Raw genomic sequence first — 71499 nt, forward strand, 5'->3', positions numbered from 1 at the left:
CTAGTTTAAAGCCATCCATTCTAACAATTAGTATCAGAGCTTGGTTCTTGAAAGTTATTCAAGTTGATCCGAAAACTGTTTTTTAAATGGCTGAAAAGTTTTCTTTTGGGGAAGGTGCATGTTTAAACAAACCACCTTTGTTTTGTGGTATGAAATATGATTTATGGTGCATAATAATGAAATTCTTTGTTGAAGCTTTAGATAGGAAAATCTGAAATGTCATTACAAAGAACTATCTCATGCCTATATCTTAAAATGATTCCTTTGAAACTGAACATCTTAATTGTATAGCTATGAACATCATTGTATCTGCACTTGATTCTAATTAACTGCTCAAGGTTTCAGAATGTAGTTCTGCCAAAGAAATGTGGAATACCCTTGAAGAGCATCACAAGAATCCAAGGAGTGCATTGATGGAAAAAGAAGAATCTTCTGCTGAATTTCTCTCTTCAGAATCCAAAAAGAAGGGTCATGATGAAGCTAATCGATTGGTTCTTTCAAACAACCGATTGAAAGAACTTAACAACTGGCTGGAAAAGAGAGTGAAATCACTTGAAGATGAGATTGAAAAATCAAAAAATGATTTCAAAAATCTGGAAAATCATTTCAAAAATTCTTCATGCAAGTGTGACACTCTCATTTGCGAAAATTGTGAAAATCTTGAGAAAAAGGTTCATTATCTTGTTGAAACTGTGGACAAGATTTCAAAGGGGAAATCTAACTTTGAGAATGTCTTGGCATCTCAAAGATGTTTTTTTGGAAAGGCTGGTTTAGGTTTCAATCCACAGAACCAACAAGATAAGTTTTCAAAAAGAATTTCAAGAAAGCCAGTAAAACAACCGATTGTTAAATCGAAACAACCGGTTGTTACATGCTTTTATTGCATGAAAAAGGGCCATTCGGTTAGATTCTTCAAAATAAGAAAATTTTCTGTTCCTAGAGGCTACATGAAATGGATTCCTAAAGGGTGTGAGTGATGGCAAATTCATGGAGCTATGGATTGAGATGTGCAAGATCCTCCTAGGAGCTATGGTGACCTTGAAGGTGCATGAAGAGTGTGGAAATGGGGAGGTTCAGCCAACCCCTTTGAAGGTGGTGAAAGGTTTGAAGATTAAAAGCCTATTCCTAAGAGAGTTTAGGCAAGGAGTGAGAATGGCACAATTTTGGCAGCATTTCACTATTCAATTAATCTTGAAAATACAAGAGCTAGGCATCTCCTTTTATAGGCTAAGGAGGCCGTAATTCTTAAGCTAAGTGCAAATGAAATGCTAGCTAAATGTAATGTAAATGTGAAGCACATGGGTGCACTTGGGTGCACATGGTCCTTTATTAGTAAAGGCTTCTAGAAACCTTTAGCTAATCAAGGTTAATGCTTCCTTAATTCTAATGTGCAGAAAATTAAACAATTGTCCACATGGTTATGCTATTTACACCTCATTTAAAGCTAAACTACACTTGATGGGCCTTCACGGAATATGTGCTATTAGGCCTTTTTCCCATTCATAGCTTGATCCAAGTCTTCTTGTTCTAGACGCTCTTGGCTTGGTCTTAGACGCTCCTAGCTTGATCTTAGATGCTCCTAGCTTGGTCTTAGACGCTCCTAGCTTGGTCTTAGACGCTCCTAGCTTGATCTTTAGACGCTCCTAGCTTGGTCTTAGATGCTTGGCTTGGGTCTAGATGCTCTTGGCTTGGGGTCTAGACGCTCTTGACTTGGCTCTTGCCTTTCATGGAAGGTTGTGCTTGGCCCTCTTCCATCATCCCCTCCCTCTTGAAAAGGATTTGTCCTCAAATCCAATGCCTTTGCTTCCTAGGGGGATGGTTGTGGCTGGATGGTGTCCATCAGTGAGGTTCCAAATGAGAAAAAGAAATCTATTCGACCCACATTTGTGAAGGGACCAAATCTTGTTGCTTGAACTCATGCTTGTGCAGGAATTCTAAAGAATTGTGAAGGACTAAGTCATGTGATCAAGTTCTTGGAAGAAAAAGACCATCATTGAAGCTGAATCAATGCTCTGCATCTGTCCAAAGGCCCTCAACAGTGAATAGAGGCTTCTTGATCATAAAGCACATGGCTCATTGAAGAAATAACATAAGGATAAGACTTTCCTTTCTTTGTTCTTAATTTCTGTTTTAAAGTTCTTTCTCATGGTTAAAATTATTCTTTAAAATGCTTAATGTCATTTGCTTTGAACTCTTTCTGCTCATGGTTAAGTTTCAAATTCAGTTTTAACTGCTGCAGAAAAACAACCGATTGTTTTGAGTCTAACAACACTGTGAAGAAATCAATTTAATTTCTATCCGTTGCAGATAAATTTAAAGAGAGAATCCTTGGTCAAATAACCTATGTTGAAAGATGATCACGTTCAGAGAGAAGTTACAACAGTCATAAAGGAATATATTCCAAAATCTTGGAAATTCAAGAGCCTTAATGATTAGTCAAAGATCACGTGTGAAGACCATGTGATTTTCAGCTTTTTTTTACGTTTTCTGTGCAGGGCAGGGTCAAGTCCTCTCTCTCTGGAAATCTGGTACCCACTCATATCATTGAATGCTATTTGATTCTTTTACTGCTATAAATTCTGTTGCAGCTGATCTCTTCCACAAGAACAACCAATTGCAACATCTCTTGCAAAATCTGTGAAGTGAGCTTTTCTCTGTTTTCTTCTCTGCCATCATGGAATCAACTCCTCCCACCTCAAAGAGAGTCAAAACCAGAGGTGTAAGGTCTGGAGGAAGACTAGAAGGCTGGTTTTCTGGAGACAATGATCTTATTGAGAGGTATAGGTATGAAACAAGTATCAAAAAGATAAACAACCCCAAGGTTGGTGCTTTGATTGGCTGAAAAGTCAAAAGCTTGATAATGTAAGGAGGCTGCTCAAAGATCAATCTCTCAGAAAGTTCCTAGAGATGAAAGGAAACATCTACCCAGATTTGATAAGGGTGTTCTACACAAATCTCAAGTTTGAGGGAAACAATCTAGTTTCTCATGTAAAAGGTGTAGAAATGGAGATAACCCATGAGGTATGGGCTGCTGTTGCTGGTCTCAGGTACTCTGGCCTTAGAATCAACAAGGGAAACTTTGGAGTAGTGGAGGATTTGAACAAAATCCAATACTACAAGAGTTGCTTGAAGAATCAACATGCTCAAGTTAGAAAATGCTCGGTTGGAGGTCTAAAGCTTGATGAAAGGTTGCTAGCTCTCATTGTGACTTGGATTCTAACTCCAAGGGGGAGCAATCATTCAGTGCTTACTGAGGAAGATCTGGTGTATATCTTCTGCATCATGAAGAAGATCAAAATTGTTCCGGCCGGTTGACCTGGGTCGTCTTTACGAGTGGCTTGTACTCACGAGCTAGAGCACCTTCTGATGGAGATCAAGCTCAAGAGAACATGGAGGCCACTCATCAAGCTCAAGAAGAGGTGGAGGTACAAATGGAGGACGCCCATGGAGGTCAAAGTCCACCTCAAAGGATTACAAGAAGCATGTTCAAAGCTTTGGGAGCTAGAGGACATTTATTTTCTCTTTTTGTAGTTTCTTTAGTTGAAGGTGCTTAGAGGGAAACTTTAGAAACCTCTTTTGTTATAGCATCTTTTAGGCTTTAGTTAGGAGCTTTAGGGGGGTGTATTAGTAGATAGGTGTAGGAGTAGAATAGGGGGTGCCAAAGTGAAGGAAAGGATCACACCTTCCTTGCTTTGCAAATAGGCGCCGGTTCTAGTTTGATTTGGAGGGAATTTTGAATTGTTTTAGCTTTCATTTTTCAGCACCTTAGGCTATAAATAGAGGTGCCTTCCTTGTAAAATTCAGATTTGAATTTATCTAAAGAAACTATACTCAAAATTGGAGTGAGCATTTGGAGAGCTTTTGAGCCTTCTACTCTAGTCTTATCTTGAAGGACCATGGTTTCCTCAAGTGGCGACTTGCATACTCATCTAGGAGCATCCATACTTCTAGTGGCGTGATCATCCAACCATTCTTCCATCTTCATGAGCATTCTCTTCTCCTTCCTTTCTTCTTCTTCAATTGTTCATGTTGCCTTGTGTTTTGAGTTGTTTTTAGTTTCGGTTCTTCCAATTTCCAGCACCTATATTCTGTTTTGTGTCTTAATTCTGTTCGGTACAATTGTTTGTGGTTTATTTCTGTTCGGTCTTCTCTTTTTAATTTCCTTTGTTGATTCAATTTGACAATATTTGGTTCATCCAAATGAGTTTGGGATTTGGTACTTGTTATTGGTGAGTTCTTGACTTAGAACCATGATCCAACTCTAAGAAAGTGCCTCTATATTTTCCAGCTCAAGGTGATTCCTAAAAATGTCAAGAATTTTGTTCTATGTGGCTATTGGAATCACATCACCTTCGTTCTCTCTTGTATATGAGTACCTGAAAAAGAAGAACAAAAGGGCGCCCTCGCGACCGTTTGCACTCCGACGCTCAAGTCAGCCAGCGAGAAACATCAAAGGTGACGCACCCCCGTATCGGAGCACTTGAACGAATGCTCTGAGGGTGGTCGAAAACTGTACTCAAGGACTGAAACTGTGTTGCCCTAATTGCCTTGTGCTCACAGCTGGGTGCGCCGTCAAGAACAACTAGGGTTTAGTGCTCTGTGTAATTATGAAAGCGTACCTCTGCAGACTCTGTTAAGGTTACCTTTGTAGCTAGGTTTCTTCTCTCTCCAGGCTGTTATGCTTTTGGACGCGTGGCTCGCATCCAGCCCTGCACGTGTCGCCATCTGGGCTGGGATAGCAGGTAGCGCCCAGCCCTACACGTGTCGTCATCTGAGCTAAGGCAGCTTGAGCGCCATTTCTCCATCGCTCCCAACCCTACACGTGTCATCATCGGGATTGGGGCAACTTAAACGTCATTCTTTGTGTAGTAACCAGCCGCACAGCTAAGTCTTCAACTCAAGGAGCAACCTAGCACGTAATGCACTGTGAAACACCACTCGACAAGGCGAGTATCGGATGCAACAAGGCGCATCATCTCCATGATATCGCTTGTCGCGAATGGCACCCTCCTTACTGCTACGCCATGCGTGTTCTAGCTGGGGAAACCTTGCCACCAACGAATGTCCACCTTGGGAATCCTGTCGCTGATGTGCAAGGTGTTTTCCCCAACCCACTCGACTTTCATGCCCCAAGCTGGTGCCACCATCGTCTTACTGAACTTACACGCTTGGAATTACCCTTCTGAGCCTTCGACAGCCTTAACTACGTTCGCTGGGAGACCCGGCGACGTGCTCCTTGTGGCGGTGTGTAACCCACCCGATCTCCTAGCATTCTCATACGGCGACTGCGACGCAACTCTGGTGATCGCCGGTTACGCACACTAGAGATCGGAGAACGCCAATCCACCGATCGGCGACTACACCCACTTCCGAGCCATTCATCTTTTCTAGCCTACGCGTTCCATTGAGACGCCCCACTCGAGCACGTGCAAGACACGTCATCACGCCTGATGACCTGGTCGGTGCACGGCCCATGGGCTTCCCTTATCTGGAGTGCAATGTATAACCTTATGGCCACTTGGGCTCTAACTAGAGCGCTGTATCTCTCGCGCCATCATACTCCGTGGGGGCGCCTTTGACTCGACCATTTATTCTCTGCGGAGGGTCCCACAGTGCCGCCACCCAACTTTAGGGCGATGTCTACACTCGAAGACGTCTTACTCGGCGATATCTTACTTCTGCGCGATGCTTCTCTTGGGCGATGGGCGATGATCCATCTTGGCGGTGCTGCATCTCGGCGATGACCGATTATTTATACTGCAGAACGCCGCTTCTACATACGGCGATTACGTTGACTTCTTGACCACCTACCTTTCTCTTGTCCACGTCATCACACCCGATGACCTGGTAGGTACAAAAATCAATTGGATCCACATCATCAAAGAGCACATGCAAAAGGCTATGAGGTTAAGTGACTATCACTATCCATATTGATGGAAGAGGGCCAAGCACAAACTTCCATGAAAGGCAAGAGCCAAGTCAAGAGCGTCTAGACCCCAAGCCAAGAGCGTCTAGACCCAAGCCAAGCATCTAAGACCAAGCTAGGAGCGTCTAAAGATCAAGCTAGGAGCGTCTATGACCAAGCTAGGAGCGTCTAAGACCAAGCTAGGAGCATCTAAGATCAAGCTAGGAGCGTCTAAGACCAAGCCAAGAGCGTCTAGAACAAGAAGACTTGGATCAAGCTATGAATGGGAAAAAGGCCTAATAGCACATATTCCGTGAAGGCCCATCAAGTGTAGTTTAGCTTTAAATGAGGTGTAAATAGCATAACCATGTGGACAATTGTTTATTTTTCTGCACATTAGAATTAAGGAAGCATTAACCTTGATTAGCTAAAGGTTTCTAGAAGCCTTTACTAATAAAGGACCATGTGCTTCACATTTACATTACATTTAGCTAGCATTTCATTTGCACTTAGCTTAAGAATTACGGCCTCCTTAGCCTATAAAAGGAGATGCCTAGCTCTTGTATTTTCAAGATTAATGAGAGTAAAGTTGTGCTGTCAACATTGTGCCATACTTTGCTTCTACCTAGTTTCTAGGATCTAATCTTCATCTTCCTCACCTACCATAGGGCTGGCCGAACCTCCCTACTTCCATACACATCATGCACCTTCAAGATCACCATAGCTCCTAGGAGGATCTTGCACATTTACATCCATGGCTTCCGCACCATTTTTCACATGATTCCTAGAAGAGCTCCATGAATTTGCCATCATTTGGTATCATGAGCATAGGTTCTTCAAAGATGAGTAGTTCTTGGTTATTTTCATTTTGAGTTCTTCTTTATTTCATGTTGTTCATCTTGTTTCCATAATTGTCTTGCTGTTTCTTTTTTAATTTTGCTTTGATTTGGTGTGCTTTTTGGAAGATCCAACCGGTGCACTTTGCTTAATTGATCTTGAGCAATCCTTGTGCAATTTGTGATAGGATTCCATACACCTTGAGTTGCTGTTTTTTATTTTAGGTATTTGAGTCTTTATTGCACTTTTATTTTGGTTCATTTTATGCTCTTTGAGTCTTTTAATTTCTGAATCCATATATGTTTTGTCAAGTCATGTTCATCCACAATGTCATCAAATCATAGTAGTCCTTTGTTTGGCTTGATTGTTTCTTGATTTTGGGTATTTTTGCTTGATTTGAAACTGCTGTGATATTGATCTTTTGGTGCCTTTTATTTTTAGTTTGAGTTCATATTTGTGTTTAGATCTACACAAATTCCTTTACATTAATTCCATTGTGTTTATCTTTTGGTCTCTTGCTGTTTTTTTTCCAGTTTTCCAGAATCCCCTGTTTTACATACTCTGTGCTGGCTGTTTTGTTTCAGAAAATTATTTTCCCTCATAGGAAATTTTTGATTCTCTGGATTATGCAAGATTGAGGTGTTACAGAAAAGACAAAAAAAGAATCAGCTCAAAAGAGTCAATAGAAAAAAAATGATAAATATTTTAAAAACAGTGTGCAATCTGGGCGGTTGGCGTAACTGAACACTGAATTTGAAAAATTTATTAAAAAAAAATTGTTCATGCGTTTGGAGTGATTCCAACGCCAGATTTTAGTTAAGATCTTGAATATTTTGCATATAAAATTTCAGAATCAAATCTTAAAGGGGCAGCTCAGCATAAATTGGGGAAAATCACGTTCTCTGGCCCACAACAATTTTCCAGTGGTGCTGATTTTTTATTTTGAAATCTATTCTAGTGCTATTCTTAGGATTCATTGTGTGCCTACCTTTATTTGAGTACCTTTATTTGCTTGTCTAATATTTCTTGGAACTCTTTCTAGTTGTCACAATCTAACTCCATTTGTGTGGTACTGTTTTTTCCAATTAACTTGTTTCTTGCTTTCATTCTTTGACCTCTAAATTTGGTGTTGGAATTGATTCTCAATTGGTGCTTATTTGAGTGGAAATTTGACTTGAGTAAGGTCTAGTCTTCTTGATATGTGCTGGAATTGGAGAATTAAGTCCTTAATTTTAAGGAGAACAAAAGCAAAGGCAGAAACAAATACTTCTTAAAACACCACAAACACTTGGAGGGCCCAACAAGAAAGACAACCAAGGAAGTGCCAATAGCAAAAAAAAAAAGATCAACAAAGGGAGTTTTCTTAATTTTCTTTGCAACTTAACTTGTGTTAATTACTTCTTTAATTACGTGATTAGACGGTGAGTGTGTCTTCAAGGACTCCAAGAAGCCTCACCTAGGGCCGACTAGTCTAGAGTTTACTAATTAGCAATTGTTAATTGTTTTTAATTACATTTCCTTGCTTAATTAGCTACGCTTTTCATGTGTGTTGCCTTGTCTAAGCTTTGTTAATTCGTCTTGCTTGGTTAATTAGTTAGCTTGCATTGTTTTCTTGCATTAAAATCTGATTTCTCAACTTAATTATGTTCTAAGTGGTTTACTAAGAGAAAACTTTGTATGAAGACATTGAGGGATAGTTTTTGGCTAAGGCAAAGGCTTGGTATTTAAGTAGTCCACTGTGACTCACCTCCCTTACCTAGAAGACTACCTTCTTTGACTTCCCTAAATTTTCTCAAAGTAAAATACTTCTACACACAAAGCTCTAGTCATGTCTTCTTCTTCTCATTTGGCAAAGTCTATTAAAAGTGAAGTAAAATCTTTGAAAACTCTTTTGAAAGAAGTTTCACAAGCTGTGCAATTGATTTCATCTAAACAATTGGAGAATGAGGCCAAAACTAATAAATTTACTAAAGCAAAGGATGAGAAGTCTCAATTTTCAAAAAAATTACATTCTCATGCATCTAGCTCTAAACATCATGATTATCTTGGGGAAGAAAGTCTTAGGACAAATGAATATCATCAACCATCCCCTAGGAGAGCTAGAAAAGAGAGACAAGAAAACCTAAAGGAGGTTAAGGTAGAGCTACCTCATTTCTATGGAAAAGAAGATGTAGAAACATATCTATATTGGGAGATGAGGATAGAGCAATTGTTTGCTTACAACCATGTGAGTGAAGAAAAGAAAGTACCCTTAGCTACCTTAAGTTTTCAATGTGATGCTATGTATTGGTGGAATGCCCTAAAAAGAGAGAGACATCTCCACAAGGACCCTCCCATTACATCTTGGAATGACCTTAGGGGAGCCTTGAGATGTCGCCATATTCCTTCACATTACAATAGGAAGTTAATGGACAAGCTCCAAAGACTTCATCAAAAAGATACGAGTGTAGAAGAATATTGGCAAAAGATGATATCATATATTAAGAGGGCAAGGATTAACGAGGACAACCATACCACCATAGCTAGGTTTCTAAGTGGTCTCAAACTTGAGATAAGAAACAAAGTTGAACTTTTACCTTATAGAGATTTAAATGACTTGATTCAACTTAGCATTAAAGTTGAAAAACAAATTTTGAGAAAACAATCAAGTCAAAGACAAAGTTCATACTATGTATCTTATGACAAGGATGAGTTCCATAGAGGGGAAGAACATATACAAGAACCATCTCTAGAACTTTCCCAAAACCTAACCAAGCATATCTCTCACACTCAAGCTAGAGAAATTCCATCTTTAGAATACCTTGGCAATGATCAATTAGCATCTCAATGTTCCAATGAAAGATCTATGATCTTAAGGGACAAAGATGAGAATAGTAGCCAAGAAAAAGAAGCTAGTGAGAGTGATGAAAATGTAAAAATAGAAAAGCAAGAGAACATTAAACAAAAGGCGTGGGAGAAGAGTGTTTCTTCCCACAAGGTCATTCAACAAGGCAAGCACATTGAAAATACCCTTGAAAACATGCTTCTTGTTGAACAACCTAGCCTTACCTCTTGTAAAGGAACACTTGCAAGCATAAGCAAAAAAGAAGAGTTTTTAAAAGAAGCTTGCATAGATAAAGATTATTTCTCATATGTGTTAGGATATCACCAAATGAATGTCAAGTTATCTATAAGCATCTACCAAAACAATTTTTTATGTGAAGTAGTGCCTAAAGAAACTTGTCATGTCTTATTGAGACAACCATTGCAAAATGTACAAATTTTCATAAACAATGGTTGTAACAACGAGACTATCTTTACACATAAGAGAAAAAGTCTTCATGAAGGAGAACTCATGGGCCAAATTAGAGTTGATAAAACTCTAGAGCTTTTAAAAGGAAAACTTTTGTCCCCAATGAGAAAAGAAGTTCAAAGACATTACTTTAGGTACAATTCTTGTTTTCAAACTACACCTAAGGCAACGTCTCAAGAACTCTATACTCCTTCACCTTTTGTAAATGATCCTTGGGAAGACACAAATTTCATTTTAGAGCTTCCTAGGACAACAAAAGGTTTTGATTCAATCTTCATGGATAAACTCTTCTCTAGAGAAGTGCTACATCTTCATAGTTTATCCTCAAGCATAGTGTTGGATAGAGCTCCAAATTTCGCAAACCATGATTTGAGGATTTTCTTTGGAAAACTTGCAACTAAGTTGTACACTTTAAATTCTTATCATCCTCAAAGGCATGGTCAAAATACATTTGAAAATCTAGCTCTTTCTACTATGCCTAGAGTAATCATAAAAGACAAACACAACTCTAGAGATGAGCATGCACACCATAAAGTAGTTCACAAAACTACTTATATTTCTATCTTTGTGGTTGTATGTGGGCTAAATCATCTTCCTTCTTTTGAGATGTTACCATCTCCTATAGGATTTGTGCCTAAGGAGAAAGTAACCACAATTGAAAATTTTAAAATACATAAGATGATTAGAGAACACATACAACAATCAAAACAGAAATATTGTAAAAAGTTGTCAAACACAAAAGAAAAACAAAAGTGGCAACTTAGTGAAATTAATTTTCAAACTGAAACCTCTGCTTTATTTGATGATTTCAGTAGGTACACGTTTGACCCGGGAGGGCAATCCTAGTTCTCAAGGCAAGAGGCTGTTATCCGAGATCAAGTCAGAAGATCTGAGGATAGATCTTCAAGAAGGAGGAGATGATGGACACCATCCAGCCACAACCATCCCCCTAGGAAGCAAAAGCATTGGATTTGAGGACAAATCCTTTTCAAGAGGGAGGGGATGATGGAAGAGGGCCAAACACAACCTTCCATGAAAGACAAGAGCCAAGTCAAGAGCGTCTAGACCCCAAGCCAAGAGCGTCTAGATCCAAGCCAAGCATCTAAGACCAAGCTAGGAGCGTCTAAAGATCAAGCTAGGAGCCTCTAAGACCAAGCTAGGAGCGTCTAAGACCAAGCTAGGAGCATCTAAGATCAAGCTAGGAGCGTCTAAGACCAAGCCAAGAGCGTCTAGAACAAGAAGACTTGGATCAAGCTATGAATGGGAAAAAGGCCTAATAGCACATATTCCGTGAAGGCCCATCAAGTGTAGTTTAGCTTTAAATGAGGTGTAAATAGCATAACCATGTGGACAATTGTTTATTTTTCTGCACATTAGAATTAAGGAAGCATTAACCTTGATTAGCTAAAGGTTTCTAGAAGCCTTTACTAATAAAGGACCATGTGCACCCATGTGCTTCACATTTACATTACATTTAGCTAGCATTTCATTTGCACTTAGCTTAAGAATTACGGCCACCTTAGCCTATAAAAGGAGATGCCTAGCTCTTGTATTTTCAAGATTAATGAGAGTAAAGTTGTGCTGCCAACATTGTGCCATACTTTGCTTCTACCTAGTTTCTAGGATCTAATCTTCATCTTCCTCACCTACCATAGGGCTGGCCGAACCTCCCTACTTCCATACACATCATGCACCTTCAAGATCACCATAACTCCTAGGAGGATCTTGCACATTTACATCCATGGCTTCCGCACCATTTTTCACATGATTCCTAGAAGAGCTCAATGAGTTTTCCATCACATATGTTGTTTTGTTATCTAAATTTCTACTCTATTTTGAAGTGAACCTTGAAGATGAAACATCTGAGTTGGTCAAGGGAACTCAAGAGTTGAACAATGGATCACTCAGCAAAATGGGTTTTACCAAAGTAGGTGGCAAATGGATTAGCAAAGATGGTGACCTTGGTGCCTCATCTAGTGTTGTTGCTGATCTTGAACAAGATGAACCTGCTGATATGGATGTTCAACATGAAGATCCACCTGAAGATTATCAAGATGCTGGACCTAGTGCTGGCGCTGGAAATCAAGAAGAAAGGATGCAAACCATGTCTCCTTTTGAGAGACTCATGGTAAATAGGCTTGATAGTTTTGCGGAGAATCAAAGAAACCTCCATGATCTTTGTGTCAGCAATTTCCAGAGGATTGACAACAGGTTTGACAGCATGGATGTACGCTTCATGACTGTAGATGAACAAATCGAAGTTGTCCAGAACCAAATCTTTGATCTTCAGTTTGCTGATGATGATGAATGAGGAAAAACAACCGGTTGATGTATCGAAACAACCGATTGTTTTTTGTGGTTATATCTATTTTTCAATTTTCTTTCTTTCTGTTGTTGCTGCTTTAATTCTGATGTAATCAAAACAATTATCTTGTTTTATCTCTTCTTTTTGTCTATTTGTGAAGACAAATAGGGGGAGATTTATATGCTGTGTTTGATTTCAGTTTTTATGTTTTTTTGCAAAACACTTTGCTATATTTTGAATGTTGTTTATCCTGATATTATGCTCTGAATTTATGTATTTGTTTCTGTGCTAACCAAATATCAGAAGTTCTATGCTTTGCTTAAAATTGTATCTTGCAGGAACTGCTTCAGATTCAATCAGGTACAACACAAGCATCAGGGATTTGTCTTCATCAAATAGGGGGAGATTGTTGAACCAAGTGGTGTTCAAGCTTTGAAGAATCCAAACCCTTTGAAGGATGTTGAAGCTTGGTTGTGCTTGTTGTTGCTGTGTTGTCCTAGATAAGTTCTGGGGTAGTTTGAGTATTGTAATCCACCTCTAGATTGAATCCAAAGCATAGACATTCTCAATCTTTTTGAAAGAAAAATGTTTTTCAAACTAAGTTAAAAACAACCAATTATTTTGTTAAAACAACCGATTGTTTATACTTAGATGTTTTTAGAAAATATTGAAAACTGTTTTTCAAATGGTTGAGCTGTTAAAACCAAAACAACCGATTGATTCGAGGAAACAACCGATTGTTTGTTTTGGTACCATAACAGAAAAACTGTTTTATCTTTGACTAAGCTTTAAATGATTTACCTGCTTATGCTCCAGTCTTTAAATGCTTTAACCAATCCTTAAATGCAATTAAGAGTTTGTTAAGATTTGATCACAAACTATTACTTTGAATAAATTCAGAAAAACAGCTTTGAGTAACAAGATTTTGAATACAGTTTTTTAGTTTTTCAAAGAGCTGAGATTGCTTAGAGTTTGTGATTGATCAAAGTGTGTGGAATAGGATTTTGGCCTGTATTGATTTCAGATAATCTTTTGTAACAAGTGAAATCCTTGTACATTGTTAAACAACTTTTGTTTGGTGTAATACTAGTACTGCTAGTAGTACTAGTACTGCTAGTAGTACTAGTACTGCTAGTAGTACTAGTACTGCTAGTAATCCTAGTACTGCTAGTAATACTAGTACTGCTAGTAATCCTAGTACTGCTAGTAATACTAGTACTTCTAGTATTGCTAGTAATACTAGAACTGCTAGTAATACTAGTACTTCTAGTAATACTAGTACTGCTAGTAATACTAGTACTCTTAGTACTACTAGTAATACTAGTACTCCTACTGATGGCATTTTCATGAAGTTCTTCTTGAATCAATGTAGAGTATGGGGCGGAAGCAATGAATGAGAGTGAGCAAGATCCTCCTAAGAGTGGTGTTGATCTTGTAGGTGCATGATAAGTATGGGTATTGAGTGGTTCGGCCAGCTCAAGGGAAAAGATGAAGGAATTGAAGTTTAGAGCCTAGGATTCTAGGGAGAAGCAAAGTTGAGCACAAATGGGCAGCATAACTTTACTCACAATAAACTTGAAAATACAAGGTGTAGGCTCCTCCTTTTATAGGCTAAGGAGGACCATAATGCAACCCTAATGCTAGCCAAATGAAATGTAAATGTGAAGCACATGGGTGCACATGGCACATGGGTGCACAAATGAACACATGGGGAGGGGTGTGTCTAGTTTTTATGTTCACCCCCTCCATGGGCTTTCTAGACCGGTCTTGGTAAATTTAGAGGTTTTTTTAGAAACTCTAAGTTTACCGAGGTTGGTGTTTTAGGTGCCAAAATTAATTCTAAGAAAATTACAAATAAAGTTCCTATGCTAATTTTAACAAGAAATTAAAGTCTACTCTACACTAGAGTTTATGGCATTTGAACATGCTGTATTGATTTCAGATAATCTTTTGTAACAAGTGAAATCCTTGTACATTGTTAAACAACTTTTGTTTGGTGTAATACTAGTACTGCTAGTAGTACTAGTACTGCTAGTAGTACTAGTACTGCTAGTAGTCCTAGTACTGCTAGTAATACTAGTACTTCTAGTATTGCTAGTAATACTAGAACTGCTAGTAATACTAGTACTTCTAGTAATACTAGTACTGCTAGTAATACTAGTACTCTTAGTACTACTAGTAATACTAGTACTCCTACTGATGGCATTTTCATGAAGTTCTTCTTGAATCAATGTAGAGTATGGGGCGGAAGCAATGAATGAGAGTGAGCAAGATCCTCCTAAGAGTGGTGTTGATCTTGTAGGTGCATGATAAGTATGGGTATTGAGTGGTTCGGCCAGCTCAAGGGAAAAGATGAAGGAATTGAAGTTTAGAGCCTAGGATTCTAGGGAGAAGCAAAGTTGAGCACAAATGGGCAGCATAACTTTACTCACAATAAACTTGAAAATACAAGGTGTAGGCTCCTTCTTTTATAGGCTAAGGAGGACCATAATGCAACCCTAATGCTAGCCAAATGAAATGTAAATGTGAAGCACATGGGTGCACATGGCACATGGGTGCACAAATGAGCACATGGGGAGGGGTGTGTCTAGTTTTTATGTTCACCCCCTCCATGGGCTTTCTAGACCGGCCTTGGTAAATTTAGAGGTTTTTTTAGAAACTCTAAGTTTACCGAGGTTGGTGTTTTAGGTGCCAAAATTAATTCTAAGAAAATTACAAATAAAGTTCCTATGCTAATTTTAACAAGAAATTAAAGTCTACTCTACACTAGAGTTTATGGCATTTGAACATGTAAAAGAACGTCTTCTTGGATCCTCTTGGCCATAACTCTATGGTTGGCCCAAATCTACCCTTTGGTGGGCTTGCATGTGGGCTTGTGCTTGGGCCTCTTCCATCACCTACTATTGCTAATAATACTTGTACTGCTAGTAATACTAGTACTGCTAGTAATACTAGTACTGCTAGTAGTACTAGTACTGTTAGTAGTACTAGTACTGCTTGTAATACTACTAATGCTAGTAATATTAGTACTGCTAGTAATAGTAGTATTACTAGTAATAGTAGTATTACTAGTAATACTAGTACTGCTAGTAATATGAGTACTGGTAGTAATACTAGTATTGCTAGTAATACTAGTACTGCAAGTAATACTAGTACTGCTAGTAATACTAGTACTGTTAGTACTGCTAGAAATACTAGTACTTCTAATACTGCTAGTAATACTAGTACAACTAGTAATACTAGTACTGCTAGTAATACTAGTACTGCTAGTAGTACTAGTACTGCTAGTAATACGAGTACTGCTAGTACTGCTAGTAATACTAGTACTGCTAGTACTGTTAGTAATACTAGTACTGCTAGTATACCAGTATTGCTAGTAATACTAGTACTGCTAGTAATACTAGTAATGTTAGTACTGCTTGTAATACTAGTACTGCTAATAATACTAGTACTGCTAGTAATACTATTACTGGTAGTAATACGAGTACTACTAGTAATACTGGTACTGCTAGTAATACTGGTACTGCTAGTAAGACTAGTACAGCTAGTAATACTAGAACTAGTAGTACTAGTATTACTAGCAGTACTAGTATTACTAGCAGTACTAGCAGTACTAGTATTACTAGCAGTACCAGTATTACTAGCAGTTCTAGTCTTACTAGCAATACTAGAAGTAGTACTAAGACTAGTACTGCTAGTAATACTAGTACTCCGAGTAATACTAGTACTGCTATTAATACTAGTACTGCTAGTAATACTAGTACTGTTAGTAATACTAGTACTGCTAGTAATACTAATACTTATAGTACTACTAGTAATACTAGTACTGCTAGTAATACTAGTACTGGTAGTTATACCAGTACTGCATGTAATATTAGTACTGCTAGTAATATTAGTAGTACTAGTACTACTAGTAATACTAGTACTGCTAGTATTGCTAGTAATACTAGTACTGCTTGTAGTGCTAGTACTGCTTGTAGTGCTAATAGTGCTAGTAGTGCTAGTAGTGCTAGTACTGCTAGTAGTTCTAGTACTGCTAGTACTGTTAGGACTGCTAGTACTGCTATTAATACTAGTACTGCTAGTGATCCTGCCGGTTGACCTAGCGTAAGAGTGTTGCCTCGTCTCGAACTTCCTTACCATCTTGACTCCACGTCGCCTTCAAGTCCACACCACAGAAAAACTCTCTGAGAACCTGAAAGCACAAGGTGGCGCCTCTGCGGCCGGTGGTGCTCCGACGCTCAAGTCAGTAACAAGAACACCTAAAACTGAGAGAAAATATGCTATGTAGAACCGTACTAAAGGCACAAACCCTAGCAATGAGCCGTAATGAAAACGTACCTCTGCCAATTCTGTTAAGTTTACCTTTATAGCTAGGTTTCTTCTCTCTCCAGGCCGTTATGCTTTTGGACGCGTGGCTCGCATCCAGCCCTGCACGTGTCGCTATCTGGGCTGGGATAGCAGGTAGCACCTAGCTCTACACGTGTCATCATCTGAGCTAGGATAGCTTGAGCCTCATTTCTCTATTGCATCCAACACTACGCGTGTCATCATCTGGGCTGGAATAACAGGTAGCATCCAACCCTACACGTGTCGTCATCTAGGTTGAGGAAACTTGAGCGTCATTTCTGTGTAGTAACCAGTCGCGCGGCTAAGTCCTCTACTCAAGGAGAAAGCTAGCACGCAATATGCTCTAGAACAGCACCTGACAAGGCGAGTATCGGGTGCAACAAAGTGCACCATCTCTGTGATATCGCTTGTCGCTAATGGCACCCTCCTTATCGCTGTGCCATGCATGTTCTGGCTGAGGAAACCATGCCACCAACGAATGTCCACTCTAGGAATCCTGTCGCTGATGGGCAAGCTGTTCCCTTCAACCCACACGCCCCTCACGCCCTATGTTGGCGCAACAATCATCTTACTGAAATTATACGCTTGAACTTACTCTTCTGAGCCTCCAGCAGCTTCAACTGAGTTTACTGGGAGATCGGGCAATGTGCTCCTCGCGGCGGTGTCAGACCACCTGATCTCCAATTGTCTAACACGTCGATGACACATAAACCCGGCGACAACCGACCATGTTCACTACAGAATGCCAGTTCCATGAATCGGCGACTATGCTCACTTCTGAACCATTTATCTTTCTCTTGTCCACGTGTTCCGCTGAGCACGCCCCACATAGTCACGTGCTAGACACGTCATCACACCCGATGACCTGGTCGGTACACAAGCCCCCCAGTCTCGAGTTGCGACTTGTTCAGCGAGAAGACTAAAGAGGTTTAAATCCGGCGGCGTACGTGGCTTTGCGCGTTGGCGCTCGTACTGTTCACTGACTTGACACTTCAACAACTCCTTCGATCATTCGACACGTGGATTCATCAACGACCATCATTCATTGCCGTTTGCTCTTCTCGTAATGTTCGAAACTCTTCGAAACACTTAAACACTTCGCGCCATTTCACTGTTTCATTATCTTCTACCTCTCTTCAGACTCTCGAAACGCTCCAGCGAACGCTTCGATTCCCCCAACCACCATCTTTCTGAATACTCTTCTGATCATCCAAAGGTAACTTTTTTATCACTTTTACTGATATTTGCTGCATTTTAATCGGTTTGCATCATCCATTAACTGTCTGGAGCATACGTTGTGGGATGTTTTCTCTACTTTGTTTTCTCTTTTCTGCGTTTAGGGTTTCTGAACCTTTTCTCTGCGAGCCCCCCTTGTTCTTCCATCTCCCTCTCTTCTGTCGAGTCTCTCTGTTTACGAACTCTCATATCTTCCCTTTTCGTCTTCTTGCAGCTTCCTCGATGGCTCGTTCAAAAATCACCCCAAACCCTCCTCCATCTCCTCGCAACCCTCCGACGAAAACCCGTAGGGCAAACCCTTCCTCTTCCCGCGACCCCCCAAGGGATCCTAACGTCCCTTGCGACCGAGTCGCGAGACCCGCGTCCTCTCGACCTAGCCAACCACAACCAAACCCACCACAAACCAGCGCGATGGTGAGACCCCTTCCAGACTACAAACGACTATACACGTGGGCTTCCGCAACCCTGCTGGGTGAGACTTCATCCATCAAAACTGATCGCGATATACTTCGTCTCAAGAAAGGTAATCCGGATCACCTCTCTTTCAGCAAAGAGCATGATGACAAAGTATTTGTGCGCCCTTGTCCTCCCGGTGAGCTCATCTGCACCGATAATTAGGGGAGCGACGACGCCCCTTTCTGCTTTGTCTACACCACCATGTTCAAGAAGGCCAAGCTTCGGTTTCCCTTCACACGCTTTGAGAGGGAGCTCCTGACCGAGCTCGACATAGCCCCCGCCCAGCTTCATCCCAACAGCTGGGCGTTCGTCGGGGCTTACCAAATTATCTGCGCGCACTTGGGACATCCGGCCTCGGTGGATATGTTCCTCTACTTGTTCGAGGCGAAGAACCCAGGCGATCGTCTATGGGTTAGCCTCAATGGGATCGCTGGGAGGTCCATTCTCTCCATCTTCCAGCAATCCTATAAGGACTGGAAAGGGAAGTTCGTGCGTGTTTGCTGTAGCGACCAAGACCCTTCCCTTCTCGACGGGTTCCCCTTGTATTGGGTGAACAAAGGGAAGAAGGAGTCGAGCTTCAGAAAGGCCAGGGTGCCAGAAAAAATGGGAGAGCTCGACAAGGACCTGTGCGGTTTCTGGAAAAGAGCCACCTCCTCCAACGTGATTCTGCCCACTGCCTCCATCATCGCCTACGAGTTTCTCGAAGGCCAGCTAGACGTTCACATAGGTTTGTCCTTAAGCCCTTGAGTTCCCTTAGCTTCCACTTGCATCGCCCTGTCTTTACCTCGACGTTGTCGTTCTGACTTGTGTGTGGTTTTAACTTTATCCATGCATTGTCTTATCTTTCTGTGCATTGTTAACTACTGAATTCTTGTGCTGGTTGGTAACTGTGGGTCACTAATGCAGATATGATGCTGGGGAAGGATAGGATGGCTGAGCTACGTGCCATAGCCAAGTCCCACAAACTTGCGGCGGGCTCCCAAACGGTCCCAAACTCTGTCGCGGAGATCGCCGCTGCCCAAGGCCAATCTCCGCCGGTGGGTCCATCCCAGCTGCTGCTCTTCCAGCCCCCCAGCGCAAGAAACTACCCCTCAAGAAGGCCAAGAGGAAAGCCCTAGGGTAGTGTCAGACGAAGAGGCGGACGAAAGCACCGAGGACGGGCTAGTCTGCAAGAGGAAGAGGGGGGCTGCGATCGAGCCCCCAGCAATTGAGAGCGCCGCCCCAAACTATATCAAGAACCACCCCAGTGCCTCCACACCATTCGAGTCCGCTGGGGATGTTCTCGCCTCGAACGCCTCTGTTGCTGAAGCCGTTCCTGAGCAACTTGCTGATACGCAAGCCTCTTCCCAAGTCGCCGAAGAACTTCCTGCCTCACCACCACGCCTCGAAGCTCCCCCCGCCATCCAACCTTGTGAGGGTGGTGGTGAGCACCAACCTCCGCCTCCTCCAGCAACCTCAAACCTCCCAACCCCTCTTCAGGAAGCCTTGAAGTCCTTCACCAAGCGCCTAAGTGCCATGGTTGACGATTGTCTTCCCCAAATCGTCGGCGAAGGGCTAAAGGACTCCTTGGAGAAGTTCGAACTTGATAACTGGGTCCATCAGAAGGTGGCGAGCACCGCGAAGGCCGAAGCCGAGAAGACCAAGTGCGACATGCTGATGCAAGGCCTCGAGTTTTCGCGGGTCGAAAACGCTCTCAAGGACGAGCTTCAAAGCATGCGCAAGGACAACAAAGAACTGCGCAAGAAGCTTCACGACAAACTCCAAGACGCCGTCGAGCTGGAGAATAGGATCGTCCCTCTGAGGGAGAAAATTGCCGCACTGGAGGAGGCAAAGACAACCGACGCCGAAAAGATGGCCAAGCTGAAGAAAAGGTCGACTGAGAGGGAGACCCTTCTGGGGAAGGTCGAACAGGATCAGGACAAGGCCTCCAAAGACCCGAGCGAAACTGCTACCGAGCTTGCCCGAGTTCGCGAAGAAAGCAGCGGGTTCAAGAAGAAGATCGACGGGCTCGAGCTTGAAATTACCCAGGTTCGTGAAGAGAATAGTGGGTTCAACGCGAATATCGAGGAGCTTCAGCTTGAAGCTGCCCAAGTTCTTACTTCCGGCTTTGGAGCAGTTTGCTTGCAAATTTCCCGACCTTGACCTCTCAGAGTTTTCGGTGTACAATGAAGTAGTGGACGGCAAGATCATACCCCCAATTGACTTATCGCCTTGAAACTTCTTGTATCTAATTTTGGCTTGTATGTAACAACTTTTATTCTGCTAAAACTGCTCGATATTCTCGTGCATGTGTGTATATATATATAGTCTTCTACTTTATCTGTCGTGCAATCGACTGGTTTAACTGGAAGGGTTTTTCCCAACTCAATGTACTTTGTACCAACCGGTACTTAACTCTCTGCAAACCACCTTAGCTTAAACAAACGGTTAATTCGAAACAATAACGTTTAACGAAATCACTTACTCGGCAAAAACGGCTTAGGTCGATCTTAGTATCTGAAACCTCTCTCGCCCGATCTACCAAGGGCCAGAGGCGTTTCTACATCGTCGCCCAGAACTTCGCCGATGCAGCCCTCGCCATGTGATTCTCTTTCTATTTCGATCTCAAACCATGGGCTTCTGGCGACGTCATCTTCCTTTTAACTGGGAGCGTCCCCTGCGGGACCACCTCCGGATTTCATCTTTGCTCATCTGGGGGGAGAGCTGTCTTTCGGACCTCTCTCTACCTTCCCCGAGTCTTTACCCTGACATAACTTACATCATTGTTCCCCCATCTGGGGGTAGAGCCGCCTTTCGGATCCCTCTCTACCTCCCTGGGTTTTAGAACAACGATTTAGGTGGTGAGGTGCCCTCTGTAAACCTTCCCCAACAACCCTTCACCTCCGATTTAACTGGTCTTACTAGGTCAATATTGGTGTCTCTCTCAAGGGGAAAAAAGTCCTTCTCCAACCCTCCTTTCCCACACTTGAGATCGTTAACACCCCTGACTTTTCAGTTTCATCTTGCCTGGACTCACTCGAGGGTGAGAAGGACTTTTCCTGATGCCTCAACTTGCCCAGGGGTTACATCTCCTCCTCCCCCGGATGCACTGTGGGCTTTCAACTTGCCTCAATTCGCTCACGCAAAGAGGTCTTGTGATCTGTACTTGCCTGTGCTCGCTCAGGGCGAGGAGGACTTTAAATCTCTTTCTCGCCTACGCTCGCTCAAGGCGAGCAGGTCTTTTAAATCTCTTTCTCGCCTACGCTCGCTCAAGGCGAGCAGGTCTTTTAAATCTCTTTCTCGCCTACGCTCGCTCAAGGCAAGGAGGTCTTTTAAATCTCTTTCTCGCCTACGCTCGCTCAAGGCGAGGAGGTCTTTTAAATCTCTTTCTCGTCGAGAGGAAATTTGATACTTGTGCCTCCGATCGCCGGGAGGCGGTGAGTACTTAAAAACTTTATTCTTGTGCCTCCGATCGCCATATGGCGATGAGGACTTAAACCTAAACTTGTGCCTCCGATCGCCGGGTGGCGATGAGGGTTTTAAACTTCATGTTTCGAAAATTTTGTACTGGATGCATGCGGTTTGGATTTACCATTTTTTCTTTAAAACTACACAAAGGCGATGGAGTCTCTCCCCACAAACTTGGCAAACAGACAGCATGCAAACTTAATAGCTGGGAAACTTTGATAAACTTCGAAACCTTCTTTACTGGGTGGCCTCATTAAAACCCTCCTTAGGGAAAAAGAGTGCCCCCTTGAAAAATTGTTTAAACTGATACATCTTAAACTGTTGGAGTTAATTGCTACTTACAATGCCTTAACTGTAGTAAAACTTGAGATGGGTGGCGTTCCAAGTGCGAGGGATCGCCCCTCCCTCCAGCGTCTCCAAGCGGTAGGCGCCGTTCCCGAGTGCTTCGGTTATTCTGAACGGTCCTGTCCACTTGGGTGACAATTTGTTTTCCATCTCGTACTGGCGAGCTTTCCTGGATTTCAACTGGAATCATCGCGTTGCATCGATACACTAAGCTAAACGGGGTTCCGTGGAACACCCGCAAACGAATGGGCAAGTGGAGTTCGCTAACCGGGTTCTGCTGAGAGGATTGAAGAGGAGGCTGGAAAAGGCCAAGGGGTCTTGGGCTGAGGAAGTTCCCCGCATAGTGTGGGCATATCATACCACTGAGCAATTGGGAACCCACGAAACCCCGTTTAGCTTAGTGTATGGATGCGATGCGATGATTCCAGTTGAAATCCAGGAAAGCTCGCCGAGATTCCAGAACTTCGTGGCGGAAGACTCGAACGAAGAAAGGAGAATGAACTTGGATTTGCAGGACGAGGTCAGGGAGGAAGCGCGGGTGAAGGCTGAGGCAGTAAAGAGAAGAGTTGAGCGTAAGTACAACTCCAAGATAAAACCGAGGCAATTCAGAGATGGCGACCTGGTGATGAGGAAGGCCCACCAGTACGAGATGGAAAACAAATTGTCACCCAAGTGGACAGGACCGTTCAGAATAACCGAAGCACTCGGGAATAGCGCCTACCGCTTGGAGACGTTGGAGGGAGGGGCGATTCCTTGCACTTGGAACGCCACCCATCTCAAGTTTTACTACAGTTAAGGCATTGTAAGTAGCAATTAACTCCAACAGTTTAAGATGTATCAGTTTAAACAATTTTTCAAGGGGGCACTCTTTTTCCCTAAGGAGGGTTTTAATGAGGCCACCCAGTAAAGAAGGTTTCGAAGTTTATCAAAGTTTCCCAGCTATTAAGTTTGCATGCTGTCTGTTTGCCAAGTTTGTGGGGAGAGACTCTATCGCCCTTGTGTAGCTTTAAAGAAAAATGGTAAATCCAAACCGCATGCATCCAGTACAAAATTTTCGAAACATGAAGTTTAAAACCTTCATCGCCACCCGGCGATCAGAGGCGCAAGTTTAAGTTTTAAGTCCTCATCGCCATATGGCGATCGGAGGCACATGAATAAAGTTTTTTAAGTCCTCATCGCCATATGGCGATCGGAGGCACATGAATAAAGTTTTTTAAGTCCTCACCGCCTCTCGGCGATCGGAGGCACAAGTATTAAATTTCCTCTCGGCGAGGAAGAGATTTAAAAGACCTCCTCGCCTTGAGCGAGCGTAGGCGAGAAAGAGATTTAAAAGTCCTCCTCGCCTTGAGCGAGCGTAGGCGAGAAAGAGATTTTAAAAGTCCTCCTCGCCTTGAGCTAGCGTAGGAGAGAAAGAGATTTAAAAGACCTCCTCGCCTTGAGCGAGCGTAGGCGAGAAAGAGATTTTAAAGTCCTCCTCGCCCTGAGCGAGCACAAGCAAGTACAGATCACAAGACCTCTTTGCGTGAGCAAATTGAGGCAAGTTGAAAGCCCTCAGTGCATCCGGGGGAGGAGGAGATGTAACCCGTGGGCAAGTTGAGGCATCAGGAAAGGTCCTTCTCACCCTCGAGTGAGTTTAGGCAAGATGAAACTGAAAAGTTAGGGGTGTTAACGATCTCAAGTAAGGGAAAGGAGGGTTGGAGAAAGACTCTTTTCCCCCTTGAGAGAGACACCAATATTGACCTAGTAAGACCAGTTAAATCGGAGGTAAAGGGTGGTTGGGGAAGGTTTACAGAGGGCACCTCACGACCTAAATCGTTGTTCTAAAACCCAAGAAGGTAGAAGACTATATATATATATATATATATATATATATATATACATGTGCACATGAATATCGAACAGTTTGACCAGAATAAAAGTTATTACGTACAAGTCAAAGTTAAATACAAGAAGTTTCAAGGCGATAAGTCAACTGGGGTACGATCTTGCCGTCCACCACTTCGTTGTACACCGAAAGCTCCGAAAGGTCAAGGTCAGGAAATTTACAGGCAAATTGCTCCAAAGCTGCTCCAAAGCCCGGAGTGAGAACTTGGGCAGCCTCAAGCTGAAGGTCGTCGATCTTTGCCTTGAACCCGTTGTTCTCTTCGCGAACCCGGGTGACTTCAAGTTCAAGTTCGTCGGCTTTCTTCTTGAATCCGCTATTCTCCTCGCGGACTCGAGCAAGCTCGGTGACCATTTCGCTCAGCTCTTTGGTTGCCTTATCCCGATCTTGTTCGACCTTACCCATAAGAGTCTCCCTCTCGATTGACCTCTTCTCCAAGTTGGCCATCCTTTGGGCGTCGGTTTTCTTTGCCTCCTCCAGCGTGGCAATTTTCTCCCTCAGAGGGACGATCCTATTCTCCAGCTCGACGGCGTCTTGGAGTTTGTCGTGAAGTTTCTTGCGCAGTTCTTTGTTGTCCTTGCGCACGCTTTGAAGCTCGTCCTTGAGAGCGTTTTCGACCCGCGAAAACTCGAGGCCTTGCATCAGCATGTCGCACTTGGTCTTCTCGGCTTCGGCTTTCGCGGTGCTCGCCACCTCCTGATGGACCCGGTTATCAAATTCGAACTTCTCCAAGGAGTCCCATAGCCCTTCGCCGATGATTTGGGGAAGACAATCGTCAACCATGGCACTTAGGCGCACGGTGAAGGACTTTAAGGCTTCCTGAAGAGGGGCTAGGAGGCTTGAGGTTGCTGGAGGAGGCGGAGGTTGGTGCTCACCACCACCCTCACAAGGTTGGATGGCGGGGGGAGCTTCGAGGCGTGGTCGTGAGGCAGGAAGTTCTTCGGCGACTTGGGAAGAGGCTTGCGTATCAGCAATTTGCTCAGGAACGACTTCAGCAACTGAAGCGTTCGAAGCAAGAACATCCCCAGCGGACTCGAATGGCATGGAGGCGCTGGGGGGGTTCTCGATATAGTTTGGGGCGACACTCTCAATTGCTGGGGGCTCGATCACAGCCCCCCTCTTCCTCTTGCAGACTAGCCCGTCCTCGGTGCTTTCGTCCGCCTCTTCGTCTGACACTACCTTGGGGGCTTTCCTCTTAGCCTTCTTGAGGGGTAGTTTCTTGCGTCGGGGGGCTGGAAGAGCAGCAGCTGTGGGTGGACCCACCGGCGGAGATTGGCCTTGGGCAGCGGAGATCTCCGTGACAGAGTTTGGGACCGTTTGGGAGCCCGTCGCAAGTTTGTGGGACTTGGCTATGGCGCGTAGTTCAGCCATCCTATCCTTCCCCAGCATCATATCTGCATTAGTGACCCACAGTTACCTACCAGCACAAGAATTTAGTAGTTAACAATGCACAGAAAGAGAAGAAATATAAGACAATGCATGGGGAAAGTTAAAACCACACAAGTCAGAACAGCAACATCAAAGTAAAGACAGGGCGATGCAAGTGTAAGCTAAAGGAACTCAAGGGATTAAGGACAAACCTATGTGAACGTCTAGCTTGCCTTCGAGAAACTCGTAGGTGATGATGGAGGAAGTGGGCAGAATCACGTTGGAGGAGGCGGCTCTTTTCCAGAAACTGCACAAGTCCATGTCGAGCTCTCCCATTTTTTCTGGCCCCCTGGCCTTCCTGAAGCTCGACTCCTTCTTCCCCTTGTTCACCCAATACAAGGGGAACCCGTCGAGAAGGGAAGGGTCTTGGTCGCTACAGCAAACACGCACGAACTTCCTTTTCCAGTCCTTATAGGATTGCTGGAAGATGGAGAGAATGGACCTCCCAGCGACCCCATTGAGGTTAACCCATAGACGATCGCCCGGGTTCTTCGCCTCGAACAAGTAGAGGAACACATCCACCGAGGTCGGATGTCCCAAGTGCGCGCAAATAATTTGGTAAGCTCGGACGAACGCCCAGCTGTTGGGATGAAGCTGGGCGGGGGCTATGTCGAGCTCGGTCAAGAGCTCCCTCTCAAAGTGTGTGAAGGGAAACCGAAGCTTGACCTTCTTGAACATAGCGGTATAGACAAAGCAGAAAGAGGCGTCGTCGCTCCCCTGATTATCGGTGCAGATGGGCTCACCGGGAGGACAAGGGTGCATAGACACTTTGTCATCGTGCTCTTTGCTGAAAGAGAGGTGATCCGGATCACCTTTCTTGAGACGAAGGATGTCGCGATCCGAGTTGATGGATGAAGTCTCACCCAACAGGGTTGCGGAAGCCCACGGGTATATTCGTTTGTAGTCTGGAAGAGGCCTCACCATCGCGCTGGGTTGTGGTGGGTTTGGTTGTGGTTAGCTAGGTCAAGAGGACGTGGGTCTCGCGACTCGGTCGGAAGGGACGTTAGGATCCCTTGGGGGGTCGCGGGAAGAGGAAGGGTTTGCCCTACGGGTTTTCGTCGGAGTGTCGCGAGGAGATGGAGGAGGGTTTGGTGTGATTTTTGAATGAGCCATCGAGGAAGCTGCAAGAAGACGAAAAGGGAAGATATGAGAGTTCGTAAACAGAGAGACTCGACAGAAGAGAGGGAGATGGAAGAACAAGGGGGCCTCGCAGAGAAAAGGTTCAGAAACCCTAAACGCAGAAAAGAGAAAACAAAGCAGAGAAAACATCCCACAACGTATGCTCCAGACAGTTAATGGATGATGCAAACCGATTAAAATGCAGCAAATATCAGTAGAAGTGATCAAAAAGTTACCTTTGGATGATCAGAAGAGTATTCAGAAAGATGGTGGTTGGGGGAATCGAAGCGTTCGCTGGAGCGTTTCGAGAGTCTGAAGAGAGGTAGAAGATAATGAAACAGTGAAATGGCGCGAAGTGTTTAAGAGTTTCAAACGTTGCGAGAAGCGCAAAAGACAATGAATAATGGTTGTTGATGAATCCACGTGTCGAATGATCGAAGGAGTTCGTGAAGTGTCAAGTCAGTGAACAGTACGAGCGCCAAAGCGTAAAGCCACGTAGGCCGCCGTATTTAAACCTCTTTATCATCTCGCTGAACAGGTCGCAGCTCGAGACAGGGGGCTTGTGTACCGACCAGGTCATCGGGTGTGATGACGTGTCTAGCACGTGACTATGTGGGGCGTGCTCAGCAGAACACGTGGACAAGAGAAAGGTAAATGGTTCAGAAGCGAGCATAGTCGCCGATTCGTGGAAGTGGCGTTCTACAGTGTACATAGTCGGTTGTCGCCGGGTTAGTGTGTCATCGACGTATTAGGTAATGGAAGATCGGGTGGTCTGACATCGCCGGATCTCCCAGTAAACTTAGTTAAAGCTGCTGGAGGCTCAGGAGAGTAAGTCCAAGCGTGTAAGTCCAACGAGATGATTGTTGCGCTAGCATGGGGCATGGAGGTCGAGTAGGCTGAAGGGAGCAGCTTGCCCATCAGTGACAGGATTCCCAGAGTGGACATTCACTGGTGGCAAGGTTCCCCAGCTAGAACATGCATGGTGTAGCAATAAGGAAGGTACCACTAACGACAAGCGATGTCATAGAGATGGTGCATTTTGCTGCACCCGACACTCGCCTTTTCAGGTGGTGTTCTATGGCATATTGCGTGCTACCTTGCTCCTTGAGTAGAGGACTTAGCCGCGCGGCTGGTTATTACACATAAATAACGTTCAAGTTGCCCCAACCCAGATGACGACACGTGTAGGGTTGGATGCTACCTGTTACTCCAATCTGGATGATGACACGTGTAGGGTTGGATCCAATAGAGAAATGACGCTCAAGCTATCCTAGCTCAGATGATGACAAGTGTAGGGCTGGGCACTACCTGCTATCCCAGCCCAGATTGCGACACGTGCAAAGCTGGATGCGAGCCACGCGTCCAAAAGCATAACGGCCTGGAGAGAGAAGAAGCCTAGCTATAAAGGTAAACTTAAAAGATTTGCAGAGGTACGTTTTCATTACGGCTCATTGCTAGGGTTGTGTGCCTTTAGTACGGTTCTACAGAGCATATTTTCTCTCAGTTTTTGGGTGTTCTTGTTACTGACTTGAGCGTCGGAGCGCCACCGGCCTCAGAGGCGCCACCTTGTGTTTTCAGGTTCTCAGAGAGGTTTTCTGTGGTGTGGACTTGAAGGCCACGTGGAGTCAAGCTGGTGAGGAGGTTCGTGACGACGCAACACTCCTACGCTAGGTCAACCGGCAGGATCAGCTAGTAATACTAATACTACTAGTACTACTAGTAATACTAGTATTGCTAGTAATACTAGTACTCGTAGTTATACCAGTATTGCATGTAATACTAGTACTGCTAGTAATACTACTACTGCTAGTAATATTAGTACTGCTAGTAATAGTAGTATTGTTAGTAATACTAGTACTGCTAGTAATACGAGTATTGCTAGTAATACTAGTACTGCTAGTAATACTAGTATTGTTAGTAATACTAGTACTGCTAGTACTGCTAGTAATATTAGTATTGCTAGTAATACTAGTACTGGTAGTAATACGAGTACTGGTAGTAATACGAGTACTGCTAGTAATACTAGTACTGCAAGTAATACTAGTACTGCTAGTAATACTAGTACTGCTAGTAATACTAGTACTGCTAGTAATACTAGTACTGTTAGTACTGCTAGAAATACAAGTACTTCTAATACTGCTAGTAATACTAGTACTGCTAGTAATACTAGTACTGCTAGTTATACTAGTACTGTTAGTAATACGACTACTTCTAGTACTACTAGTATTACTAGTACTGCTAGTACTGTTAGTAATACCAGTATTGCTAGTATACCAGTATTGTTAGTAATACTAGTACTGCTAGTAATACTCGTAATGCTAGTAATGCTAGTACTGCTAGTAATACTAGTACTGCTAGTAATACTACTACTGCTAGTAATACTATTACTGGTAGTAATACTAGTACTGCTAGTAATACTGGCACTGCTAGTAATACTGGCACTGCTAGTAATACTGGTACTGCTAGTAATACTGGTACTGCTAGTAATATTGGTACTGCTAGTAAGACTAGTACAGCTCGTAATACTAGTACTAGTAGTACTGTTAGTACTGCTGGTAATACTAGTACTGCTAGTAATACTAGTACTGCTGGTAATACTAGTCCTGCTAGTCATACTATAACTGCTTGTAATACTAGTACTGCTAGTAATACTAGTACTGCTAGTAATACTAGTACTGCTAATAATAATAATACTACTACTAGTATTAGTACTACTAGTATTACTAGTACTGCTAGTAATACTAGTACTGCTACTACTGCTACTACTGCTAGTACTGTTAGTAATACTAGTATTGCTTGTAATGCTAGTAATGCTAGTACTACTAGTACTGCTAGTAATACTAGTATTTCTAGTACTGCTAGTAATACTAGTACTGCTAGTAATACTAGTACTCCGAGTAATACTAGTACTGCTAGTAATACTAGTACTGCTAGTAATACTAGAACTGCTAGTAATACAAGTACTTCTTGTAATACTAGTACTGCTAGTAATACTAATACTACTAGTACTATTAGTAATACTAGTATTGCTACTAATACTAGTACTGATAGTTATACACCAGTACTGCATGTAATACTAGTACTGCTAGTAATACTAGTACTGCTAGTAATACTAGTACTGCTAGTATTGCTATTAATAGTAGTACTGCTCGTAATACTAGTTCTGCTAGTAATACTAGTATTGCTAGTACTTCTAGTAATACTAGTACTTCTAGAATTGCTATTAATACTAGTACTGCTAGTAATGCCAGTACTACTAGTAATACTAGTTCTGTTAGTAATACTAGTACTGCCTGTAATACTAGTACTGCTAGTAATACTAGTACTGCTAGTAATACTAGTATTGCTAGTAATACTAGTAAAGTTAGTAATACTAGCAAGACTAGTACTGATAGTAATACTAGTAAGACTAGTACTGCTAGTAGCACTAGTACTGCTAGTAGTACTAGTACTGCTAGTAATACTAGTACTGTTTGTAATACTAGTACTGCTAGTAATATTAGTACGGCTAGGAATACTACTTCTAGTAATACTAGTACTGTTAGTAATACTAGTACTGCTAGTAATACTAGAACTGCTAGTAATACTAGAACTGCTAGTAATACTAGAACTGCTAGGAATACTAGTACTGCAAATTATAGTAGTAGTGCTAGTACTGCTAGTAATACTAGTAATACTTGTACTGTTACTAATACTAGTACTGCTAGTAATACTAGTACTACTAGTAATACTAGTAGTGCTATTAATACTAGTACTGCTAGTAATACTAGTACTGCTATTAATACTAGTACTTCTAGTAATACTAGTAATACTAGTACAACTAGTACTGTTAGTAATACTACTACTGCTAGTAATACTAGTACTGCTAGTGTACCGACCAGGACATCGGAGGTGATGACGTGTTTGGCACGTGATCGTGTGGGGCGTGCTCAGCAGAACACGTGGGCAAGTGAGAGACAAATGGTCCAGGAGAGGGCATGGTCGCCGATTTATGGAACTGGCGTTCTATAGTGAACATAGTCGGTTGTCGCCGGGTTTGTGTGTCATCGACGTGTTAAATAACGGGAGATCGGGTGGTCTGACGTCGCCGAGAAGAGCACATCACCGGATCTCCCAGTGAACTCAGTTGAAGCCGCTGGAGGCTCAGAAGAGTAAGTTCAAGCGTATAGTTTCGGTAAGGTGGTTGTTGCGCCAGCATAGGGCGTGAAGGTCGTGTGGGTTAAAGGGGACAGCTTGCCCATCAGCAACAGGATTCCCAGAGTGGACATTCGCTGGTGGCAAGGTTCCCTCAGCTAGAACATGCTTGGCGTAGCAATAAGGAAGGTGCCACTAGCGACAAGCGATGTCACAGAGATGGTGCACTTTGTTGCATCCGATACTCGCCTTGTTAGGTGGTGTTCCAGAGCGTATTACGTGCTAGATTACTCCTTGAATAAGAGACTTAGCCGCGCGACTGGTTACTACACAGAAATAACGTTCAAGTTACCCCAACCCAGATGACAACACGTGTAGGGTTGGATGCTACCTGCTATCCCAGTCCAGATGATGACACGTGTAGGGTTGGATGCAGTACGGAGATGGCGCTCGAATTACCCTAGCTCAGATGATGACACGTGTAGGGCTGGATGCTACCTGCTATCCCAACCCAGATGGCGACATGTGCAAGGTTGGATGCGAGCCACGCGTCCAAAAGCATAACGACCTGGAGAGAGAAAAAACCTAACTATAAAGGTAAACTTAACAGAATTTGCAGAGGTACGTTTTTCATTACGGCTCATTGCTAGGGTTGTGTGCACTTTAGTACGGTTCTACAGAGTATATTTTTCTCTGAGTTTTGGGTGTTCGTGTCACTGACTTGAGCGTCGGAGCGCCACCGGCCGCAGAGGCGCCACCGTGTGTTTTCCAGGTTCTGAGAGAGGCTTTTGTGGTGTGGAGGAGAAGGGCACGTGGCGTGAAGCTGGTGAGGAAGATCGTGACGAGGCAACGCTCTTGCGGTAGGTCAACCGGCAGGAACAGCTAGTAATACTAGTACTTCTAGTAATATTAGTACTGTTAGTAATTGATCCTGCCGGCAACTTGAACGTGGGTGAATCGCTTCGTAACACTCTCTGCCCTGTCTTCGCGACTGCGCCTCCTGAAGAATCACCTTCTGAACTTTCTCTCAGATGTCTTCAAAATGTGACCTGCAAAATACACAGACGGCGCCTCTAGCGGGCGTTTGCACTCCGACGATCAAGTTAGTTCAACAGAACCACCAGAAACTGGAAACTAGTAATGTGTGTGAGAGAAAAACTTGCACTCTGTTTTTCGTCTATCTTTTTCCTCCTCCCCACTCTCACTCTGATTCTGCCTTTTATCTCTCTTTCCCTGCTTCTGGGCATAACAGAATTCTGTTATGCTTTTCTGGCATGTGTCAGAACCCTGTCATGCTTTTCAGAGAAAGCGTACCTTCAGAATCAGCAATGGGGAGCGTGAGAGTCTGCGCATGTCTGCGCTTGGCTGCGCCTGTCTGTACCTTTAGCGGTACGGAGTGCTCTTTTGTCTGGACCGCACCCCTCTCAGATGATGACACGTGGAGGCCTGCAACTCACATCTAACCACACACGTGTCACTTACTGGAAGGGCTCTAGCGCCTCTCTTTGTCTGCCTAAGTTACGCCCTTGCGGAGTAACTTAGGATGCTTCTCTTATCTGGGTAAATTGCATACTCTTAGGAGAACGTCGGGTGTGGCTGGTCTAGGCGCACTCACCAAACGTTACTCTCTGCGTAGGCGACTTACCCTTCAGGATGACACGCACGTAATGGGTTGAGGGAATCACCAATCACCGACTGGCTTACTAGTTCCCTCAGGCCACTCTCGTGCATGATTCCTTGAGGTGGGCTCATGCGAGGTCCATGCGTAACGCTCTCGCTGGGAACCTTAGTCCCAGTTTAACTGCGTGTAACACGAGACCCCGATGACAATACACCCGATGACTGATCAGTGTTTATTCACTACTCGCGCTCTGCCTCCAGGCGCGAGTCTGGGAACTGGTCTGCTGGTGGTCACTTGGCTACTGACCACCGATCACCATTCTGGGTGATCTATCCCCCGACCTCTCTGCCGCCTGATATGTCGGTGGTAACTTGGCTACTGACCACCGATCACCTCTTTTGGCGATCGTCCCCCTACCTCTCTGCCACCTGGTCCACGTGTCACCCTGCGAGTGGTCCACGTGGTTCTCTGATGCTGACATTATCGACTACCGATGACCGATCGGATCAGTAATACTAGTATTGCTAGTTGATATGATTCCAATAGCAAGATATAGATGATTCTTTGACATTTTATGGAATCAACTTGAGCTGGAATATGATTAGGCACTTTTATAGAATTGGATCAATGTTCTAACATTCAAGAACTCACCAAAACTTAAGTAACCAAGCCAAAACTCATATGGAAGTCCATTTCTTGCCAATTGAACCGATTGGAATGCTTAGAAATCAAATGAACCGATTAAAAAGGTTTAAGAAATGAATTGAATCGATTAAATTGCCTTAGAAGTAAAATGAACCGAACAAAGTCTTAGAAAAAAAAAGATGAACCGATTATATTCAGCAAAGAAGAAGATGAATCGAACAAAACAACAAAAGAAGCTAAAACACCGAATATAATTGCAAGAAATGTCCTAAAACATGTTTAAGGAATTCAAATGGACAAGGAAATGGAAGAAATAGATGGAGAAGAAAGAAGACTTATGTGGTTGTAGTTCTTGGTTGATGAACACGCCACTTGAAGTGTGAATGCTCCAAGATAAGTGTGAATTGTCGCCACTTGAGGAACCAAGGCACTCAAGATGAGACTAGGAAGAGGAGAAGGCAAGTTCTCACTACACTCAATCACCAATTTGGGAGAGTTTTTTTACTTCAAAAATCAATTCTATTATATGAAGGACCTAAGCCCTCCTTTTATAGGAGCAAGGGCCGGTTATAAGACTACAAAGCTTGCACTACAAGCTAACCAAAGATCCCCTTTCACTCACTCCTAACGCCTATAGTGAGTCATGAAGAGTCACCTTCTAGAAAACTCTAAACTAAAGCTTAAAGATGCTTTACAAAAGAGGTATCTAATGTTTCCCTCCAAGCACCTTCCTAAAAACTATATATTTAAACATTCTACAAAAGACACTATAAAAAGAGAGAACATTCTACCACTACTTCCTAATTCTTTAAACTTGCTCCTTGTAAGCCTTTGAGGTAGGCTAATGTCTTCTTGAGCCTCTTCAACTTCGGCCACTACCTCTTCTTGATCTTGATCTTCGGCCTCTACTTCTACTTGATCTTGATCTCCATCATACTCTCCGAGTTGGAGAGAATTCGACCACGAATTCTGGAGACCTACAGAAAAAGGAGTTAGATCACTGATATTAAATGTATGACTACCAAGGTATGTATCAGGCATATCTAACTCATAAGCATTATCATTAATCCTCTTTAGGACATGGAAAGGTCCATCACCACGAGGCATTAGTTTGGACTTCCTTTGAGTAGGAAAACAATCTTTCCTCAAATGAAGCCAAACCCAATCACCTTCATCAAATAACAATGCTTTTCTCCTTTTGTTGGCAATTTCAGCATACTTGCCAACCTTCTTCTCAATTCTCAACTTGATGTCTTTATGCAAATTTTTCACAAAAGAAGCCTTTTCATCCCCATCTTTGCACAAGACATCATCAAGTATGGGAGTAGGAAGAAGATCAAGAGGTGTTAAGGGATTAAATCCATAGACAACCTCAAAAGGAGAATGTGAGGTGGTAGAATTTACTACACGATTATAAGCAAATTCAACATGTGGTAGTAAATTCTCCCAAACTCTAGGATTCCCGAAAATAAAGCATCTCAACATTTGTCCCAAAGTTCTATTTACCACTTCGGTTTGACCATCGGTTTGTGGGTGACAAGTGGTAGAAAATAAAAGTTTAGTACCAAGCTTACCGCACAAGGTCTTCCAAAAGTGACTCAAGAACTTGGAATCTCTATCGGACACAATAGTTCTAGGAATACCATGCAAACGAACCACTTCTTGAAAGAAGAGGTTTGCAATATGACATGCATCATCCACTTTGTGGTAAGGAATAAAGTGAGCCATCTTTGATAAACGATCCACTACCACAAAAATGGAATCCTTTCCCTTAGATGTCTTGGGTAATCCTAAGATGAAATCCATAGAAATGTCAACCCAAGGCATTGAAGGGATAGGAAGAGGAGTATATAAACCATGGGGATGCAATCTAGATTTAGCTTTAGGCCAAGCTATGCATTTTTCACACAAACTATGAACATGTTTATGCATATGAGGCCAATAGAAATGTTCATGTAACACATCCAAAGTTTTTGCAACCCCAAAATGACCCATTAATCCTCCTTCATGTGCTTCTCTAACAAGAGATAATCTAATGGAGCTTTGGGGAACACAAAGACGTTTTCCTTTAAAAAGAAAGCCATTTTGTATAAAAAAAATCTTTGTGTCCACCTTTTGATGTGAATGTAACTACAAGAACACATGATTCTTGACATTCTTAGGAACAACTTGAGCTGGATTTGAAAGGCACTCTACTTTAGAATTGGATCAATGTTCTAAATTCAAGAACTCACCAAAACTAAGCACCAACCAAGACTCATATTGAAGTCCATGTATTGTCAAATTGAATCAAAACAAAAGGAAAGAAGAACAAGAATTAAAACTGGACAGAATTTAAATGATAGCTACTGAACCAAAACAGAATTAAGAACACAATGCTGGAAACACAAAAATAAACGGTAAAAAAAGAAGTAAACTCTAGGAATCAAAACTACCGAATGGAAAATTGAAGGGAAGAAGAACACTTATAGAATAAGATGCTTGCTGGATTTTGAGGATTGGAAGAAGCCATTCACGCCACTTGGAACCTTGAACCAAGATAACTGATGGAGTGCCACCACTTGAAGCTCACCATAGCTCACAAGATAAGGTAAAGAAGAGGAAGACTCAAAACTCACAAATTCTCTCCAAAATTGAGTATAGTCTCTCTACTATAAAATTCCAATCTGAATTGTGAAGGACCTAAGCCCTCCTTTTATAGGAGTAAGGGCTGGTTATTTACATAGCTTATTCCCTAAGCTACCCAAAAAGCTCCTAAGATCACACCCCCCTTACTAAGCTCACTCCCCAAGCTTCTAGAATTTGCTAAACTAAAGCCTAAAGATGCTTTTACAAAAGAGGTGTCTCATGTTTCCCTCTAAGCACCTTTCTAAACATTATTCTATATTATTTACAATTTAAAAGAAACTATAAAGAGAGATATTTAATATGAAGCCTATTATTTGAGAGTTTGTAGACTTCTTTATCTTTAGGCTTGATCTTCTCTTTGACTTCTTTTAATTTGTGAGAAGACTAGAAGGAAGAACTTCAAATGTGTAGGTGAAAATCCTCTTCCTTCATTAATAAAATCCTCTCCTAGTGGATATCCATCATACTCCCCGAGTTGGAGAGAATTCGTCCACGAATTCAGTACTCCTGCATAAAACAAAGTCAGTTTGCTATTATATAAGAGAAGACAAGAAGAAATGGGCAAACATGACTTATCACTTTGAAATGTTGGGAGTATGATGTATTTTCATTCTATACAAGTTCCTTTACACAATTTCCATTATGTCTTTGCTAGTTCATCATACTGTTTTTCATTCCTAAATAGGCTCCTCTGTTTTCTTACAAACGTGCTACTGTTTTCAATTTACTGCAATTAATTGGCTCATAGGAAATTTGTGAAAATTTGGATTTACATTCTTCAAAGTGTTAAAAAATCATAGAAAAAAGAATTACTCAAAAATTCCAAGTACACAAAAAATGATAAATAAAATACGGAAAGTGTACAATTCTGCCGAAAAAAATACAGTAATCTGGCAGCGATTTTGAAAAATTTATTTCTCTCAATTGGCTTACTGTTTTTACCTCATTCCAGTGCCATTATTGATTTGAGACATTGAAGTTTCTGTGGTTAATTTTTCACATTCCAGTTCGCTTTCAATCGGTACAGTTAAATCTGTAAACATAGCACAGTTTGCTTTAAAAAAAAATAAAAAATTCCAGTAGCTGTTTTCTGTTTTCTTTAATCTACTCTAGCACTTTTCTTTAGGACTCTTTTTGTGTGCCTTCTTTATTCATTGAGTTCCTTATTTTTCTTGATTGTCTTTCATTCATATTCTTTCTAGTTTGTCATACATTACTCTCTGTTTTTTGGTTTAGCTTTTATTGTTTACACCTTTTTCTTGCTTGTCTTTTTGTTCTTCTTAAAAGTTGTGTGGAGACTTGTTCTTAAGTAAGTTGGTTTGCTGTAACATATTTCACTTGAAGCTACTCCATTCCACAAGAAAGGCTTGGTTGAGGACAGAATATTTTCTTGGAGTGGTTTGAGTGCTTTCTTGGGCATTTTCCAGCAACCTATATCTCACTGTTTTTTAATTGTCTAACAAGTTTCTTTTACTGTTTTGTTTTCTGTTTTTGTGTATTTTCTGCTCATGGCTCATTTCTCTAGTGGAGAGTCCTCCAAACCATGTTCACCACAAAAGGCAGCCCTTTATGAGGACTTAAAGAATGCCAAGCAATCCAATGCTCACTATCTTGAGGTGATAAGGAAGATGGAAGCACGGCTCCAAAGTTTGGAGTTAAACCGCGAAGAAATGCATCAAAACCGTGAGAGAAGAACTCCTCCTCCTAGTTGGCATTCTTCAAGGCACTCCCATGGTTATTATGAAGATAATCCAAGGCCAAGACATCATCACCATGAATAGAGGCGCCAACATGTGGCTGGCCCTTGTTCTCCAAATGTAAAACTTCCTAGTTTTAGTGGTGAAAGTGATCCCAATGTATACTTAGGATGGGAGGCTAAGGTGGACCAAATTTTTTATGTAAATGGGGTTAGGGATGAGCATAGGGTTAAGTTAGCTTCTTTAGAATTTTTGGACTATGCCATGCAATGGTGGCATCAATACCTCATGGACATTGACCTACACAAGAGGCCGCCCGTGGTCTCTTGGAACGATTTGAAAGCATGTTTACGCGCTAGATTCGTACCCCCACACTTTAGGAAAGACCTAATGTTGAAACTCCAACGGTTTCATCAAGGCACGCTAAGTGTGGATGATTACTTTAAACAACTAGACACGCTTTTAATTCGACTTAATATGGATGAGAGTGAGGAAGCTAAGATAGCTAGGTTTGTGAGTGGCCTTCGAAGGGACATTCAAGACGTGGTAGAGTTACAAGAATATTCTTCTTTGGAAAATGTGGTGCACCTTGCTAGCAAAATTGAAAATCAACTTGCAAGAAAAAATGCTTTTGTTCCGTCCGGTTGACCGAGACGTCTTCGTGCGCGACCTCAACCGTCAGCTAGGGACTCCTTCCCACTGGTTGCCTGTGGATTCCTGCAAAAAAAGAGGACAAAGAGGCGCCCTAGCGGCCGTGTGCACTCCGACGCTCAAGTCAGCCAGCAAGAAACACCAAAACTGTCCACCTACGTCTCCGAGCACCGCGTATGGCACTCTGAAGGTGGTAAAAGAACTGTGTATATGTGTGTGTGTTGTCTCTTTCGGGCAAAAATGTTTCCTAGTCACTTGTACGTAACCTTGAAGCACGAGCAAGCAACTAGAGAGATCTCTGGTAAATTTGCCAAAAGTTCCAACCCTCTTTCCAACATTCTCTGCGCTATTTAAACTACCCAAGCATTTAAAGCGCCTTAAAGCGCTTTTAATCACAAACGTAACGCACTCATTAAAGCGTTTAATTAGAAAACGTAGCGCATTTAAGACGTTGAAACGCTTGGGAGCCATTATAGTACCTGAATGCTCGAAAGGGAAACTATATTGAATGACTTTTAATTACCTGGCACTTGACTAAAGGGTGTTTCTATTCTGGTATGACTGTCGTACACGTGGAGGGCCTCACGATGCCATGACCCCATCTGGAGGTGTTTCTGCCCATTTGGGGGACGTCTCTACGTGTGAGTCCTCCCGCTTGGGAGTGCTACTGCGCTAGGGGTGACTTTTTGGGTGCCAACTCATGCACCCAAGTATCTAGTCATTTACTTTGAGAGCGTCTCTGCCTTCCTCTTGTACCCTGCACCCGGCTGCCCTGGGCGTGACCTTCCTTTTGAGTCGTATCTGCCCCACAGGCATCTCTGGGGCGGCAGAAGCACTTCACGAGTCAGGCTGCCCTTCACTGGTACTGTTACTATGGCCTTGAAGCCACCTTTTCCTTCTCTTTATCGCTGCCCCGTGCTATTGGGACCTGAGGCCTTCCCACGGCGTCGCTCCCTCCATGGTCTTTCCTACCCATGGGTATCGGGGAACGACACCGTGATTGCCTTGCTTTAGCACTGTTTGATCTGGCGACGCCCTGGTTGGGCGACGCCTTCACCTGGGCGACGCTTCCTCTTGGCGATGCTGGCACTTGGCGTCTCTCCACCTGGGCGACGCCATGCGTTGACTCTGACTCTTCAGCCGTTGACTTTGACCTTGATTTATTTAGTCAACGCCCGGATACGGGACGGTACACAAGCCCCCCAGTCTTAAGCTGAAGACTTGTCTTCAGCGTAAAGACTAAAGCCTCGCCCACGCCGTCCACGTGCCATCCTGATGACGTGTCATTCCCTGCTGACTCAACAATTCTCGAATTGTTGACGTGACGCTTTTTGTACCCTAGGAGCGCTCTTACTAATTGATTTGACCTTCTCTGAAACGAGGATGATAACACCTTTTGGGCTACCCTTGATCGCGCGCCACGTGGCCATCCTTCAGGGACCTTTGCGTTTCCCTTGGGCAATTGATCCTCTGACGCGTGGCACGATCCCACGACCCTCAGTTAGCGCCTCTTGAGTTGCGAAATGTAACGTTTAAGTTACTCCAAACCCCGCGCTCACCCTACTGTTGCATTCATTTGCTCTGCACTCTGCACTGTTCATCGCCTTCAAAACCCTTTTTCTCTGCAATCGCGATTCTCTCCTTCCTGCGCTCTTCTAATGCCTTCATTCCAATAGCAAAGGTACGATTTCGAGTGCTCATGACTCTTCCCTTTCGTCACATTAGATGATTCATTGAACTGCCTGGGACTGTTGTTATTCGTGCATTACTGCGTTTCTCCACTTCTTCTTCCTCCTCTGGGTTCTCTCGCGTGGGTGATGTTTCCTGGGGCTCTTTCCCCTTCTTGCCATGGCTACACTTGCTAAACCCCTTTTCCTCTCTTCTTTCTCCAGTTATCTATTTTCACCATGACGCGCGCGAACGCGGAGCCTGAATCTTCCCCCACGACCCCCAAGTCCAACTACAAAGCCTTCTACCCCTGGGCCCCCGACGAGCTCCTGAGTGAATGCACCAGCCTGACTTCCTTCCAGGACCTGGAAGCTCACCGGGGGGATCCCCATCTGTACAACTTTAACGCCTTCTGCCGCACACACGACGCCCACATATCCGTCCGTCCCGGCAGGCCTGGGGAACCTGTTTGTTTGGACGACAGACCTAGAAAGGGGAAACCCTTCTTCTTCATGTACCAGACCGTGTTCAAGCGCGTAGAAGTGCGTCTCCCGTTCACTCCCTTCGAACGGGAGCTTCTCACTGAAATCAACACTGCCCCCGCCCAGCTTCATCCCAACAGCTGGGCATTCGTGAGGGGTTTTCAAATTCTTTGTGGACACCTGGGTATCCCCCTTCTGTGGATGTCTTCCTGCATTTCTTTGAGGTGAAGAAGCAGGGGAAGAGCTTCTGGGTAAGCTTTTCCGGGATCGCGGGAAGGATCCTCCTCTCCCTCTTCCAGAATTCTTACAAGAACTGGAAAGGGAAGTTCTTCAGGGTGTGCAGCGCCAAGCACGATCCCACAGCTCTGGATGGCTTTCCTCTTTACTGGACGGAACGCCCTAAATTGCTCAGGGCCAAAACCCTGGAAGAACTATCTCCCGCCGATAGGGAGGTAAGCAAAGCCTTGGCCGGGTTGGGGATCGTTTTTGATACCTTGAAGTTGGTTGCTAGCGAGTACAATGCTCACGCCCCGACCACCTATTTTGGTAAGGGGTTCTTCCCTCATCTTCCTTGTTGTGAACAACGTGCTATCGAACGTTTGTTTCGCCGGACTCTTAGACTCATTTTATATTGTGCTACGTTACTTGCATTTCACGCCTCCATGTGTGTTGTAGTTTTGCATAGCTGCTTTGGTCTTAATTCTTGCTGTTTGGTCTGTCTTGACGTAGGATCGGTGATGGGCGCTTCCAAGAGAATGATGCTGGCGAAGGCAATGAAGGAGGCACGCGCCGCCAAGGCGGGCGCCTCCTCCACCCTTGCTGCTGATCCGGTTCCCCCACCGACTTTGTCGCCGCCTCCTCCAATCACTGTCGAGGCTACCTTGAGTTCACCTCCGTCGTCTCCTCACAGCCTTGCAGTACTTCAGACTCCTCACTCTCCTCTAACCATCACCGCTGTTCCCCTAGCCGCGGCCTCGTCACCGGCTCCAACCCCCCTTGACAAAGGGAAACGGGTTTTGGAGGTTCTTTCAGATGATGAGGACTCAGAAGGCGTGGCTCCCTTCAGAAGAAGAAAATCTGCGCGGGTCCCTCTTTCGGTAGAGGCGTCGCCCCAGGGAGGGAACCCCTTCATGGATAACCCCCCGAGCGCGACCTCACTCCCTCCCATGACACTCCAAGAGGAAAGGGGCGAAGGCGCCGAATCTGCCCCGCCTCCGCCGCCGGCAGAGACCATTGCTTCCCCTGCTTCCGTCGCTGCCACCCCTGACTTCATCGCCATCCCTCCTCCGATTATGCATCTAATGAGGGGCTTCAGCGGCGGGACTCTGCCAGAGGGCACCGACAGGAAGGAAGGCATGCCCTTCTACTTGGGGGCCTTCTTGGTGGTGGCCCTTGAATGGTCCGCCCAGGCCAGAAACGCGGTTATGCAAGCTCAAACTCTCCAAGCCTTGGAAACAAAGGCGACTACTCTGGAGGAGGAAATGAGGAAAGCCACCGACAACTCATCAGTCATCGTTCTTCGGTCTTCATCTTGCTTCTCTGTCGCTCTAGCGCTAAGTGCATAGAGGACTTTGACATTGATCGTCAGAGGTGATGCCTTATTTGGGGGAAGAAGAGTGTTTCCTGATAGCCCCTCTTATCTTCCCCAAGGTCATCAACCTTGAGCGGATCAGGTCGTTCTTTCCCTTCCTCACTCCTGGGGTGAGAAGGGTTTAAACTAAGGGCTTTACTGGGCCAATATTGGTATATGCCAAGTGGGTAAGGACGTTTGTCAAAATCCTTCCTTTCTGTCTCTTGGTCTTACTAGCACCCCTGGCTTTTCAAACCCTAATCGCCTGCACTCACACCTGGGGTGAGGAGGACTTAGATTAGCGCCCATACTCGCACCTAGGGCGAATAAGGCCTAACCGATCACCTGCGCTCGCACCTGGGGCGAGCAGGATTTTAACTTGAAAACTCTCGCACACTTGATATCCTGATAATCTTTTCATTGGGTGGCCTCGTTAAAAACCCTCCTTAGGGAAAAAAGTGCCCCCTTATCTGTTCAACCGTTTTCAGTATATACACTGAGTGTGTTTTTAGCGCGAGAACGCAACTACTTTACAACTTAACTGAAATAAAATTTAAAGTGAGCGGCGTTCCACGTTCTGGGGATTGCTCCTCCCTCTAGAGTTTCCAGCCGATAAGCTCCATTCTCCAATGCCTCAACCACTCTGTGTGGACCTGTCCACTTTGGAGACAACTTGTTTTCCATCTCGTTCTGATGCGCCTTTCTCATCACCAGATCACCTTCCTGGAAGTGCCTGAGCCTCACCTTGGAGTTGTGCCTCCGTTCTACTCTTCTCTTGACGGCTTCAGCACTAACTCTGGCTTCTTCTCGCACTTCGTCCAGTAGGTCGAGATTCACCTTTCGCTCTTCGTTGGATTCTTCGGCAATGAAATTCAAAAACCTGGGGGAGCTCTCTTGTATCTCCACGGGAATCATGGCATCTGTCCCGTAGACAAGGCTAAAGGGTGTCTCATGGGTGCTGGACTGTGGAGTGGTATGGTAGGACCATACGATTCAGGGGACCTCCTCTGCCCATTTTCCTTTAGCTTTCTCTAGTCTCCGCTTCAGCGCCCTGAGCAGTACTCGGTTGGCTGACTCCACCTGCCCATTGGTTTGTGGGTGTTCCACCGAGGCGAAAACCTGTTGTATCTTTAACTCTTCGCACATCTTCCTTAGCTGATGACTTGTGAACTGGGTGCCATTGTCGGAGACCAGCCTCTTGGGTACTCCGAAACGACAGACAATGTTCTTCCAGACAAAGTGCTCGACTTTCTGTGCGGTGATGTGCGCGACTGGTTCAGCCTCCACCCACTTGGTGAAATACTCGATGGCCACGATGAGGAACTTCATCTGCCTTATCGCCAGGGGAAAAGGTCCCAGGATGTCAATTCCCCATGTGTGAAATGGCCACGGGCTATGGATGGACTTCAATTCCTCGGGAGGTGCCTTATGCCAATCTGCGTGAAGTTGACACTGTTTGCAACGTTGAGCATACCTCACGCAGTCTTCCTTCAGCGTTGGCCAGTAGTACCCTGCGCGGAGGATCCTACTTGCTAAAGCGCGACCACCTACATGGCTTCCGCACACCCCCTCGTGTAGCTCTGACATAAGCCTAGTGCATTGCTCACCATACACGCAGATCTGCACAGGGTGAGAAAACCCAAATCTAAACAGGTTTCCATCAATCAAAGTGAACTTACTCGAGCTCCTCTTTATTCTTTTTGCCTCTGTCGGGTCAAGTGGGAGTACACCATCTTCTAAGTACAACTGGTACGATGTTATCCACGTGTCGGGCTCCCTAACAGTGCACACTTCCATCGCCTCATCGATCTTTGCCGGTCGCGCTCTAACCCTCGGCGCTTTCAACGTCTCTTGAGTCAGCGAACGATGACCGATCGCCAGACGCTCCACCGATTTGTACACTTGAAGTACCTGGTTGTCTGACACGAACGCTCGCGGTACCTTCAAGGTCTCCTGAATGTTGGTCCTCTGTTTTCCCCCCTTGCCTGAGCTGGCCAGCTTGGCAAGCAGGTCTGCTCTGGCATTTTGCTCTCTCGGCACATGAACCAGTTCAAACTCGGTGAAGGACGTCTTCAGGAGCTGTACGTATTCCAGGTAAGCTGCCATCTGGGGATCTTTCGCCTGGAACTCCCCTGTAACTTGCCCGGTGACTAGCAAAGAGTCACTCTTGGCAACCAAACTTCTTGCTCCCATTTCTCTTGCTAGCAACATTCCTGCGATCAGGGCTTCATACTCTGCCTGATTGTTGTTAGCCTTGAAGGCAAAACGGAGGGACTGCTCGATCAGCACTCCGTTCGGGCCTTCCAAAATGATCCCAGCGCCACTTCCCTGCTGATTGGAAGAGCCATCCACTGATAATACCCATCGGAAGTTTAACCCTACCGAAGGTGTCGCGACCGATGACAGCTCGACCACAAAGTCAGCGAACACCTGCCCCTTTATCGGTCCTCGGGGCTCGTACTGAATGTCGAACTCAGACAATTCCACCGCCCACTTGACCATCCTTCCCTCTACATCTGGTTTCTTTAGCACCTTTTGGATGGGCAGATCTGTCCTTACCACTACTGTGAAGCTGTGGAAATAATGTCTGAGTCTTCTTGCTGAAAATACTACCGTCAGGGCAGCCTTCTCGAGGGCTTGGTACCTTGTTTCAGGGCCTTGCAGTACCTTACTCACAAAGTACACAGGCCTCTGGACCTGATCTTGCTCTTGCACCAGGACTGAATTGACTGCTCTCTCCGTCACAGCAAAGTATAGACGAAGAGGGGTGCCCACTTGTGGTTTACGCAAGACCGGTGGGCTTGCCAGGTACTCCTTCAACTTGATGAAGGCCTCCTCGCACTCCTGTGTCCAAAGGAATCTGCTATTGCGCTTAAGACACTGGAAATACGGATGACCTTTCTCCCCTCCAGCGGACATAAACCGGGATAGTGCTGCCAGCCGACCGGTGAGTTGTTGCACCTCCTTCACCGTCGTTGGACTTGTCATTGCCACGATTGTTGCCCACTTCTCTGGATTAGCTTCGATTCCACACTCTGTCAGGAGGAATCCCAAGAACTTCCCTGCCTCCACGCCGAAAATACATTTCTCAGGGTTGAGCTTCAACTTGTACCTGGCGATGGTGGTGAATAGTTTCTCCAGGTCGGCCACATGATGCTCCTTCTCTCGGGATGTGACCACCATGTCATCTACATATGCATGCACGTTTCTTCCAAGCATGGGCGAGAGCACCCTATCCATAAGTCGCTGATAGGTAGCCCTCGCATTCTTCAACCCGAACGGCATTACCTTGTAGCAGTAGTAAGACCGTTCAGTCATGAATGCTGTCTTGCATTCATCCCTGGGGTGTATCCTGATCTGATTGTATCCTGAGAATGCATCCAAGAAACTGAGTAGCTTCCCCCCTGATGCGCTATCCACCAGAGCGTCTATACTGGGTAGAGGGTAGGAGTCTTTGGGGCATGCCTTGTTGAGGTCAGTGAAGTCCACGCACATCCTCCACTTGCCATTTGGTTTCTAAACCAGTACCACGTTCGCTAGCCACTCTGGGTACTGGATCTCCCTGATGTGCCCTGCGGCAAGGAGCTTTTGCGCTTCGTCGTGGATCACTTTCCTCTTCTCTTCGCTGAATTTCCTTCGCCTCTGACGCACAGGTCGAACTTTAGCGTCCATCGACAGGCGATGGCAAAGGAAGTCAGGGTCGATTCCTGGCATGTCAGATGCTGACCACGCGAACGCGCCCATGTGCTTCTCGATCACCCTGGCGATCAGCCCTCGTTCTTCTTCGCCGAGCGATCCTCCCAACTTGAACTTTTTCCCCCTTATATCTACTTCTACCCACCCCTCAGCTGGGTGGGGTCTTCTCTCGCTGGTGATGACCACCCTCGCGATCCCTGACTCGTGAGGAGTGATCATGCCCTCCTCCTCTGCTTCCACCTGAACTACCTGAGAGCCCCCCAGCGTAGCAGCCTCCATCTCCACCGATCGCTCTTCGAGTACACCTGGTGGTGGTGTTGAGGTGACATGGCATATGCTCCTTTTCTGCCTGAGGCTGTTCACATAACAGCGCCTAGCCTCAGCCTGATCTGACTTGATGGTTATTACGGTCCCCTCCATCGACGGCAGCTTCAGCTTCATGTGCCTCGTCGATGGCACTGCACCCAACCTATTGAGTGTTGGCCTTCCCAGCAAGATGTTGTACGCAGAAGGGGCGTTCACCACCAAGTACCTTATCTTTTCGGTGCGGGCTGTTGTTCCATCGGTGAACGTCGTCCTCAGCTCAATGTACCCCCGCACCCCTACCTGATCACCTGCAAAGTCGTAAAGACATCCGGTATACAACCTTAGTTGATCGGGGGACAGCTGCAACTTGTTGAACGTCGTCCAGAACATGACGTCTGCCGAGCTCCCTTGGTCTACGAGCACTCTGTGCACTCGCCTTCCTGCTGTGATGAGGGAGATGACCACAGGATCGTTGTCGTGCGGTACAACGTCCCGTAGATCATCTTTCTTGAAAGTGATATCTACCTCGGGGAAATGGCCATCGTCCACCGAGTCTACGGCCATTACCGATCGAGCATACCTTCTTCTTTGTGATGCGCGATGTTCTCCTGCCTGGGACCCCGATGCGCGATCACCCTGCGCCTCCCGCAGGTAATCTGCTAGGAATCCAGACTTTACCAACTCCGCCAGCTGGTGCCCCAACGCCAAACAGGAGTGGAGTGTGTGACCAAAGGCTTGGTGAAACTCACACCACTCGTTCTTTTTCCTCCCAAGTACCTTGTCTGTCTTCTCTGGTACTCAGAGTCTCGCGGCTATGGCAGGAAGGGCGATCAGATCCGCCAACCCTACCATGAAATCGTATCTTGGGGGTGCATTGTTCTCCCTTGCGCGCCCCCTGCCCTGGTCCTTCCTGGGTGCATAAGGACGAGGTTTCCCCTGCACCTTCTTTCCCTCCTTTGCCTCATGCACCCTCGTGTGCTGCTGTTGCTTCCCCTGTCCTCCACGCGGCTTCAGCGGCGCAACACTTCCTCTTTTCTCAGAAAACTCTGTCTCTGCCACTATGTGCGCCACCGCGCGTCGCCGGATCTCCGCAAAGGTGCTGGGATGGCTTCTGATGAGCGACTCACTGAAAGGACCAGGCAGCACTCCCTTCTTAAACGCATGCACCAGCATATCCTCGTCCTTGCTGGACAATCTAACCACTTGTGCTCCGAAGCGGTTGAGGTAGTCTTTCAGCGACTCACCTTGATATTGGCGTACATCGAACAGATCGTACGACACCACTGAAGGTGCTCTGTTAACGATGTAATGCTCAATGAAAAGCTTCGAAAACTGATGGAAGGACGTGATATGACCCTCTGGCAGACTCTCGAACCATTCCATGGCGATTCCACTCAGAGTGCTCATGAACATCTTGCAATACACGGCATATGAGCCCCCAGACAGCATCATCTGAGTGTGGAACGCCGTCAGATGCGCTTCTGGATCTTCTACCCCTGTGAATGACGCCTTCACTCCCACTAGGTTGGGAGGTACCATGGTTTGCATGATTTCAGGGGAGAACGGCATAGGGAACGCTCTCGGAGGCGATGGTGGCATTGGAATCCCTTCTCCAACTGCGCGTTCCTTCTGCGTCTATAACGTCCTTCTCAGCTCCTCATTAACGCGATTCAGCTCATCATTCCTACTCTGCGATGCAGCCAACTCCGCCTGCATCTTTTCATGTTCAGCTCTCGACGCTGCGACATTGTCCTGCAGCGTACGCATCATCTCCAGGACCTGCGCCATTGTCACAGCTCCTTCCTCAACAGATGGCTCAGGTGATGTTTGTCTTGTTCTCCTCATTTTCTCAGCAAAAACTCAGCAAAGACTTTGAGAAACTCCAGAAACTTTGGTGTGGATGGGACAACGATTCAAACGGGCCCCACGGTGGGCGCCAAATGATCCTGCCGCCAACTTCAAACTTCATCGCTCCTTACCCCGCCTATGGCAACTGTGCTATCGGCAAGAATGCTCTTAGAACCTTCTCCGGGAACTTCAAGCGCAACCTGTAAAACACACAGACGGCGCCTCTAGCGGCCGTTTGCACTCTGACGCTCAAGTTAGGCCACAGAATCACCAACAAAAATAATGTATCTGAATCTCTCTCTGATTCTCTTTTTATTCTCTCTCTGTGTCTGTGCGTAACAGAATTCTGTTACGCTATTCTCTGCGTGTGTCAGAATTCTGTTATGCTTTTGTGTGAAAACGTACCACAATCAGTAAAGACGTGGGTGTCTGTGTTTTCTGTGTGTACCTTTCACGACGCGGAGTGTACCTTTGTCTTGGCAGCACCCCTCTCAGATGGTGACACGTGGAGGCATGCAACTCACATCTAACCGTTCACGTACCACTACCTGAAGGGCTCTAGCGCATCTCTTTGTGCGCCTAAGTTATTCCCTTGCGGAGCAACTTAGCGCGTTTCTTTCATTTGGGTGAATCACACACTCCCAGGAGAACGCCAGGTGTGGCTGGACTAGGCACACTCACCAAGCATTACTCCCTGCATACACAATTTCCCCTTCACGGTGTCATGCACGTAATGGGCTAAGAGAGTCACCAATCACTGACTGGTTTACTAACTCTCTCAGGCCACCCTCGTGCACGACTCTTCCGGTGAGCAGCTCCTCTTTCTCTGAGGTATGATCATGCGAAGTGTATGCGTAACGCTCTCGCTGGGAATCTCAGTCCCAGTGTAATTGCGTGTAACACGAAACCCCGATGACCATGCACCCGATGACTGATCGGTGCTCTATTGCTTCTCGCGTTCTCCCCCCGGGTGTTTATCTTGGAACTGATCTGTCGGTGGCCACTCGGTTACTGACCACCGATCTCCATACCGGGTGATCTCCTCCTTGATTTCTCTGCCACCTGATCCACGTGTCACCCTGCGGGTGGTCCACGTGGTTATCTGCTGCTGACGTCATTGACTACCGATGACCGACCGGATCAATATGTATTAAAGCAGTTCGGATAAAGGGAAAGTCATTACAAATAGATTCATTACACATAAACAAAGAATGAATATATAAGTTTTTCAGAATGTTTCAAAACAAAGTGGCAAATGGAAATGTTAATCTGAAGGTACAATCTTGCCATCTACCACTTCGTGGCAAATCGAGAACTGAGAGAGGACCAAGTCGGGGTAAGCGCAACCGAACTGCTCCAAGGCCACGCCAAACCCTGAAGTCAGAACGTTTGCAGCGCTGAGGTCGAGTTCTTCGATTTGTTTCTTTAGCTTTTCGTTCTCCTCAAGCGCCTGGGCAAGCTTCGCTGCAGACTCGCTCAGCTCCGTATCTTTCTCGCCCAGCTCCTTAGATTTTTGGTCTCTGTCAGCTTCAACTTTTCCCAGAAGGTCCTCCCTCTCGATTGACCTGGCCTCGAGCCTAATCATGTGGGCCTTGTTAGCCTTGAGGGCCCCCTCTGATGGCAAATTCATGAAGCTCTTCTTAGAATCATGTGAAAGATGGTGCGGAAGCCATGAATGTGTATGTGCAAGATCCTCCTAGGAGCTATGGTGATCTTGAAGGTGCATGATATGTACGAGATTAGGGAGGTTCGGCCAGCCCTATGGTAAGTGAAGGAAGATGAAGATTAGAGCCTAGAAACTAGGTAGAAGCAAAGCTTGGCACAATGTTGGCAGCATAACTTTACTCACAATAATCTTCCAATACATGAGGTTGGCTCCTCCTCTTATAGGCTAAGGAGGACCAGATTTGATGACCTAAATGCTACACAAATGTAAGCCAAATGAAATGTAAAAAAAGTGGCACATGGAGGCACATGGAGCACATGGCACATGGGTGCACATGGCCTTCCAACTTACACAAGGGTGAAGGCTTCTAGAAACCTTTAGCTAATCAAGGTTAACTCCTCCTTAATTCTAATGTGTAGAAAATTTAAACACTTGTCCACATGGCTATGCTATTTACACCTCACTTAAAGCTAAACTACACATGATGGGCCTTCACGGAATATGTATTAATAGGCCCTTTTCCATTCATAGCTTGATCCAAGTCTTCTTGTTCTAGACGCTCTTGGCTTGGTCTTAGACGCTCCTAGCTTGATCTTAGATGCTCCTAGCTTGGTCTTAGACGCTTGGCTTGGGTCTAGACGCTCTTGGCTTGGGGTTTAGACGCTCTTGACTTGGCTCTTGCCTTTCATGGAAGGTTGTGCGTGGCCCTCTTCCATTATCCCCTCCCTCTTGAAAAGGATTTGTCCTCAAATCCAATGCTTTTTCTTCAACTAGGGCGATGAGTGTGGCTGGATGATGTCCATCATCTCCTCCTTCTTGAGAAGATCTATCCTCAGATCTTCAGGCTTGATCTCGGATAGCAGCCTCTTGCTTTGAGAACTAGGAGTGCCCTCCCGGCTCAAACGTGTCCCTACAAAAATCATCAAATAAAGCAGAGGTGTGAGTTTGAAAATTAATTTCACTAAGATGCCATTTTTGTTTTTCTTTTGTGTTTGGCAACTTTTTACAATATTTCTTTTTTGATTGTTGTATGTGTTTTCTAATCATCTTATGCATTTTAAAATTTTCAATTGTGGTTACTTTCTCCTTAGTCACAAATCCTATAGGAGATGGTAACAACTCAAAAGAAGTGTTCCGTCCGGTTGACCTGGGACGTCTTCGTGCGTGACCTCAACCGTTAGCTAGGGACTCCTTCCCACTGGTTACCTGTAGATTCCTGCAAAGAAGGACAAAAGGGCGCCCTAGCGGCCGTTTGCACTCCGACGCTCAAGTCAGCCAGCAAGAAACACCAAAAAACTAAGCACCTCCGTATCTGAGCGCCGCGTATGGCACTTTGAAGGTGGTGAAAAGGAAACTCTGTCTAGTGTCTATTTCTCCTTCTAGCAAAAATCTTTCCCTAGTCCCTTGTGCGTAACCTCAAGGCTCGAGCAAGCAACTAGAGAGTTTCTGGGAAATTTGCCAAAAGTTCGAACCCCCTTTCCAACATTCGAAGCGCTATTTAAGCTACCCCCGCATTCAAAGCACCTTAAAGCGCATTTAATTATAAAACGTAGCGCATTTAAGACGTTAAAAACGCTTGGGAGCCTTTATAGTACCTTAAATGCTCGAAACGGAAACTGTATTGAATGACTTTAATTACCTGGTACTTGGCTAAATGGCGTTTCTATTCTGACCTGGCTGCTGTACACGTGGAGGGCCTCACAGCGCCATGACTCCATTTGGGGGCGTTTCTTCGTGTGAGCCCTCCTGCTTGGGAGTGCTACTGCGCAAGGGGTGACTTTTTGGGTGCCAACTCATGTCCCCAATCATCTAGTCACTCGCTTTGAGAGCGTATCTGCCTTCCTCTCGTACCCTGCACCCGGCTACCCTGGGCGTGACCCTCCTCTCGAGTCGTATCTGCCCCAAAGGCGTCTCTGGGGCGGCAGGGGTACTTCACGAGTCAGGCTGCCTTACACTGGTGCTATCACTATGGCCTTGAAGCCACCTTTCTCTTCTCTTTATCATAACCCCGGATTATCGGGACTTGAGGCCTTCCCACGGCGTCGCTCCCTCCATGGTCTTTCCTACCCATGGGTATCGGGGAACCGCACTGTGATTGCCTTGCCTTAATGATATTTGATCTTGGCGACGCCCTGGTTGGGCGACGCCTTCACCTAGGCGACGCCTCGCCTTGGCGACGCTGGTACTTGGCGTCTCTTCACCTAGGCGACGCCTTGTGTTGACTTTGACTCCAGACGTTGACTTTGACCTTGACTTTGTCAACGCCCGGATACGGGACGGTACAAGAAGAAAGATGATTTAGCCCACATACAACCTCAAAAGTAGAAATATAAGTAGTTTTGTGAACTACTTTATGGTGTGCATGCTCATCTCTAGATTTGTGTTTGTCTTTCATGATTACTCTACGCATAGTAGAAAGAGCTAGATTTTCAATTGTATTTTGACCATTCTTTGGAGGATAAAAATTTGAAGAGTACAACTTAATTTCAAGTTTTTCTAAAAGTATCCTCGAATGATGGTTTTCAATTTTTGGAGCTCTATCCAACACTACGCTTGAAGATAAACCATGGAGACTTATCACTTCTCTAGAGAAGAGTTTATCCATATCCATGGAAAAACCTTTTGTGGTCCTAGGAAGCTCTAAGATAAAATCGAGGTTTATGTCTTCCCAAAGATCATTTACAAAAGGTAAAGGAGTATAGAGTTCACGAGACACTACCTTAGGCGTATTTGTAAAACAAGAAATGTATCTAAGGTAATGTCTTTGAACTTCTTTTCTCATGGGCGACAAAAGTTTTCCTTTTAAAAGCGCTAGAGTTTTATCAACTCTAATTTGACCCATGAGCTCTCCTTCATGAAGACTTTCTCTCTTATGTGTAAAGATAGTCTCGTTGTTACAACCATTGTTTATGAGAATTTGTACACTTGGCAATGGTTGTCTCAATAAGACATGACAAGTTTCTTTAGGCACTACCTCACATAAAAATTTGTCTTTGTAGATGCTTATAGATAACTTGACATTCAATTGGTGATATCCTAGCACATATGAGAAATAATCTACTTTATCTTTATCTATGCAAGCTTCTTTTAAAGACTCTTCTTTTTTGTTTATGCTTGCAAGTGTTCCTTTACAAAAGGTAAGGCTTTGAGGTTGTTCAACAAGACACATATTTTCAAAGGTATTTTTAAATCTTTTGTCTTGTTGAATGACCTTGTGGGAAGGAACACTCTTCTCCCACGCCTTTTGTTTCTCAAGGGTCTTCTCATGCTTTTCTTTTTCTTTTTCTTTTTCTATACCTTCCCTTTCGACTTCCTCTCTTTTCTTTTGTATTTTTCTTTCCTTTCTTTCTTTATGGGAAGCAAACAATTTTTCTACCCTCATTTCCCAATCTAGGCAAGCTTCTATATTTTCTTTTCCATGGAAATGGGGTTGGTCTACCCTAACCTCTCTTGGGCTTTCTTGTTCTCTTTTATCTCTTCTATGTCTTCTAGGGGGTGCTTGATAATAATCATTTATTCTAAGGCTTCCCTCCCCAAAAGAATCATGAGCTTTAGAGATAGATGCATGAGAAGGTAATTTTTTTAAAATGTGATACTTCTCATCCTTTGCTTTAGTCAATTCATTAGTTTTGGTCTCATTCTCCAATTGTTTAGATGAAATTGATTGAATATCCTTGGAAAGTTGTTTTAAAAGAGATTTCAAGGATTTCACATCACTTTTAAGAGATTTAGAGGAGTGAGAAGACATGACTAAAGCTTTGTGTATACAAGTATTTTACCTTTAGAAAATTTAGGAAAGTCAAAGAAGGTAGTTTTCCAGGTAAGGGAGGTGAGTCACAATGGACTACTTAAATACCAAGCCTTTGCCTTAGCCAAAAACTATCCCTCAATGTCTTCACACAAAGCTTTCTCTTAGTAAACCACTTAGAACACAATTAAGTTGAGAAATCAGATTTTAATGCAAGAAAACAATGCAAGCTAACTAATTAACCAAGCAAAAAGAATTAACAAAGCTTAAACAAGGCAATCACAAATGAAAAGCGTAGCTAGTTAAGCAAGGAAATGCAATTAAAGACAATTAACAATTGCTAATTAGAAAACTCTACACTAGTCGGCCCTAGGTGAGGCTTATTGGACACTTGGAGCCCTTGAAGACACACTCACCGTCTAATCACGTAATTAAAGAAGTAATTAACACAAGTTAAGTTGCAAAGAAAATTAAGAAAACTCCCTTTGTTGATCCTTTTTTTGCTATTGACACTTCCTTGGTTGTCTTTTCTTGTTGGGTCCTCCAAGTGTTTGTGGTGTTTTGGGAAGTGTTTGATTCTGCCTTTGTCTTTGTTCCCCTTAGAATGAATGTCCTAATTCTCCAATTCCAGCACCTATCAAGAAGACTAGACCTTACCCAAGTCAAATTTCCACTCAATCAAGCACCAAAAGAGAATAAATTCCAACACCAAATTTAGAGGTCAAAGAATAAAAGCAAGAAACTAATTAATTGGAAAACAGTACCACACAAATGGAGTTAGATTGTGACAACTAGAAAGAGTTCCAAGAATATTAGACAAGCAAATAAAGGTACTCAAATAAAGGTAGGCACACAAAAAGAATCCTAAGAATAGCACTAGAATTAGATTACAAAATAAAAAACAGCACCACTAGAAAATTGCTGTGGGTCAGAGAACGTGTTTTTCCCAAATTTATGCTGAGCTGCCCTTTTGGAATTTTCCTCTGAAAATTGATATTCAAGATATTCAAGATCTTAACTAAAATCTGGCTTTGGAATCACTCCAAACGCATGAGCCATTTTTCTTTAATAATTTTTTCAATTTCAGTGTTCAGTAACGCCAACTGTAGCGCCCAGATTTGCACACTGATTTTAAAATATTTATCATTTTTTTTCTATTGACTCTTTTGAGCTGATTCTTTTTTTGTATTTTCTGTAACAGCCTAATCTTGCATATTCCAGAGAATAAAAAATTTACTATGAGTGAAAATAATTTTCTGGAACAAAACAGCCAGCACAGAGAATGTAAAACAGGGGATTCTGGAAAAAACTGGAAACAAAAACAGCAAGAGACCAAAATTTAAACACAATGGAGTTTGTGAAATAGAATTTGTGTAGGATCTAAACACAAATATGAACTCAAACTAAAAATAAAAGGCACCAAAAGACCAATATCACAGCAGTTTCAAAGTAAGCAAAAATACCCAAAATCAAGAAACAATCAAGCCAAACAAAGGACTACTATGAATTGATGACATTGTGGATGAACATGACTTGACAAAACATATATGGATTCAGAAATTAAAAGACTCAAAGAGCATAATATGAACCAAATTAAAAGTGCAATAAAGACTCAAAAACCTAAAAGAAAACAACAACTCAAAGGTGTATGGAATCCTATCACAAATTGCACAAGAATTGTTCAAGATCAATTGAACAAAGTGCACCGGTTGGATCTTCCAAATAGCACACCAAAACAAATTAAAATTTAAAAAACAGCAAGACAATTATGGAAACAAGATGAACAACATGAAATAAAGAAGAACTAAAAATGAAAAGACCAAGAACAACTCATCTTTGAAGAACCTATGCTCATGATACCAAATGATGGCAAATTCATGAAGCTCTTCTTAGAATCATGTGAAAGATGGTGCGGAAGCCATGGATGTGTATGTGCTAGATCCTCCTAGGAGCTATGGTGATCTTGAAGGTGCATGATATGTATGGGATTAGGGAGGTTCGGCCAGCCCTATGGTAAGTGAAGGAAGATGAAGATTAGAGCCTAGAAACTAGGTAGAAGCAAAGCTTGGCACAATGTTGGCAGCATAACTATACTCACAATAATCTTCCAATACATGAGGTTGGCTCCTCCTTTTATAGGCTAAGGAGGACCAGATTTGATGACCTAAATGCTACACAAATGTAAGCCAAATGAAATGTAAAAAAAGTGGCACATGGAGGCACATGGAGCACATGGCACATGGTTGCACATGGCCTTCCAACTTACATGGGTGAAGGCTTCTAGAAACCTTTATCTAATCAAGGTTAACTCCTCCTTAATTCTAATGTGCAGAAAATTTAAACACTTGTCCACATGGCTATGCTATTTACACCTCACTTAAAGCTAAACCACACATGATGGGCCTTCACGGAATATGTATTAATAGGCCCTTTTCCATTCATAGCTTGATCCAAGTCTTCTTGTTCTAGATGCTCTTGGCTTGGTCTTAGACGCTCCTAGCTTGATCTTAGATGCTCCTAGCTTGGTCTTAGACGCTTGGCTTGGGTCTAGACGCTCTTGGCTTGGGGTCTAGACGCTCTTGACTTGGCGCTTGCCTTTCATGGAAGGTTGTGCATGGCCCTCTTCCATCACCCTCCAAATCAACTATCTTTTCCCTCTGAGGCACGAGCTTGCTCTCGAGTTCGACGACCACTAAGAGTTGGGCATTAAGCTTCTGGCGTAGCTTAGCGCTGCTTTTACGTTCACTCCACAGCTCGTCCCTCAGGGCGTTCTCCAGCCGTGAAAACTCCAGTCCTTTCATCGTTATATCGCATTTAAGCTTTTGGACTTGGGCCCTCGAAGTGCTAGCTTCCTCCCGTTGAGTGCGGATGTCGAACTCGCATTGGCTCAAGGAGTCCCTTAGAGCCTCGCTCATCATCTTGTGAAGACGTTTCTCCACGCACTCAGTAGTTATGGCGCTAAGGTGAGCGGCGTGGGTCTTCAAGACTTCTTCAACAGGGGTTGGGAGAGCTGGGGTTGGAGGAGGTGTTGAGGATTGGTTCTCACCACCACTCTCATAAGCTTGGATGGCAAGGGGAACATCAGGGCATGGTGGTGAGATAGTTGGCTCCACTGCAGGTTGGGGGGATGATTGAGCGTCCACAACTTTCTCTTGAGCGCCCCCAGCAGCCGAGGTGTTTGATGGGAGAGCATCCCCAGCGCTCTCAAAGGGTGTGGAGGCGCTGGGGGGGTTCTCTGCATAATTTGGGCTTGTGCTTTCAACTGCTGGTGGCTCAGTTGTGGTTGCTCTTTTCCTTTTGCAAACAAGCCCATCCTCAGTGCTCTCGTCCTCTTCTTCGTCCGATATCACCGTGGGAGTCTTCCTCTTGGCCCTTTTGAATGGTAGTTTCTTCCTCTCGGGGGCAGGAAGAGTGGCAGGGGAAGGTGAGCCCACTTGGGGGGATTTACCCAGGGCAGCAGCAGCTTCCGCAGCTGAATTTGGGACGGTTTGAGAGCCTGCCGCTAGGTCGTGACGTTTGACTATAGAGCGTAGCCTAGCCATGTGCTTCTTCCCCAACATTGTGTCTGCACAAAGAGATCAATGTTTGCAAATCAACTCAGTTCAAGCAATTAATAATGCATAGGAAGGCAAGCAATGCGAACACTAAGGCGTGAATCAAACAACCAAGAACGAATGCAGGTCAGTGTAGTACAAGCAAATTTGATAAAAGAGTAAAGTGAACTTAACACAGAAAGAGAAATTTGGAGAAGAAGGGAGGGCAGACCTATGTGATAGTCCAGTTGGCTTTCAGCAAATTCGAAGTTGATGATGGAGAGGGTGGCCAAGGTGATGTTAGAGGAGGCAACTTCTTTTCAGAAGTTGCACAAGTCTTTGTCAAGCTCCCCCATTTTTTCTAGACTCCTCGCCCTCCGAAAATTGTCCTGGGACTCCTTCTTCCCCTTGTTCACCCAGGACAAGGGGAATCCATCAAGAAAGGTAGGATCCCGATCGTTGTAGCACATGTGGACAAACTTGCCCTTCCAGTCCTTGTAGGATTGCTGGAAGATTGAGAGGATGGATCTCCTAGCAATCCCATTAAGGCTCACCCACAGACGATCCCCTGGCTTCTTGGCCTCGAATAGAAATAGGAATACATCTACAGAAGCTGGGTGGCCTAGGTGTGCGCAGATGATTTGGAATGCCCTTACGAACGCCCAGCTGTTGGGGTGCAACTGGGCGGGGGCGATGTCAAACTCAGTCAGAAGCTCCCTCTCAAAGCGAGTGAAGGGGAGTCTGAGCTTGACCTTCTTGAATACGGTTACGTAGACGAAGCAAAAGGGGTGACCGTTCTTCCCCTCATTGTCAGTGCATATAGGCTCCCTAGGAAGACAAGGGCGAACGGCCACCTTGTCATCATGTTCCTTACTAAAGGAAAGGTGGGCCTTGTCTCCTCTCTTCAAACGAAGAACATCTGCTTCAATGTTGATAGAGGAGGTCTCACTCAACAAGGCTGGAGTGGCCCAGGGGTATAGTAGTTTGTAGTCAAGGGTGGGGCGTGAGGTGGCACTGGTTTGTGGAGGGGTTGGTCGCGATTGATCGGGTCGAGAGGGTGCAGGTCTCTCAGCCCGGCTTGAAGGGACGCTAGGATCCCTAGGTGGGTTACGAGATGAGGAAGGGTTTCCTGATGAAGGGACTCTGCGTGTTTTTGGAGGTGGGTTTCGAGAAGAGGCAGAGGGGTTTGGTGTGATTTTTGTACGAGCCATCAGGAGAACTGCAAAGAAGACGAAAAGAAGATGAAAAAGGAAAGAGTGGAAGGTTGATAAACAGAATGACTCGATTGAAAAACGAAAGAAAAAAAAACAGCATGAACAAGGGGGGGCTCGCAGAGAAGAGAAAACCTAAACGCAGAAAAAAGCAAAGCAAAGAAAAACATCCCACAATGTATGCTCCAGACAGTTAATGGATGATGCAAACCGATTAAAATGCAGCAAATATCAGTGGGAGTGATAAAAAGGTTACCATGTGATGATCAGAAGAGCGTTCAGCAAGATGGTGATTGAAGGAGTCGAAGCGTTCGCTGAAGCGTTTTGAGAGTTTGGAGTAAGGAAGAATATAATGAAACAGTGAAGTGGCGCGAAGTGTTTAAGAGTTTCGAACGGCAAACGGCAATGAATAATGGTCATTGATAAGTCCACGTGTCGAATGATCAAAGAGGTTGGTGAAATGTCAAACCAGTAAATAGTGTGGGCGTTAGCGCGCAAAGCCACGTAGGTCGCCGAAATTTCAACTTCTTAGTCTTTTCGCTGGACAAGTCACAGCTTAAGACTGGGGGGCTTGTGTACCGATCAGGTCATCGGGTGTGATGACGTGGACAAGAGAAAGGTGGGTGGTCAAGAAGGCAACATAGTCGCCGTTTGTGGAAGTGGCGTTCTGCGGCATACATAATCGGTTATCGCCGCTTTGTGTGTCACCAACGTGTTAGATAATAGAAGATCAGGTGGTCTGACATCGCCCAAGAGAGGCATCGCCGAGCAAAGACATCACCAAGATAAGGCGTCGTGATGGAGATCAAGCTCAAGTGGACATGGAGGCCAATCATCAAGAGCAAGAAGAGGTTGAGGCTCAAATGGAGGACGCCCGTGGAGGTCAAAGCCCACCTCAAAGGCTTACAAGAAGCATGTTCAAAGCTTTAGGAGCTAATGGACGATTATTTTCTCTTTTTGTAATTTCTTTGTGTAAAGGTGCTTAAGAGGGAAACATTAAGAAACATCTTTTGTTAAAGCATCTTTAGGTCCTTAGTTAGGAGTATTAGGGGGGGTGCGTTAGTAGATAGGTGTAGGATTAACTAGGGAGGTGCCAAAGTGAAGAGGTCACACCTTCTTCATGACCATAGTTGGCGCCACTTTCATTAGCTTTTGGGGGGAATTTTGAATTTAATTTGCCTTACATTTCAGCACCTCTAGGCTATAAATTAAGGCGCTGCCCTTGTACATTTCAGATTTGAATTTTGATTAGAGAAACTATACTCAATTTTTGAGAGAGCATTGGAGAGCTTTGAGCCTTCTTCACTAGTCTTATCTTGATGGTTCAATGGTTACCTCAAGTGGCGGCTTGCACACTTATCTTGGAGTCTCCATCCTCCTAGTGGCGTGATCATCCAACCATTCCTCCATCTTCATGAGCTTTCTCTTCTCCTTCCTTCCTTCTCTTTATTTGTTCATGTCTTAACTTGCTTCTCTTGAAATTCTGTTCGGTATTTTCAGCTTCTTTTTAGTTTTGCTTCGGTGCTTTTGTTTCTTTGCTGTTCTTCATATTTTCTTCTTCAATTCAAGTCTTTTGTTCGGTGCATTTTAGTTTTTGTGTTGTTTAATCGGTGCCTTTGCCTTTTCTTCCAATTCAATCGGTTCAATTTGACAATATGTGGAACTTCCATATGAGTTTGGGTTTTGGTACTAGTTTTGGTGAGTTCTTGTTCATAGAACCTTGATCCAATTCTATGATAAAGTGCCTATCTCATATCCCACTCAAGATGATTCCTAAGAATGTCAAGAATCATTCACAGTGTGCTAGTGGAATCATATCATGTGGTATCATGAGTTTAGGTGTGTTCTTGTTTAATTGTTGAGTTGTGTAGCACTTTATTTCAAGAGCTCTTTAATTTCTTGCAATTTTCGGTTCTGTTTTTTAGGCTTATTTGAGTTTGCTTGCTGTTTTAATTCTTTTGCCTATCATATGTTTGAGTATTTTCCTTTTTGAATCCATACAAGTTTTGTCTTAGTCTTGTTTTTCCATAATTGTCATCACTTCTTGTTGTACTTTTATTGATTTTGTTGTTTCTTGCTTTGGTGTCATATAATTTTCTGAGTTTGATATTTGATCCTTTGTGTATTTTCTGTTTTAGTTTGAGTTCATGCTTGTATTCTAGACCTATACAAGTTCCATATACATCATTTTCCATTATGTCTTTGCTAGTTCATAATTCTGTTTTTCATTCCTATTAGGATTCCTCTGTTTTTCTGAAAACGTGCTTACTGTTTTTCCATTATGTCTTTGAGATTGGTGTGCCTTGCTTTGACATATTTCATTTGAGGATTCCAAGACCTCAAGATCAGATTGGTGCAAGGACATTATTTCTTTGAGAGTGACCTATTTTTCTGGCCAAATTCACTTCGGCAATTTCATTGCCAAATTCACTGTTTTTGCTAATTTTGTTTCTTGACTTGTTTGCTGTTTTTGTGTGTTTGCTGTTTTTATTTGCAAATGGCTGGATTTTCAAGTGATGCATCTTACAAGCAACATTCTCCTTCCAAAGCTTCGGCTCTTGGAGAATTGCATGAAGCACAACGCACCATTAGGCGTTTGGAAGAGAAATTGCAAAAGATGGAGGTGCAACAAGCTAGGCCATCTCCTTCTATCCATGATGGGCATCATTCTCATAGACCATCTTCAAGAGGCTCTTCAAATTATTTTGGCCGTGAAGAAGACCATAGGAGAAGGAGAACTCCACCACAATTTCATGGACATAGACATCATAACCAAGGGGAGAGACATCACTATGGCAATGGCTTCTACCAAGATGCAAAGGTTAGGCTACCTTCGGTCAAGCTTCCTTGTTTTAATGGCTCTAGTGATCCTAATGTATATTTAGATTGGGAGGCTAAGTGTGAACAAATATTTGAGATCCATGAGATCCAAGATGAGCATAAGCTTAAGCTAGCCACCTTAGAGTTTAGTGATTATGCCATGAAATGGTGGCATGGTGTTGTAAAGGACATTATCTATCACAAGGGTCCTCCCGTGGACTCTTGGAACTCTTTAAAGGATTAAATGCGCGCTAGGTTTGTGCCCCCACATTTTAGGAAAGACCTCATGTTGAGACTCCAACGGTTTCAACAAGGCACACTAAATGTGGATGAATATTATAAGGTGCTAGAGACGCTTGTGCTTAAAATTGAATTAGAAGAAAGTGAGGAAGCTATGATTGCTAGGTTTGTGAGTGGTCTAAGGAAGGATATTCAAGATATTGTTGAGTTACAAGAGTATTCATCATTGGGTTCTTTAGTTCATCTTGCAATGAAGGTGGAAGCCCAACTTGCTAAGAAAAATTCTTTCAAAAATGCTCCCAATGATGGTTACTACAACCAGTCTTGGAGGAACAAAAAGTCTTTTTCTAAATTTCCTTCCAAAGATTCTTCTTTCAAACCCAAGAAAACTAAGTCATCTACTTCTAGGCCTAAATCACCCACTAGAACGTCTAATACCAAATGTTTTAAATGTATGGGTTATGGTCACATAGCTGCTAATTGCCCTTCTAAACGAAGTATGTACATGCATGAAGGCATTGTAGTGAGGGCGAATGATTCGGATTCTCCTAAGCATTCATTGCATTCTAGTGCATCTAGTGAGGAAGAGAGTGAATGTCCACTTGAAGGGGATTTGTTAGTTGTGAGAAGACTTCTTGGCCAAGTTTCACAACCTTTTGATGAAAGTCAAAGGGAAAATATTTTCCATACAAGATGTCTTATTCAAAACAACATTTGATCTTTGATAGTGGATGGGGGTAGTTGTGCTAATGTGGCTAGTACAAGAGTAGTAGATAAGCTTGGATTGCCTACTATCTCTCATACAAAGCCCCACAAATTGCAATGGCTGAGTGAAGTAGGATAAATAGTTGTAAATAAACAAGTCCTCATCCATTTCTCAATTGGAAAATACAAAGATGAGGTATTATGTGATGTTGTGCCCATGGAAGCTACTCATGTTCTTTTGGGAAGGCCTTGGCAATTTGATAGAAAAGTTTTACATGATGGCTTTACCAACAAACTTTCTTTTGATTTCCATGGTCACAAGGTTACTTTAAAATCTCTCTCTCCTAGAGAAGTCCATGAGGACCAAGTCATAATGAAGAAAAAGAGGGAGAGTGAAAAAGATAAAAAAGATAAAAAAGATGAGAGTTCTAAGCCTACACTCCTTGTGTCTAGGCATGAGATTGAAAGGGAAATAGAGGCTCATCATCCTCTTTTCTTAGCCATCCCTGGAACTCTTAAAGTAGAATCACTTGTTGATAGTCCTCATTGCTTGGAAAATTTGGTAGAAGAGTTTCAAGATGTGTTTCCAGATCCTCCAAAAGGACTTCCACCTTTGAGAGGGATTGAGCACCAAATTGATTTGATACCGGGCTCTTCTTTACCAAACCGTCCAGCATATAGGACCAATCCAAGTGAAACCAAGGAAATTCGCCAACAAGTTGAGGCTTTGTTTGAGAAAGGGTGGGTTCAAGATAGCATGAGTCCTTGTGCTATGCCTATCATCTTAGTGCCTAAAAAGGATGGCACATGGCGAATGTGTTCGGATTGTAGGGCCATCAATAACATTACAATTAAGTAAAGGCATCCTATACCTAAACTAGATGATTTGTTGGATGAATTACATGGTTCAAAAATCTTTTCAAAGATTGATCTTAAAAGCGGCTACAATCAAATCCGTATCAAACCGGGTGATGAATGGAAGACGGCTTTTAAGACCAACTTTGGTTTATATGAGTGGTTAGTTATGCCCTTTGGTTTAACTAATGCACCAAGTACCTTCATGCGCCTCATGCATCATGTTCTTAGACCTTTCATTGGTAAGTTTGTTGTTGTTTACTTGGATGACATTCTCATTTATAGCTTATCTTTGGAGGACCATAGGTTGCATGTTAGGCAAGTTTTAGAAACCCTTAGGAAGGAACATTTGTATGCTAATCCTTCTAAATGTATGTTTGTTCTTGATCATATAGAATTCTTAGGGTTTGTTGTGAGTTGCAAAGGGCTCCATATGGACATGGAGGCCAATCATCAAGAGCAAGAAGAGGTTGAGGCTCCAATGGAGGACGCCCATGGAGGTTAAAGCCCATCTCAAAGGCTTACAAGAAGCATGTTCAAAGCTTTAGGAGCTAATGGACGATTATTTTCTCTTTTTGTAATTTCTTTGTGTGAAGGTGCTTAAGTGGGAAACATTAAGAAACCTTTTTTGTTAAAGCATCTTTAAGTCCTTAGTTAGGAGTATTAGGAGGGTGCGCTAGTAGATAGGTGTAGGAGTAACTAGGGAGGTGCCAAAGTGAAGAGGTCACACCTTCTTCATGACCATAGTTGGCGCCACTTTCATTAGCTTTTGGGGGGAATTTTGAATTTAATTTACCTTACATTTCAGCACCTCTAGGCTATAAATTAAGGTGCTGCCCTTGTACTTTTCAGATTTGAATTTTGATTAGAGAAACTATACTCAATTTTTGAGAGAGCATTGGAGAGCTTTGTGCCTTCTTCACTAGTCTTATCTTGATGGTTCAATGGTTACCTCAAGTGGCGGCTTGCACACTTATCTTGGAGTCTCCATCCTCCTAGTGTCATGATCATCCAACCATTCCTCCATCTTCATGAGCTTTCTCTTCTCCTTCCTTCCTTCTCTTTATTTGTTCATGTCTTAACTTGCTTCTCTTGAAATTCTGTTCGGTATTTTCAGCTTCTTTTTAGTTTTGCTTCGGTGCTTTTGTTTCTTTTCTATTCTTCATCTTTTCTTCTTCAATTAAAGTCTTTTGTTAGGTGCATTTTAGTTTTTGTGTTGTTTAATCGGTGCCTTTGCCTTTTCTTCCAATTCAATCGGTTCAATTTGACAATATGTGGAACTTCCATATGAGTTTGGGTTTTGGTACTAGTTTTGGTGAGTTCTTGTTCATAGAACCTTGAACCAATTCTATGATAAAGTGCCTATCTCATATCCAACTCAAGATGATTCCTAAGAATGTCAAGAGTCATTCAAAGTGTGCTAGTGGAATCATATCACGTCGCCAAGAGAAGACAGCCAAGCGGAGATATCGATGGTGTTACCCCCCGATGCCCATGGGTAGGAAAGACCGTGGAGGGGGCGACATCGTGAGGAAGCCCTGGACCTTGATAGCTCAGCACAATAACCAAGAAAGGTGGCTTCAAGGCCATAAGTTCTAGTACCAGTAGGGGGTAAACCTGACTTGTGAAGTATCCACACCACTACTGGGAGACCCTGGTACAGATACGACCCATGAGAGGGCCATGATTAGGGGAGAAAGGTAGATGCACCCCCAGGGCGAGTGACCAGCGATTGGGGCGCATGAGTTGGCACCCAGAAAGTCACCTCACGCGCCAGAAGCACTTCGAAGGAAGAAGGGCCCACACCATGAAATAACCCTAAGTTGGGTTGCGGCGCTGTGAAACCCTCTGCGCAGAATAACGATCAAGTCAGAAGGGCACGTGGCAATGCACACGTGCTCATTAAAGGTTTCAGTGAAAGTTTGCCAAAGTACGCGATAATTTGGTTTACGTATCAAATGTTTCAAGGCACATTTTTATACGCCTTCAATGCGCTTCAACGCGCTTTAAATACAGAAGGTATATAAAAAGGGGCCTTGGGTCGTTTGAAGGAGGGAGTTTTTTTTACCTAATTCTTATAAGTTACACATAGCACAAACCCTAGTTGTTTTCGGTGCGCACCCACTGTGAGCACAAGGCAATTAGGGCAACACAGTACTAGCTTTTCAGTATTTCGACCACCTTCAGAGCATCCTTTCACGGTGTTCCGATACGGAGGTGCGTCACCTTTGATGTTTCTCGCTAGCTGACTTGATCGTCAGAGTGCAAACGGCTGCGAGGGTGCCCCTTTGTTCACTTCTTTTCAGGTATTCACAGACGGAGTGGAACGAAGGTGCCATAGCTCGTGAGGACAAGCCACGCACGAAGACGACCCTGGTCAACCGGCGGGAACACCTCTTGTTAAGTTTGTTTTGGCTTTTCAAATATTTAAGAGATTCATGATCACTATGAATCACAAACTCTTTAGGAAAAAGATAATGTTGCCAAGTGAACAAAGCTCTAACAAGTGCATACAATGCCTTATAATAAGAACAATTCCTTATAATAAGTGGAATAGTTGAGATGACTTCCTTTCAATTTTTCACTACAATAAGCTATGGGGTGGCCCTCTTGAAAGAGAACAACACCAATGCCTATACTTGAAGCATCACATTCAATCTCAAATGTTTTAGCAAAATTAGGAAGGGCTAAGATGGAAGCAAGACCATGGAAACTTCGGACATCATTCACATTGGTAGGTGTTGGCCAATTTTGAATGGCCACTACCTTAGTTTGATCTACATGCACCCCTTGTTTACTTACAACAAACCCTAGGAATTCTATATGATCAAGTGCAAACATACATTTAGCAAGGTTAGCATATAAATGTTCTTTCCTAAGGGTTTCCAAGACTTGTCTAACATGCATCCTATGGTCACACAAAGACAAGCTATAAATGAGGATGTCATCAAAATAAACAACAACAAACTTGCCAATGAATGGTCTTAAAACATGATGCATGAGGCGCATGAAAGTACTTGGAGCATTAGTTAAGCCAAATGGCATAACCAACCACTCATACAAACCAAAGTTGGTCTTAAAGGCCGTCTTCCATTCATCACCAGGTTTTATACGGATTTGATTGTAGCCACTTTTAAGATCAATCTTTGTAAAAATTTTGGAACCATGCAATTCATCCAACAAATCATCAAGCCTAGGTATGGGATGCATATACTTAATTGTAATGTTATTTATAGCCCTACAATCTGAACACATCCTCCATGTGCCATCTTTCTTAGGGACTGATGGAGATCAAATAAGAGACGCTTTTATTAATGAAGGAAGAGGTCATTCAACCACACATTTGAAGTTCTTCCTTCTAGTCTTCTCAAAATTTAAAGAAGAGTTAAAATAAAGAGAAGACCAAGCCTAAAGCCAAAGAAGACTACAAGCTTTCAAGAATGGGCTTCAATTAATATCTCTCTTTATAGTTTGTTTTCTATAAATTTGTAAATAATATAGAATAGTGTTTAGGTAGGTGCTAAGAGGGAAACCTAAAGATACCTCTTATGTAAAGCATCTTTAGATATTAGTTTTAGAACATTCATAGTAGATTGACCCTTCATAGCTCACTATAGGCGCTAGAAGTGAGACATGTGCAAAGGACCTTAGGTAGCTTCCTTTGTAAGCTTCTTTACACTTTCATGACTGGTCATCCTCCTATAAAAGGAGGGGCTAGAGTCTTCATAAAACAGATTTGATATTTGAAGTAACAAAACTCTCCCGAATTGGTGATTAAGTGTAGTGAGAACTTGCCTTCTCCTCTTCATAGTCTCATCTTGAGAGCCTTGGTTCCCTCTAGTGGCGGCAATTCACACTTATCTTGGAGCATTAATACTTCAAGTGGCGTGTTCATCAACCAAGTTCTTCAACCACATAAGTCTTCTCTCTTTTCCATCTATTCCTTTCATCTCCATGTCCATACGAATTCCTAAACATATCTTAGGACCTTTTTATTCGGTGTTTTAGCTTAGTTTCATGTTTTGTTCGGTTCATCTTCTTATTTGATCAATATAATCGGTTCATCTTCCTTCTTCCTTGCTTTTGTTCGGTGCATTTCATTTGTGAAGCATTTTAATCGGTTCATTTCATTTCTTAAGCAATTTAATCGGTTCATTTGCATTCTTGCACCTTTTAATCGGTTCAATTGACAAGAAATGGAACTTCCATGTGAGCTTTGGTGTTTGGCGCAAGTTTTGGTGAGTTCTTGAAACATAGAACATTGATCCATTTCTATAAAAGTGCCTCTTCATTCTCCAACTCAAGTTGATTCCATAAAATGTCAAAGAATCATTTATATCTTGCAATTGGAATCATATCAGGGACAAGGATAATAGGCATAGCACAAGGGCTCATGCTATCTTGAACCCAACCTTTAGCAATTAATTCCTCAATTTGTTGGCGAATTTCCCTAGTCTCACTTGGATTTGTCCTATAGGCCGGACGATTGGGTAAAGAAGATCCCGGAATCAAATCAATTTGGTGCTCAATCCCTCTCAAAGGTGGAAGTCCTTTTGGAGGATCTTGAAACACATCATGAAACTCCTTTACCAAATTATCCAAACAATGAGGACTATCTACAAGTGGTTCTAACGTAAGAGGTCTAGGAATAGCTAAAAAGATAGGATTGTGAGCAACTATATCCCTTTGGACCTCATGCCTAGACACAAGAAGCGTAGGCTTAGAACTCATTACTTTTTCACTATCCCTCTTTGATGTGATTCCAATAGCACAATATGAATGATTCTTGACATTCTTAGGAATCATCTTGAGTTGGATATGAGATAGGCACTTTATCATAGAATTGGATCAAGGTTCTATGAACAAGAACTCACCAAGATTAGTACCAAAACACAAACTCATATGGAAGTTCCATGTATTGTCAAATTGAACCGATTAAAATGGAACAAAAGGCAAGATTATCGAATAGAAATGCTGGAAACTTAAAGGCACCGAACCAAAAATCAAACAAAAGAAGAACAGCCAGCTGAAAATTAAAAAAGCCGAACCAAAAAAGGCAAGAACACAAGCTAAGACATGAACATAAAAAAGAGAAGGAAGGAAGGAGAAGAGAAAGCTCATGAAGATGGAGGAATGGTTGGATGATCACGCCACTTAGAGGATGGTGACTCCAAGATGAGTGTGCAAGCCGCCACTTGAGGTAACCATTGAACTCTCAAGATAAGACTAGTGAGGAAGGCACAAAGCTCTCTGAAAAATTGAGTATAGTTTCTCTAATCAAAATTCAAATCTGAAATGTACAAGGGCAGCACCTTAATTTATAGCCTAGAGGGGCTGAAATGCAAGGCAAATTCAATTCAAAATTCCCCCCAAAAGCTAATGAAAGTGGCGCCAACTATGGTCATGAAGAAGATGTGACCTTCTCTTTCACTTTGGCACCTCCCTAGTTACTCCTACACATATCTACTAACGCACCCCCCCCTAATACTCCTAAATAAGGACCTAAAGATGCTTTAACAAAAGAGGTTTCTAATGTTTCCCTCTTAAGCACCTTCACACAAAGAAATTACAAAAATAAACGTCCATTAGCTCCTAAAGCTTTGAACATGCTTCTTGTAAGCCTTTGAGGTGGGCTTTGACCTCCATGGGCGTCCTCCACTTGAGCCTCAACCTCTTCTTGCTCTTGATGATTGGCCTCCATGTCCACTTGAGCTTGATCTCCATCATACTCCCCGAATTGGAGAGAATTCAACCACGAATTCTGGAGACCTACAGAAAAAGGAGTTAGATCGCTGACATTAAAAGTATGACTACCTAAGAATGTATCAGGCATATCTAACTCATAAGCATTGTCATTAATCCTCTTGAGGACTTGGAAAGGTCCATCCCCACGAGGCATTAGTTTGGACTTCCTTTGAGTAGGAAAACGATCCTTCCTCAAGTGAAGCCAAACCCAATCTCCCTCATCAAACAACAATGCTTTTCTCCTTTTATTGGCAAGTTCAGCATACTTGCCAACCTTCTTCTCAATTCTCTTCTTGATGTCTTTATGCAAAGTTTTCACAAAAGAAGCTTTTTCATCCCCATCTTTGCACAAGACATCTCCAAGAAGGGGAATAGGAAGAAGATCAAGAGGTGTTAAGGGGTTAAACCCATAGACAACCTCAAAAGGAGAATGTGAGGTGGTAGAATTTACTACACGATTATATGCAAACTCAACATGGGGTAGTAAATTCTCCCACACTCTAGGATTCCCCGAAATAAAACATCTCAATAGTTGTCCCAAAGTTCTATTCACCACCTCGATTTGACCATCAGTTTGTGGGTGGCAAGTGGTAGAAAATAAAAGCTTAGTCCCAAGCTTGCCCCACAAGGGCTTCCAAAAGTGACTCAAGAACTTGGGATCTCTATCGGACACTATAGATCCAGGGATCCCATGCAAACGAACCACTTCTTGGAAGAAGAGGTTTGCAATGTGGCATGCATCATCCACTTTGTGGCAAGGAATAAAGTGAGCCATCTTTGAAAAATGATCCACTACCACAAAAATGGAGTCCTTTCCCTTTGATGTCTTGGGTAATCCTAAGATGAAATCCATAGATATATCAACCCAAGGCACTGAAGGGATAGGAAGAGGAGTATATAAACCATGGGGATGCATCTTAGACTTAGCTTTGCGGCAAGCTATGCATTTATCACACAAACTATGGACATGTTTTTGCATATGAGGCCAAAAGAAATGTTCATGCAACACATCCAAAGTTTTAGCAACCCCAAAGTGACCCATTAAACCCCCCCATGAACTTCTCTAACAAGAGATAATCTAATACAGCATTGAGGAACACAAAGACGTTTTCCCTTAAAAAAAAGCCATCTTGTATAAAAAAGTCATTGTGTCCTCCATTAAGACACTCTTGATAGGTAAGAGAAAAATCAAGGTCATCATGATAAAGTTCCTTAATGTGATCAAAACCAAGATATTGAGAGCTTAAAAGATTTAGCAAAGTGTATCTTCTAGAAAGTGCATCCGCCACAATGTTTACTTTGCCTTGCTTGTGTTTGATCACATAAGGAAATTGCTCAATGAATTCCACCCACTTAGCATGCCTCTTGTTAAGCTTGTTTTGGCTTTTCAAATACTTAAGAGATTCATGATCACTATGTATCACAAACTCTTTGGGAAAAAGATAGTGTTGCCAAGTAAACAAAGCCCTAACAAGTGCATATAATTCTTTATCATAAGTGGAATAATTGAGATGACTTCCCTTCAATTTCTCACTAAAATAGGCTATGGGGTGGCCCTCTTGAAGGAGAGCAGCCCCAATACCTATGCTTGAAGCATCACACTCTATCTCAAATGTCTTAGTGAAATTAGGAAGGGCCAAGATGGGAGCATTAGTCAATTTTTCTTTCAAAGTTTCAAAAGCTTTTTGTTGTGCTTCTCCCCATTGAAAGACCACATCCTTTTTCACTATGTCATTGAGAGGTGCGGCAATGGTACTAAAGTTTGGGACAAATCTTCTATAGAAAGAAGCAAGTCCATGAAAACTTCGGACCTCATTCAAGGTTTTCGGTGTAGGCCAATTTTGAATGGCCATCACCTTTGTTTTGTCCACATGGACCCCTTTGCAACTCACAACAAACCCTAGGAATTCTATATGATCAAGAGCAAACATACATTTAGCAAGATTAGCATACAAATGTTCCTTCCTAAGGTTTTCTAAAACTTGCCTAACATGCAACCTATGGTCTTCCAAAGATAAGCTATAGATGAGAATGTCATCCAAGTAAACAACAACAAACTTACCAATGAAAGGTCTAACAACATGATGCATGATGCGCATGAAGGTACTTGGTGCATTAGTTAGACCAAAGGGCATAACTAACCACTCATATAAACGAAAGTTGGTCTTAAAAGCCGTCTTCCATTCATCACCCGGTTTGATACGGATTGATTGTAGCCGCTTTTAAGATTAATCTTTGAAAAGATTTTTGAACCATGTAATTCATCCAACAAATCATCTAGTCTAGGTATGGGATGCCAATACTTAATTGTAATGTTATTGATGACCCTACAATCCGAACACATTCGCCATGTGCCATCCTTTTTAGGCACTAAGATGATAGGCATAGCACAAGGACTCATGCTATCTTTAACCCACCCTTTCTCAATCAAAGCCTCAACTTGATGGCGAATTTCCGTGGTTTCACTTGGATTGGTCCTATATGCTGGACGGTTTGGTAAAGAAGAGCCCGGTATCAAATCAATTTGGTGCTCAATCCCTCTCAAAGGTGGAAGTCCTTTTGGAGGATCTTGAAACACATCTTGAAACTCTTCTACCAAATTTTCCAAGCAATGAGGACTATCAACAAGTGATTCTACTTTAAGAGTTCTAGGGATGGCTAAGAAAAGAGGATGATGAGCCACTATTTCCCTTTCAATTTCATGCCTAGACACAAGGAGTGTAGGCTTAGAACTCTTATCTTTTTTATCTTTTTTATCTTTTTCACTCTCCCTCTTTTTCTTCATTATCCTCATGGACTTCTCTAGGAGAGAGAGATTATAAAGTAACCTTGTGACCATGGAATTCAAAAGAAAGTTTGTTGGTAAAGCCATCATGTAAAACTTTTCTATCAAATTGCCAAGGCCTTCCCAAAAGAACATGAGTGGCTTCCATGGGCACAACATCACATAATACCTCATCTTTGTATTTTCCAATTGAGAAATGGATGAGGACTTGTTTATTTACAACTATTTCTCCTACTTCACTAAGCCATTGTAATTTGTAGGGCTTTGTATGAGAGATAGTAGGCAATCCAAGCTTATCTACTACTCTTGTACTAGCCACATTAGCACAACTACCCCCATCCACTATCAAAGAGCAAATGTTGTTTTGAATAAGACATCTTGTATGGAAAATATTTTCCCTTTGACTTTCATCAAAAGGTTGTGAAACTTGGCCAAGAAGTCTTCTCACAACTAACAAATCCCTTCAAGTGGACATTCACTCTCTTCCCCACTAGATGCACTAGAATGCTTAGGAGAATCCGAATCATGCTCACTCACTACAATGCCTCATGCATGTACATACTTCGTTTAGAAGGGCAATTAGCAGCTATGTGACCATAACCCCCATTTAAAACATTTAGTATTAGACGTTCTAGTGGGTGAT

The 71499-nt window shown here is 43.5% G+C and overlaps 4 protein-coding genes across 4 annotated transcripts; 3 read left to right on the plus strand and 1 right to left on the minus strand.

Moving 5' to 3' along the window:
- The first annotated feature begins 15169 nt into the window (after positions 1 to 15169).
- On the plus strand, positions 15170 to 16440 carry LOC137822134 (uncharacterized). The gene is made up of 3 exons (XM_068627037.1): positions 15170 to 15617; positions 15870 to 16032; positions 16146 to 16440. Exons 1-3 carry the CDS (start codon positions 15170 to 15172, stop codon positions 16438 to 16440), a joined length of 906 nt encoding a protein of 301 aa, XP_068483138.1.
- Positions 16441 to 19896: 3456 nt separating this feature from the next.
- LOC137822135 (structural maintenance of chromosomes protein 4-like) lies at positions 19897 to 20523 on the plus strand. Its single transcript, XM_068627038.1, has one exon. It carries the CDS (start codon positions 19897 to 19899, stop codon positions 20521 to 20523), a length of 627 nt encoding a protein of 208 aa, XP_068483139.1.
- A 6064-nt stretch (positions 20524 to 26587) lies between these two features.
- LOC137822136 (putative GPI-anchored protein pfl2) lies at positions 26588 to 33351 on the plus strand. Its single transcript, XM_068627039.1, has 5 exons — positions 26588 to 26760; positions 28512 to 28883; positions 29033 to 29477; positions 29654 to 30317; positions 33287 to 33351. Exons 1-5 carry the CDS (start codon positions 26588 to 26590, stop codon positions 33349 to 33351), a joined length of 1719 nt encoding a protein of 572 aa, XP_068483140.1.
- Positions 33352 to 66655: 33304 nt separating this feature from the next.
- Positions 66656 to 67132, minus strand: LOC137822137 (uncharacterized). Its single transcript, XM_068627041.1, has one exon. It carries the CDS (start codon positions 67130 to 67132, stop codon positions 66656 to 66658), a length of 477 nt encoding a protein of 158 aa, XP_068483142.1.
- Positions 67133 to 71499: the final 4367 nt, after the last annotated feature.

The sequence above is a fragment of the Phaseolus vulgaris genome, chromosome 9 (assembly GCF_000499845.2).
Source record: "Phaseolus vulgaris cultivar G19833 chromosome 9, P. vulgaris v2.0, whole genome shotgun sequence".
Classification (NCBI taxonomy): domain Eukaryota; kingdom Viridiplantae; phylum Streptophyta; class Magnoliopsida; order Fabales; family Fabaceae; genus Phaseolus; species Phaseolus vulgaris.

Coding starts and splice junctions, on each gene's coding strand:
- LOC137822134 (XM_068627037.1), top strand. CDS start 15,170: ATGGTTGGCCCAAATCTACCCTTTGGTGGGCTTGCATGTGGGCTTGTG. Junction 15,618..15,869: donor TAGTACTGCTAGTAGTACTA/GTACTGCTAGTA, acceptor TGGTACTGCTAG/TAAGACTAGTACAGCTAGTA. Junction 16,033..16,145: donor GTAGTACTAAGACTAGTACT/GCTAGTAATACT, acceptor TAATACTTATAG/TACTACTAGTAATACTAGTA.
- LOC137822135 (XM_068627038.1), top strand. CDS start 19,897: ATGGTTGACGATTGTCTTCCCCAAATCGTCGGCGAAGGGCTAAAGGAC.
- LOC137822136 (XM_068627039.1), top strand. CDS start 26,588: ATGAGCCATCGAGGAAGCTGCAAGAAGACGAAAAGGGAAGATATGAGA. Junction 26,761..28,511: donor CAGAGAAAACATCCCACAAC/GTATGCTCCAGA, acceptor TAGTAATACTAG/TATTGTTAGTAATACTAGTA. Junction 29,478..29,653: donor CTGCTAGTAATACTAGTACT/GCTAGTAATACT, acceptor TAGTACTGATAG/TTATACACCAGTACTGCATG.
- LOC137822137 (XM_068627041.1), bottom strand. CDS start 67,132: ATGATTCCTAAGAATGTCAAGAATCATTCATATTGTGCTATTGGAATC.